Source organism: Patiria miniata, unplaced genomic scaffold, assembly GCF_015706575.1.
Source record: "Patiria miniata isolate m_02_andy unplaced genomic scaffold, ASM1570657v1 HiC_scaffold_10, whole genome shotgun sequence".
Lineage (NCBI taxonomy): Eukaryota > Metazoa > Echinodermata > Asteroidea > Valvatida > Asterinidae > Patiria > Patiria miniata.
The window spans coordinates 4,804,949-4,866,032 of NW_024037048.1; the positions used below are offsets into that span (position 1 = coordinate 4,804,949).

Below are 61,084 nucleotides of genomic sequence, written 5' to 3' on the forward strand. Positions count from 1 at the left end.
GACAACTTTAGATTTTTTACAAAATGCCCCAAAACTTCAACGTTTTCCATAGCCGGCATCATCGAAAAAGTCAGTTTTTGACCCAAAAATCCAAGTTCATCAAATTTCCTCAAAAGTTCACACGAGGTGCCTAGAGGCCAGAATTGAATTCCCTGAAGAGTTCAACTCATCACATTCAGTATCCAGTGAGAAAAGACAACTTTTAGATTTTTTACAAAATGCCCCCAAAACTTCACGTTTTCCATAGCCGGCATCATCGAAAAGTCAGTTTTTGACCCAAAAATCCAAGTTCACCAAATTGGCTCAAAAGTTCACACGAGGTGCCTAGAGCCAGAATTGAATTCCCTGAAGAGTTCAACTCATCACATTCAGTATCCAGTGAGAAAAGACAACTTTTAGATTTTTTACAAAATGCCCCCAAAACTTCAACTTTTCCATAGCCGCATCATCGAAAAAGTCAGTTTTTGACCCAAAATCCAACTTCATCAATTTCTCAAAAGTTCACACGAGGTGCCTAGAGGCCAGAATTGAATTCCCTGAAGAGTTCAACTCATCACATTACAGTATCCAGTGAGAAAAGACAACTTTTAGATTTTTTACAAAATGCCCCCAAAACTTCAACGTTTCCATAGCCGGCATCATCGAAAAAGTCAGTTTTTGACCCAAAAATCCAGTTCTCCAAACTTCCTCAAAAGTTCACACGAGGTGCCTAGAGGCCAGAATTGAATTCCCTGAAGAATTCAACTCATCACATTCAGTCCAGTGAGAAAAGACAACTTTTAGATTTTTCAAAATGCCCCCAAAACTTCAACGTTTTCCATAGCCGGCATCATCGAAAAGTCAGTTTTTGACCCAAAAATCCATGTTCACCAAACTTCCTCAAAAGTTCACACGAGGTGCCTAGAGGCCAGAATTGAATTCCCTGAAGAGTTCAACTCATTACATTCAGTATCCAGTGAGAAACACAACATTTAGATTTTTTACAAAATGCCCCCAAACTTCCAACGTTTTCCATAGCCGGCATCATCGAAAAAGTCAGTTTTTGACCCAAAAATCCAACTTCATCAAATTTCCTCAAAAGTTCACACGAGGTGCCTAGAGGCCAGAATTGAATTCCCTGAAGAGTTCAACTCATCACATTCAGTATCCAGTGAGAAAAGACAACTTTTAGATTTTTTACAAAATGCCCCCCAAAACTTCAACGTTTTCCATAGCCGGCATCATCGAAAAAGTCAGTTTTTGACCCAAAAATCCAACGTTCACCAAACTTCCTCAAAAGTTCACACGAGGTGCCTAGAGGCCAGAATTGAATTCCCTGAAGAGTTCAACTCATCACATTCAGTATCCAGTGAGAAAAGACAACTTTTAGTTTTTTTACAAATGCCCCCAAAACTTCAACACGTTTTCCATAGCCGGCATCATCGAAAAAGTCAGTTTTTGACCCAAAAATCCAAGTTCACCAAATTTCCTCAAAAGTTCACACGAGGTGCCTAGAGGCCAGAATTGAATTCCTGAAGAGTTCAACTCATCACATTCAGTATCCAGTGAGAAAAGACAACTTTTAGATTTTTTTAAAATGCCCCCAAAACTTCAACGTTTTTCCATAGCCGGCATCATCGAAAAAGTCAGTTTTTGACCCAAAAATCCAAGTTCACCAAAATTCCTAAAAGTTCACACGAGGTGCCTAGAGGCCAGAATTGAATTCCCTGAAGAGTTCAACTCATCACATTCAGTATCCAGTGAGAAAAGACAACTTTTAGATTTTTTACAAAATGCCCCCAAAACTTCAACGTTTTCCATAGCCGGCATCATCGAAAAAGTCAGTTTTTGACCCAAAAATCCAAGTTACCAATTTCCTCAAAAGTTCACACAAGGTGCCTAGAGGCCAGAATTGAATTCCCTGAAGAGTTCAACTCATCACTTCAGTATCCAGTGAGAAAAGACAACTTTTAGATTTTTTTAAAATTGCCCCCAAACTTCAACGTTTTCCATAGCCGGCATCATCGAAAAAGTCAGTTTTTGACCCAAAAATTGACCTTCATCAAATTGCTCAAAAGTTCACACGAGGTGCCTAGAGGCCAGAATTGAATTCCTTGAAGAGTTCAACTCATCACATTCAGTATCCAGTGAGAAAAGACAACTTTTAGATTTTTTTTAACAAATGCCCCCAAAACTTCAACGTTTTCCATAGCCGCATCATCAAAAAAGTCAGTTTTTGACCCAAAAATCCACCTTCATCAAATTGGCTCAAAAGTTCACACGAGGTGCCTAGAGGCCAGAATTGAAATCCCTGAAGAGTTCAACTCATCACATTCAGTATCAGTGAGAAAAGACAACTTTTAATTTTTTACAAATGCCCCCAAAACTTCAACGTTTTCCATAGCCGGCATCATCGAAAAAGTCAGTTTTTGACCCAAAAATACAAGTTCATCAAATTGGCTCAAAAGTTCACACGAGGTGCCTAGAGGCCAGAATTGAATTCCCTGAAGAATTCACTCATCACATTCAGTATCCAGTGAGAAAAGACAACCTTTAGATTTTTTACAAAATGCCCCCAAAACTTCAACGTTTTCCATAGCCGGCATCATCGAAAAAGTCAGTTTTTGACCCAAAAATCCAACTTCACCAAATTTCCTCAAAAGTTCACACGAGGTGCCTAGAGGCCAGAATTGAATTCCCTGAAGAGTTCAACTCATCACATTCAGTATCCAGTGAGAAAACACAACTTTTAGATTTTTTACAAAATGCCCCCAAAACTTCAACGTTTTCCATAGCCGCATCATCGAAAAAGTCAGTTTTTGACCCCAAAATACAAGTTCACCAAATTCCTCAAAAGTTCACACGAGGTGCCTAGAGGCCAGAATTGAATTCCCTGAAGAGTTCAACTCATCACATTCAGTATCCAGTGAGAAAAGACAACTTTTAGATTTTTTACAAAATGCCCCCAAAACTTCAACGTTTTCCATAGCCGGCATCATCGAAAAAGTCAGTTTTTGACCCAAAAATACAAGTTCACCAAATTTCCTCAAAAGTTCACACGAGGTGCCTAGAGGCCAGAATTGAATTCCCTGAAGAGTTCAACTCATCACATTCAGTATCCAGTGAGAAAAGACAACTTTTAGATTTTTTACAAAATGCCCCCAAAACTTCAACGTTTTCCATAGCCGGCATCATCGAAAAAGTCAGTTTTTGACCCAAAAATCCAAGTTCACCAAAATTCCTCAAAAGTTCACACGAGGTGCCTAGAGGCCAGAATTGAATTCCCTGAAGAGTTCAACTCATCACATTCAGTATCCAGTGAGAAAAGACAACTTTTAGATTTTTTACAAAATGCCCCCAAAACTTCAACGTTTTCCATAGCCGGCATCATCGAAAAAGTCAGTTTTTGACCCAAAAATCCAACTTCACCAAATTTCCTCAAAAGTTCACACGAGGTGCCTAGAGGCCAGAATTGAATTCCCTGAAGAATTCAACTCATCACATTCAGTATCCAGTGAGAAAAGACAACTTTTAGATTTTTTACAAAATGCCCCCAAAACTTCAACGTTTTCCATAGCCGGCATCATCGAAAAAGTCAGTTTTTGACCCAAAAATAAAGTTCACCAAATTCCTCAAAAGTTCACACGAGGTGCCTAGAGGCCAGAATTGAATTCCCTGAAGAGTTCAACTCATCACATTCAGTATCCAGTGAGAAAAGACAACTTTTAGATTTTTTACAAAATGCCCCCAAAACTTCAACGTTTTCCATAGCCGGCATCATCGAAAAAGTCAGTTTTTGACCCAAAAATACAAGTTCACCAAATTCCTCAAAAGTTCACACGAGGTGCCTAGAGGCCAGAATTGAATTCCCTGAAGAGTTCAACTCATCACATTCAGTATCCAGTGAGAAAAGACAACTTTTAGATTTTTTACAAAATGCCCCCAAAACTTCAACGTTTTCCATAGCCGGCATCATCGAAAAAGTCAGTTTTTGACCCAAAAATCCAAGTTCACCAAATTTCCTCAAAAGTTCACACGAGGTGCCTAGAGGCCAGAATTGAATTCCCTGAAGGTTCAACTCATCACATTCAGTATCCAGTGAGAAAAGACAACTTTTAGATTTTTTACAAAATGCCCCCAAAACTTCAACGTTTTCCATAGCCGGCATCATCGAAAAAGTCAGTTTTTGACCCAAAAATCCAAGTTCACCAAATTTCCTCAAAAGTTCACACGAGGTGCCTAGAGGCCAGAATTGAATTCCCTGAAGAGTTCAACTCATCACATTCAGTATCCAGTGAGAAAAGACAACTTTTAGATTTTTTACAAAATGCCCCCAAAACTTCAACGTTTTCCATAGCCGGCATCATCGAAAAAGTCAGTTTTTGACCCAAAAATCCAAGTTCACCAAATTTCCTCAAAAGTTCACACGAGGTGCCTAGAGGCCAGAATTGAATTCCCTGAAGAGTTCAACTCATCACATTCAGTATCCAGTGAGAAAAGACAACTTTTAGATTTTTACAAAATGCCCCCAAAACTTCAACGTTTTCCATAGCCGGCATCATCGAAAAAGTCAGTTTTTGACCCAAAAATCCAAGTTCACCAAATTTCCTCAAAAGTTCACACGAGGTGCCTAGAGGCCAGAATTGAATTCCCTGAAGAGTTCAACTCATCACATTCAGTATCCAGTGAGAAAAGACAACTTTTAGATTTTTTACAAAATGCCCCCAAAACTTCAACGTTTTCCATAGCCGGCATCATCGAAAAAGTCAGTTTTTGACCCAAAAATCCAAGTTCACCAAATTTCCTCAAAAGTTCACACGAGGTGCCTAGAGGCCAGAATTGAATTCCCTGAAGAGTTCAACTCATCACATTCAGTATCCAGTGAGAAAAGACAACTTTTAGATTTTTTACAAAATGCCCCCAAAACTTCAACGTTTTCCATAGCCGGCATCATCGAAAAAGTCAGTTTTTGACCCAAAAATCCAAGTTCACCAAATTTCCTCAAAAGTTCACACGAGGTGCCTAGAGGCCAGAATTGAATTCCCTGAAGAGTTCAACTCATCACATTCAGTATCCAGTGAGAAAAGACAACTTTTAGATTTTTTACAAAATGCCCCAAAACTTCAACGTTTTCCATAGCCGGCATCATCGAAAAAGTCAGTTTTTGACCCAAAAATACAAGTTCACCAAATTTCCTCAAAAGTTCACACGAGGTGCCTAGAGGCCAGAATTGAATTCCCTGAAGAGTTCAACTCATCACATTCAGTATCCAGTGAGAAAAGACAACTTTTAGATTTTTTACAAAATGCCCCCAAAACTTCAACGTTTTCCATAGCCGGCATCATCGAAAAAGTCAGTTTTTGACCCAAAAATCCAAGTTCATCAAATTGGCTCAAAAGTTCACACGAGGTGCCTAGAGGCCAGAATTGAATTCCCTGAAGAATTCAACTCATCACATTCAGTATCCAGTGAGAAAAGACAACTTTTAGATTTTTTACAAAATGCCCCCAAAACTTCAACGTTTTCCATAGCCGGCATCATCGAAAAAGTCAGTTTTTGACCCAAAAATCCAAGTTCACCAAATTTCCTCAAAAGTTCACACGAGGTGCCTAGAGGCCAGAATTGAATTCCCTGAAGAGTTCAACTCATCACATTCAGTATCCAGTGAGAAAAGACAACTTTTAGATTTTTTAAAAAATGCCCCCAAAACTTCAACGTTTTCCATAGCCGGCATCATCGAAAAAGTCAGTTTTTGACCCAAAAATCCAAGTTCACCAAATTTCCTCAAAAGTTCACACGAGGTGCCTAGAGGCCAGAATTGAATTCCCTGAAGAGTTCAACTCATCACATTCAGTATCCAGTGAGAAAAGACAACTTTTAGATTTTTTACAAAATGCCCCCAAAACTTCAACGTTTTCCATAGCCGGCATCATCGAAAAAGTCAGTTTTTGACCCAAAAATACAAGTTCACCAAATTTCCTCAAAAGTTCACACGAGGTGCCTAGAGGCCAGAATTGAATTCCCTGAAGAGTTCAACTCATCACATTCAGTATCCAGTGAGAAAAGACAACTTTTAGATTTTTTACAAAATGCCCCCAAAACTTCAACGTTTTCCATAGCCGGCATCATCGAAAAAGTCAGTTTTTGACCCAAAAATCCAAGTTCACCAAATTTCCTCAAAAGTTCACACGAGGTGCCTAGAGGCCAGAATTGAATTCCCTGAAGGGTTCAACTCATCACATTCAGTATCCAGTGAGAAAAGACAACTTTTAGATTTTTTAAAAATGCCCCCAAAACTTCAACGTTTTCCATAGCCGGCATCATCGAAAAAGTCAGTTTTTGACCCAAAAATCCAAGTTCACCAAATTTCCTCAAAAGTTCACACGAGGTGCCTAGAGGCCAGAATTGAATTCCCTGAAGAGTTCAACTCATCACATTCAGTATCCAGTGAGAAAAGACAACTTTTAGATTTTTTACAAAATGCCCCCAAAACTTCAACGTTTTCCATAGCCGGCATCATCGAAAAAGTCAGTTTTTGACCCAAAAATCCAAGTTCACCAAATTTCCTCAAAAGTTCACACGAGGTGCCTAGAGGCCAGAATTGAATTCCCTGAAGATTCAACTCATCACATTCAGTATCCAGTGAGAAAAGACAACTTTTAGATTTTTTACAAAATGCCCCCAAAACTTCAACGTTTTCCATAGCCGGCATCATCGAAAAAGTCAGTTTTTGACCCAAAAATCCAAGTTCACCAAATTTCCTCAAAAGTTCACACGAGGTGCCTAGAGGCCAGAATTGAATTCCCTGAAGAGTTCAACTCATCACATTCAGTATCCAGTGAGAAAAGACAACTTTTAGATTTTTTACAAAATGCCCCCAAAACTTCAACGTTTTCCATAGCCGGCATCATCGAAAAAGTCAGTTTTTGACCCAAAAATCCAAGTTCACCAAATTTCCTCAAAAGTTCACACGAGGTGCCTAGAGGCCAGAATTGAATTCCCTGAAGAGTTCAACATCACATTCAGTATCCAGTGAGAAAAGACAACTTTTAGATTTTTTACAAAATGCCCCCAAAACTTCAACGTTTTCCATAGCCGGCATCATCGAAAAAGTCAGTTTTTGACCCAAAAATCCAAGTTCACCAAATTTCCTCAAAAGTTCACACGAGGTGCCTAGAGGCCAGAATTGAATTCCCTGAAGAGTTCAACTCATCACATTCAGTATCCAGTGAGAAAAGACAACTTTTAGATTTTTTACAAAATGCCCCAAAACTTCAACGTTTTCCATAGCCGGCATCATCGAAAAAGTCAGTTTTTGACCCAAAAAACAAGTTCACCAAAATTCCTCAAAAGTTCACACGAGGTGCCTAGAGGCCAGAATTGAATTCCCTGAAGAATTCAACTCATCACATTCAGTATCCAGTGAGAAAAGACAACTTTTAGATTTTTTACAAAATGCCCCCAAAACTTCAACGTTTTCCATAGCCGGCATCATCGAAAAAGTCAGTTTTTGACCCAAAAATCCAAGTTCACCAAATTTCCTCAAAAGTTCACACGAGGTGCCTAGAGGCCAGAATTGAATTCCCTGAAGAGTTCAACTCATCACATTCAGTATCCAGTGAGAAAAGACAACTTTTAGATTTTTTACAAAATGCCCCCAAAACTTCAACGTTTTCCATAGCCGGCATCATCGAAAAAGTCAGTTTTTGACCCAAAAATCCAAGTTCACCAAATTTCCTCAAAAGTTCACACGAGGTGCCTAGAGGCCAGAATTGAATTCCCTGAAGAGTTCAACTCATCACATTCAGTATCCAGTGAGAAAAGACAACTTTTAGATTTTTTACAAAATGCCCCAAAACTTCAACGTTTTCCATAGCCGGCATCATCGAAAAAGTCAGTTTTTGACCCAAAAATCCAAGTTCACCAAATTTCCTCAAAAGTTCACACGAGGTGCCTAGAGGCCAGAATTGAATTCCCTGAAGAGTTCAACTCATCACATTCAGTATCCAGTGAGAAAAGACAACTTTTAGATTTTTTACAAAATGCCCCCAAAACTTCAACGTTTTCCATAGCCGGCATCATCGAAAAAGTCAGTTTTTGACCCAAAAATCCAAGTTCACCAAATTTCCTCAAAAGTTCACACGAGGTGCCTAGAGGCCAGAATTGAATTCCCTGAAGAGTTCAACTCATCACATTCAGTATCCAGTGAGAAAAGACAACTTTTAGATTTTTTACAAAATGCCCCCAAAACTTCAACGTTTTCCATAGCCGGCATCATCGAAAAAGTCAGTTTTTGACCCAAAAATCCAAGTTCACCAAATTTCCTCAAAAGTTCACACGAGGTGCCTAGAGGCCAGAATTGAATTCCCTGAAGAGTTCAACTCATCACATTCAGTATCCAGTGAGAAAAGACAACTTTTAGATTTTTTACAAAATGCCCCCAAAACTTCAACGTTTTCCATAGCCGGCATCATCGAAAAAGTCAGTTTTTGACCCAAAAATCCAAGTTCACCAAATTTCCTCAAAAGTTCACACGAGGTGCCTAGAGGCCAGAATTGAATTCCCTGAAGAGTTCAACTCATCACATTCAGTATCCAGTGAGAAAAGACAACTTTTAGATTTTTTACAAAATGCCCCCAAAACTTCAACGTTTTCCATAGCCGGCATCATCGAAAAAGTCAGTTTTTGACCCAAAAATCCAAGTTCATCAAATTTCCTCAAAAGTTCACACGAGGTGCCTAGAGGCCAGAATTGAATTCCCTGAAGAATTCAACTCATCACATTCAGTATCCAGTGAGAAAAGACAACTTTTAGATTTTTTACAAAATGCCCCCAAAACTTCAACGTTTTCCATAGCCGGCATCATCGAAAAAGTCAGTTTTTGACCCAAAAATCCAAGTTCACCAAATTTCCTCAAAAGTTCACACGAGGTGCCTAGAGGCCAGAATTGAATTCCCTGAAGAGTTCAACTCATCACATTCAGTATCCAGTGAGAAAAGACAACTTTTAGATTTTTTACAAAATGCCCCCAAAACTTCAACGTTTTCCATAGCCGGCATCATCGAAAAAGTCAGTTTTTGACCCAAAAATCCAAGTTCACCAAATTCCTCAAAAGTTCACACGAGGTGCCTAGAGGCCAGAATTGAATTCCCTGAAGAGTTCAACTCATCACATTCAGTATCCAGTGAGAAAAGACAACTTTTAGATTTTTTACAAAATGCCCCCAAAACTTCAACGTTTTCCATAGCCGGCATCATCGAAAAAGTCAGTTTTTGACCCAAAAATCCAAGTTCACCAAATTTCCTCAAAAGTTCACACGAGGTGCCTAGAGGCCAGAATTGAATTCCCTGAAGAGTTCAACTCATCACATTCAGTATCCAGTGAGAAAAGACAACTTTTAGATTTTTTACAAAATGCCCCCAAAACTTCAACGTTTTCCATAGCCGGCATCATCGAAAAAGTCAGTTTTTGACCCAAAAATCCAAGTTCACCAAATTTCCTCAAAAGTTCACACGAGGTGCCTAGAGGCCAGAATTGAATTCCCTGAAGAGTTCAACTCATCACATTCAGTATCCAGTGAGAAAAGACAACTTTTAGATTTTTTACAAAATGCCCCCAAAACTTCAACGTTTTCCATAGCCGGCATCATCGAAAAAGTCAGTTTTTGACCCAAAAATCCAAGTTCACCAAATTTCCTCAAAAGTTCACACGAGGTGCCTAGAGGCCAGAATTGAATTCCCTGAAGAGTTCAACTCATCACATTCAGTATCCAGTGAGAAAAGACAACTTTTAGATTTTTTACAAAATGCCCCCAAAACTTCAACGTTTTCCATAGCCGGCATCATCGAAAAAGTCAGTTTTTGACCCAAAAATCCAAGTTCACCAAATTTCCTCAAAAGTTCACACGAGGTGCCTAGAGGCCAGAATTGAATTCCCTGAAGAGTTCAACTCATCACATTCAGTATCCAGTGAGAAAAGACAACTTTTAGATTTTTTACAAAATGCCCCCAAAACTTCAACGTTTTCCATAGCCGGCATCATCGAAAAAGTCAGTTTTTGACCCAAAAATCCAAGTTCACCAAATTTCCTCAAAAGTTCACACGAGGTGCCTAGAGGCCAGAATTGAATTCCCTGAAGAGTTCAACTCATCACATTCAGTATCCAGTGAGAAAAGACAACTTTTAGATTTTTTACAAAATGCCCCCAAAACTTCAACGTTTTCCATAGCCGGCATCATCGAAAAAGTCAGTTTTTGACCCAAAAATCCAAGTTCACCAAATTTCCTCAAAAGTTCACACGAGGTGCCTAGAGGCCAGAATTGAATTCCCTGAAGAGTTCAACTCATCACATTCAGTATCCAGTGAGAAAAGACAACTTTTAGATTTTTTACAAAATGCCCCCAAAACTTCAACGTTTTCCATAGCCGGCATCATCGAAAAAGTCAGTTTTTGACCCAAAAATCCAAGTTCACCAAATTTCCTCAAAAGTTCACACGAGGTGCCTAGAGGCCAGAATTGAATTCCCTGAAGAGTTCAACTCATCACATTCAGTATCCAGTGAGAAAAGACAACTTTTAGATTTTTTACAAAATGCCCCCAAAACTTCAACGTTTTCCATAGCCGGCATCATCGAAAAAGTCAGTTTTTGACCCAAAAATCCAAGTTCACCAAATTTCCTCAAAAGTTCACACGAGGTGCCTAGAGGCCAGAATTGAATTCCCTGAAGAGTTCAACTCATCACATTCAGTATCCAGTGAGAAAAGACAACTTTTAGATTTTTTACAAAATGCCCCCAAAACTTCAACGTTTTCCATAGCCGGCATCATCGAAAAAGTCAGTTTTTGACCCAAAAATCCAAGTTCATCAAATTTCCTCAAAAGTTCACACGAGGTGCCTAGAGGCCAGAATTGAATTCCCTGAAGAGTTCAACTCATCACATTCAGTATCCAGTGAGAAAAGACAACTTTTAGATTTTTTACAAAATGCCCCCAAAACTTCAACGTTTTCCATAGCCGGCATCATCGAAAAAGTCAGTTTTTGACCCAAAAATCCAAGTTCACCAAATTTCCTCAAAAGTTCACACGAGGTGCCTAGAGGCCAGAATTGAATTCCCTGAAGAGTTCAACTCATCACATTCAGTATCCAGTGAGAAAAGACAACTTTTAGATTTTTTACAAAATGCCCCCAAAACTTCAACGTTTTCCATAGCCGGCATCATCGAAAAAGTCAGTTTTTGACCCAAAAATCCAAGTTCACCAAATTTCCTCAAAAGTTCACACGAGGTGCCTAGAGGCCAGAATTGAATTCCCTGAAGAGTTCAACTCATCACATTCAGTATCCAGTGAGAAAAGACAACTTTTAGATTTTTTACAAAATGCCCCCAAAACTTCAACGTTTTCCATAGCCGGCATCATCGAAAAAGTCAGTTTTTGACCCAAAAATCCAAGTTCACCAAATTTCCTCAAAAGTTCACACGAGGTGCCTAGAGGCCAGAATTGAATTCCCTGAAGAGTTCAACTCATCACATTCAGTATCCAGTGAGAAAAGACAACTTTTAGATTTTTTACAAAATGCCCCCAAAACTTCAACGTTTTCCATAGCCGGCATCATCGAAAAAGTCAGTTTTTGACCCAAAAATCCAAGTTCACCAAATTTCCTCAAAAGTTCACACGAGGTGCCTAGAGGCCAGAATTGAATTCCCTGAAGAGTTCAACTCATCACATTCAGTATCCAGTGAGAAAAGACAACTTTTAGATTTTTTACAAAATGCCCCCAAAACTTCAACGTTTTCCATAGCCGGCATCATCGAAAAAGTCAGTTTTTGACCCAAAAATACAAGTTCACCAAATTCCTCAAAAGTTCACACGAGGTGCCTAGAGGCCAGAATTGAATTCCCTGAAGAGTTCAACTCATCACATTCAGTATCCAGTGAGAAAAGACAACTTTTAGATTTTTTACAAAATGCCCCCAAAACTTCAACGTTTTCCATAGCCGGCATCATCGAAAAAGTCAGTTTTTGACCCAAAAATCCAAGTTCACCAAATTTCCTCAAAAGTTCACACGAGGTGCCTAGAGGCCAGAATTGAATTCCCTGAAGAGTTCAACTCATCACATTCAGTATCCAGTGAGAAAAGACAACTTTTAGATTTTTTACAAAATGCCCCCAAAACTTCAACGTTTTCCATAGCCGGCATCATCGAAAAAGTCAGTTTTTGACCCAAAAATCCAAGTTCACCAAATTTCCTCAAAAGTTCACACGAGGTGCCTAGAGGCCAGAATTGAATTCCCTGAAGAGTTCAACTCATCACATTCAGTATCCAGTGAGAAAAGACAACTTTTAGATTTTTTACAAAATGCCCCCAAAACTTCAACGTTTTCCATAGCCGGCATCATCGAAAAAGTCAGTTTTTGACCCAAAAATCCAAGTTCACCAAATTCCTCAAAAGTTCACACGAGGTGCCTAGAGGCCAGAATTGAATTCCCTGAAGAGTTCAACTCATCACATTCAGTATCCAGTGAGAAAAGACAACTTTTAGATTTTTTACAAAATGCCCCCAAAACTTCAACGTTTTCCATAGCCGGCATCATCGAAAAAGTCAGTTTTTGACCCAAAAATCCAAGTTCACCAAATTTCCTCAAAAGTTCACACGAGGTGCCTAGAGGCCAGAATTGAATTCCCTGAAGAGTTCAACTCATCACATTCAGTATCCAGTGAGAAAAGACAACTTTTAGATTTTTTACAAAATGCCCCCAAAACTTCAACGTTTTCCATAGCCGGCATCATCGAAAAAGTCAGTTTTTGACCCAAAAATCCAAGTTCACCAAATTTCCTCAAAAGTTCACACGAGGTGCCTAGAGGCCAGAATTGAATTCCCTGAAGAGTTCAACTCATCACATTCAGTATCCAGTGAGAAAAGACAACTTTTAGATTTTTTACAAAATGCCCCAAAACTTCAACGTTTTCCATAGCCGGCATCATCGAAAAAGTCAGTTTTTGACCCAAAAATCCAAGTTCACCAAATTTCCTCAAAAGTTCACACGAGGTGCCTAGAGGCCAGAATTGAATTCCCTGAAGAGTTCAACTCATCACATTCAGTATCCAGTGAGAAAAGACAACTTTTAGATTTTTTACAAAATGCCCCCAAAACTTCAACGTTTTCCATAGCCGGCATCATCGAAAAAGTCAGTTTTTGACCCAAAAATCCAAGTTCACCAAATTTCCTCAAAAGTTCACACGAGGTGCCTAGAGGCCAGAATTGAATTCCCTGAAGAGTTCAACTCATCACATTCAGTATCCAGTGAGAAAAGACAACTTTTAGATTTTTTACAAAATGCCCCCAAAACTTCAACGTTTTCCATAGCCGGCATCATCGAAAAAGTCAGTTTTTGACCCAAAAATCCAAGTTCACCAAATTTCCTCAAAAGTTCACACGAGGTGCCTAGAGGCCAGAATTGAATTCCCTGAAGAGTTCAACTCATCACATTCAGTATCCAGTGAGAAAAGACAACTTTTAGATTTTTTACAAAATGCCCCCAAAACTTCAACGTTTTCCATAGCCGGCATCATCGAAAAAGTCAGTTTTTGACCCAAAAATCCAAGTTCACCAAATTTCCTCAAAAGTTCACACGAGGTGCCTAGAGGCCAGAATTGAATTCCCTGAAGAGTTCAACTCATCACATTCAGTATCCAGTGAGAAAAGACAACTTTTAGATTTTTTACAAAATGCCCCCAAAACTTCAACGTTTTCCATAGCCGGCATCATCGAAAAAGTCAGTTTTTGACCCAAAAATCCAAGTTCACCAAATTTCCTCAAAAGTTCACACGAGGTGCCTAGAGGCCAGAATTGAATTCCCTGAAGAGTTCAACTCATCACATTCAGTATCCAGTGAGAAAAGACAACTTTTAGATTTTTTACAAAATGCCCCCAAAACTTCAACGTTTTCCATAGCCGGCATCATCGAAAAAGTCAGTTTTTGACCCAAAAATCCAAGTTCACCAAATTTCCTCAAAAGTTCACACGAGGTGCCTAGAGGCCAGAATTGAATTCCCTGAAGAGTTCAACTCATCACATTCAGTATCCAGTGAGAAAAGACAACTTTTAGATTTTTTACAAAATGCCCCCAAAACTTCAACGTTTTCCATAGCCGGCATCATCGAAAAAGTCAGTTTTTGACCCAAAAATCCAAGTTCACAAAATTCCTCAAAAGTTCACACGAGGTGCCTAGAGGCCAGAATTGAATTCCCTGAAGAGTTCAACTCATCACATTCAGTATCCAGTGAGAAAAGACAACTTTTAGATTTTTTACAAAATGCCCCCAAAACTTCAACGTTTTCCATAGCCGGCATCATCGAAAAAGTCAGTTTTTGACCCAAAAATCCAAGTTCACCAAATTTCCTCAAAAGTTCACACGAGGTGCCTAGAGGCCAGAATTGAATTCCCTGAAGAGTTCAACTCATCACATTCAGTATCCAGTGAGAAAAGACAACTTTTAGATTTTTTACAAAATGCCCCCAAAACTTCAACGTTTTCCATAGCCGGCATCATCGAAAAAGTCAGTTTTTGACCCAAAAATCCAAGTTCACCAAATTCCTCAAAAGTTCACACGAGGTGCCTAGAGGCCAGAATTGAATTCCCTGAAGAGTTCAACTCATCACATTCAGTATCCAGTGAGAAAAGACAACTTTTAGATTTTTTACAAAATGCCCCCAAAACTTCAACGTTTTCCATAGCCGGCATCATCGAAAAAGTCAGTTTTTGACCCAAAAATCCAAGTTCACCAAATTTCCTCAAAAGTTCACACGAGGTGCCTAGAGGCCAGAATTGAATTCCCTGAAGAGTTCAACTCATCACATTCAGTATCCAGTGAGAAAAGACAACTTTTAGATTTTTTACAAAATGCCCCCAAAACTTCAACGTTTTCCATAGCCGGCATCATCGAAAAAGTCAGTTTTTGACCCAAAAATCCAAGTTCACCAAATTTCCTCAAAAGTTCACACGAGGTGCCTAGAGGCCAGAATTGAATTCCCTGAAGAGTTCAACTCATCACATTCAGTATCCAGTGAGAAAAGACAACTTTTAGATTTTTTACAAAATGCCCCCAAAACTTCAACGTTTTCCATAGCCGGCATCATCGAAAAAGTCAGTTTTTGACCCAAAAATCCAAGTTCACCAAATTTCCTCAAAAGTTCACACGAGGTGCCTAGAGGCCAGAATTGAATTCCCTGAAGAGTTCAACTCATCACATTCAGTATCCAGTGAGAAAAGACAACTTTTAGATTTTTTACAAAATGCCCCCAAAACTTCAACGTTTTCCATAGCCGGCATCATCGAAAAAGTCAGTTTTTGACCCAAAAATCCAAGTTCACCAAATTTCCTCAAAAGTTCACACGAGGTGCCTAGAGGCCAGAATTGAATTCCCTGAAGAGTTCAACTCATCACATTCAGTATCCAGTGAGAAAAGACAACTTTTAGATTTTTTACAAAATGCCCCCAAAACTTCAACGTTTTCCATAGCCGGCATCATCGAAAAAGTCAGTTTTTGACCCAAAAATCCAAGTTCACCAAATTTCCTCAAAAGTTCACACGAGGTGCCTAGAGGCCAGAATTGAATTCCCTGAAGAATTCAACTCATCACATTCAGTATCCAGTGAGAAAAGACAACTTTTAGATTTTTTACAAAATGCCCCCAAAACTTCAACGTTTTCCATAGCCGGCATCATCGAAAAAGTCAGTTTTTGACCCAAAAATCCAAGTTCACCAAATTTCCTCAAAAGTTCACACGAGGTGCCTAGAGGCCAGAATTGAATTCCCTGAAGAGTTCAACTCATCACATTCAGTATCCAGTGAGAAAAGACAACTTTTAGATTTTTTACAAAATGCCCCCAAAACTTCAACGTTTTCCATAGCCGGCATCATCGAAAAAGTCAGTTTTTGACCCAAAAATCCAAGTTCACCAAATTTCCTCAAAAGTTCACACGAGGTGCCTAGAGGCCAGAATTGAATTCCCTGAAGAGTTCAACTCATCACATTCAGTATCCAGTGAGAAAAGACAACTTTTAGATTTTTTACAAAATGCCCCCAAAACTTCAACGTTTTCCATAGCCGGCATCATCGAAAAAGTCAGTTTTTGACCCAAAAATCCAAGTTCACCAAATTTCCTCAAAAGTTCACACGAGGTGCCTAGAGGCCAGAATTGAATTCCCTGAAGAGTTCAACTCATCACATTCAGTATCCAGTGAGAAAAGACAACTTTTAGATTTTTTACAAAATGCCCCCAAAACTTCAACGTTTTCCATAGCCGGCATCATCGAAAAAGTCAGTTTTTGACCCAAAAATCCAAGTTCACCAAATTTCCTCAAAAGTTCACACGAGGTGCCTAGAGGCCAGAATTGAATTCCCTGAAGAGTTCAACTCATCACATTCAGTATCCAGTGAGAAAAGACAACTTTTAGATTTTTTACAAAATGCCCCCAAAACTTCAACGTTTTCCATAGCCGGCATCATCGAAAAAGTCAGTTTTTGACCCAAAAATCCAAGTTCACCAAATTTCCTCAAAAGTTCACACGAGGTGCCTAGAGGCCAGAATTGAATTCCCTGAAGAGTTCAACTCATCACATTCAGTATCCAGTGAGAAAAGACAACTTTTAGATTTTTTACAAAATGCCCCCAAAACTTCAACGTTTTCCATAGCCGGCATCATCGAAAAAGTCAGTTTTTGACCCAAAAATCCAAGTTCACCAAATTTCCTCAAAAGTTCACACGAGGTGCCTAGAGGCCAGAATTGAATTCCCTGAAGAGTTCAACTCATCACATTCAGTATCCAGTGAGAAAAGACAACTTTTAGATTTTTTACAAAATGCCCCCAAAACTTCAACGTTTTCCATAGCCGGCATCATCGAAAAAGTCAGTTTTTGACCCAAAAATCCAAGTTCACCAAATTTCCTCAAAAGTTCACACGAGGTGCCTAGAGGCCAGAATTGAATTCCCTGAAGAGTTCAACTCATCACATTCAGTATCCAGTGAGAAAAGACAACTTTTAGATTTTTTACAAAATGCCCCCAAAACTTCAACGTTTTCCATAGCCGGCATCATCGAAAAAGTCAGTTTTTGACCCAAAAATCCAAGTTCACCAAATTTCCTCAAAAGTTCACACGAGGTGCCTAGAGGCCAGAATTGAATTCCCTGAAGAGTTCAACTCATCACATTCAGTATCCAGTGAGAAAAGACAACTTTTAGATTTTTTACAAAATGCCCCCAAAACTTCAACGTTTTCCATAGCCGGCATCATCGAAAAAGTCAGTTTTTGACCCAAAAATCCAAGTTCACCAAATTTCCTCAAAAGTTCACACGAGGTGCCTAGAGGCCAGAATTGAATTCCCTGAAGAGTTCAACTCATCACATTCAGTATCCAGTGAGAAAAGACAACTTTTAGATTTTTTACAAAATGCCCCCAAAACTTCAACGTTTTCCATAGCCGGCATCATCGAAAAAGTCAGTTTTTGACCCAAAAATCCAAGTTCACCAAATTTCCTCAAAAGTTCACACGAGGTGCCTAGAGGCCAGAATTGAATTCCCTGAAGAGTTCAACTCATCACATTCAGTATCCAGTGAGAAAAGACAACTTTTAGATTTTTTACAAAATGCCCCCAAAACTTCAACGTTTTCCATAGCCGGCATCATCGAAAAAGTCAGTTTTTGACCCAAAAATCCAAGTTCACCAAATTTCCTCAAAAGTTCACACGAGGTGCCTAGAGGCCAGAATTGAATTCCCTGAAGAGTTCAACTCATCACATTCAGTATCCAGTGAGAAAAGACAACTTTTAGATTTTTTACAAAATGCCCCCAAAACTTCAACGTTTTCCATAGCCGGCATCATCGAAAAAGTCAGTTTTTGACCCAAAAATCCAAGTTCACCAAATTTCCTCAAAAGTTCACACGAGGTGCCTAGAGGCCAGAATTGAATTCCCTGAAGAGTTCAACTCATCACATTCAGTATCCAGTGAGAAAAGACAACTTTTAGATTTTTTACAAAATGCCCCCAAAACTTCAACGTTTTCCATAGCCGGCATCATCGAAAAAGTCAGTTTTTGACCCAAAAATCCAAGTTCACCAAATTTCCTCAAAAGTTCACACGAGGTGCCTAGAGGCCAGAATTGAATTCCCTGAAGAATTCAACTCATCACATTCAGTATCCAGTGAGAAAAGACAACTTTTAGATTTTTTACAAAATGCCCCCAAAACTTCAACGTTTTCCATAGCCGGCATCATCGAAAAAGTCAGTTTTTGACCCAAAAATCCAAGTTCACCAAATTTCCTCAAAAGTTCACACGAGGTGCCTAGAGGCCAGAATTGAATTCCCTGAAGAGTTCAACTCATCACATTCAGTATCCAGTGAGAAAAGACAACTTTTAGATTTTTTACAAAATGCCCCCAAAACTTCAACGTTTTCCATAGCCGGCATCATCGAAAAAGTCAGTTTTTGACCCAAAAATCCAAGTTCACCAAATTTCCTCAAAAGTTCACACGAGGTGCCTAGAGGCCAGAATTGAATTCCCTGAAGAGTTCAACTCATCACATTCAGTATCCAGTGAGAAAAGACAACTTTTAGATTTTTTACAAAATGCCCCCAAAACTTCAACGTTTTCCATAGCCGGCATCATCGAAAAAGTCAGTTTTTGACCCAAAAATACAAGTTCACCAAATTCCTCAAAAGTTCACACGAGGTGCCTAGAGGCCAGAATTGAATTCCCTGAAGAGTTCAACTCATCACATTCAGTATCCAGTGAGAAAAGACAACTTTTAGATTTTTTACAAAATGCCCCCAAAACTTCAACGTTTTCCATAGCCGGCATCATCGAAAAAGTCAGTTTTTGACCCAAAAATCCAAGTTCACCAAATTTCCTCAAAAGTTCACACGAGGTGCCTAGAGGCCAGAATTGAATTCCCTGAAGAGTTCAACTCATCACATTCAGTATCCAGTGAGAAAAGACAACTTTTAGATTTTTTACAAAATGCCCCCAAAACTTCAACGTTTTCCATAGCCGGCATCATCGAAAAAGTCAGTTTTTGACCCAAAAATCCAAGTTCACCAAATTTCCTCAAAAGTTCACACGAGGTGCCTAGAGGCCAGAATTGAATTCCCTGAAGAGTTCAACTCATCACATTCAGTATCCAGTGAGAAAAGACAACTTTTAGATTTTTTACAAAATGCCCCCAAAACTTCAACGTTTTCCATAGCCGGCATCATCGAAAAAGTCAGTTTTTGACCCAAAAATCCAAGTTCACCAAATTTCCTCAAAAGTTCACACGAGGTGCCTAGAGGCCAGAATTGAATTCCCTGAAGAATTCAACTCATCACATTCAGTATCCAGTGAGAAAAGACAACTTTTAGATTTTTTACAAAATGCCCCCAAAACTTCAACGTTTTCCATAGCCGGCATCATCGAAAAAGTCAGTTTTTGACCCAAAAATCCAAGTTCACCAAATTTCCTCAAAAGTTCACACGAGGTGCCTAGAGGCCAGAATTGAATTCCCTGAAGAATTCAACTCATCACATTCAGTATCCAGTGAGAAAAGACAACTTTTAGATTTTTTACAAAATGCCCCCAAAACTTCAACGTTTTCCATAGCCGGCATCATCGAAAAAGTCAGTTTTTGACCCAAAAATCCAAGTTCACCAAATTCCTCAAAAGTTCACACGAGGTGCCTAGAGGCCAGAATTGAATTCCCTGAAGAGTTCAACTCATCACATTCAGTATCCAGTGAGAAAAGACAACTTTTAGATTTTTTACAAAATGCCCCCAAAACTTCAACGTTTTCCATAGCCGGCATCATCGAAAAAGTCAGTTTTTGACCCAAAAATCCAAGTTCACCAAATTTCCTCAAAAGTTCACACGAGGTGCCTAGAGGCCAGAATTGAATTCCCTGAAGAGTTCAACTCATCACATTCAGTATCCAGTGAGAAAAGACAACTTTTAGATTTTTTACAAAATGCCCCCAAAACTTCAACGTTTTCCATAGCCGGCATCATCGAAAAAGTCAGTTTTTGACCCAAAAATCCAAGTTCACCAAATTTCCTCAAAAGTTCACACGAGGTGCCTAGAGGCCAGAATTGAATTCCCTGAAGAGTTCAACTCATCACATTCAGTATCCAGTGAGAAAAGACAACTTTTAGATTTTTTACAAAATGCCCCCAAAACTTCAACGTTTTCCATAGCCGGCATCATCGAAAAAGTCAGTTTTTGACCCAAAAATCCAAGTTCACCAAATTTCCTCAAAAGTTCACACGAGGTGCCTAGAGGCCAGAATTGAATTCCCTGAAGAGTTCAACTCATCACATTCAGTATCCAGTGAGAAAAGACAACTTTTAGATTTTTTACAAAATGCCCCCAAAACTTCAACGTTTTCCATAGCCGGCATCATCGAAAAAGTCAGTTTTTGACCCAAAAATCCAAGTTCACCAAATTTCCTCAAAAGTTCACACGAGGTGCCTAGAGGCCAGAATTGAATTCCCTGAAGAGTTCAACTCATCACATTCAGTATCCAGTGAGAAAAGACAACTTTTAGATTTTTTACAAAATGCCCCCAAAACTTCAACGTTTTCCATAGCCGGCATCATCGAAAAAGTCAGTTTTTGACCCAAAAATCCAAGTTCACCAAATTTCCTCAAAAGTTCACACGAGGTGCCTAGAGGCCAGAATTGAATTCCCTGAAGAGTTCAACTCATCACATTCAGTATCCAGTGAGAAAAGACAACTTTTAGATTTTTTACAAAATGCCCCCAAAACTTCAACGTTTTCCATAGCCGGCATCATCGAAAAAGTCAGTTTTTGACCCAAAAATCCAAGTTCATCAAATTTCCTCAAAAGTTCACACGAGGTGCCTAGAGGCCAGAATTGAATTCCCTGAAGAGTTCAACTCATCACATTCAGTATCCAGTGAGAAAAGACAACTTTTAGATTTTTTACAAAATGCCCCCAAAACTTCAACGTTTTCCATAGCCGGCATCATCGAAAAAGTCAGTTTTTGACCCAAAAATACAAGTTCACCAAATTTCCTCAAAAGTTCACACGAGGTGCCTAGAGGCCAGAATTGAATTCCCTGAAGAGTTCAACTCATCACATTCAGTATCCAGTGAGAAAAGACAACTTTTAGATTTTTTACAAAATGCCCCCAAAACTTCAACGTTTTCCATAGCCGGCATCATCGAAAAAGTCAGTTTTTGACCCAAAAATCCAAGTTCACCAAATTTCCTCAAAAGTTCACACGAGGTGCCTAGAGGCCAGAATTGAATTCCCTGAAGAGTTCAACTCATCACATTCAGTATCCAGTGAGAAAAGACAACTTTTAGATTTTTTACAAAATGCCCCCAAAACTTCAACGTTTTCCATAGCCGGCATCATCGAAAAAGTCAGTTTTTGACCCAAAAATCCAAGTTCACCAAATTTCCTCAAAAGTTCACACGAGGTGCCTAGAGGCCAGAATTGAATTCCCTGAAGAGTTCAACTCATCACATTCAGTATCCAGTGAGAAAAGACAACTTTTAGATTTTTTACAAAATGCCCCCAAAACTTCAACGTTTTCCATAGCCGGCATCATCGAAAAAGTCAGTTTTTGACCCAAAAATCCAAGTTCACCAAATTTCCTCAAAAGTTCACACGAGGTGCCTAGAGGCCAGAATTGAATTCCCTGAAGAGTTCAACTCATCACATTCAGTATCCAGTGAGAAAAGACAACTTTTAGATTTTTTACAAAATGCCCCCAAAACTTCAACGTTTTCCATAGCCGGCATCATCGAAAAAGTCAGTTTTTGACCCAAAAATCCAAGTTCACCAAATTTCCTCAAAAGTTCACACGAGGTGCCTAGAGGCCAGAATTGAATTCCCTGAAGAATTCAACTCATCACATTCAGTATCCAGTGAGAAAAGACAACTTTTAGATTTTTTACAAAATGCCCCCAAAACTTCAACGTTTTCCATAGCCGGCATCATCGAAAAAGTCAGTTTTTGACCCAAAAATCCAAGTTCACCAAATTTCCTCAAAAGTTCACACGAGGTGCCTAGAGGCCAGAATTGAATTCCCTGAAGAGTTCAACTCATCACATTCAGTATCCAGTGAGAAAAGACAACTTTTAGATTTTTTACAAAATGCCCCCAAAACTTCAACGTTTTCCATAGCCGGCATCATCGAAAAAGTCAGTTTTTGACCCAAAAATCCAAGTTCACCAAATTTCCTCAAAAGTTCACACGAGGTGCCTAGAGGCCAGAATTGAATTCCCTGAAGAGTTCAACTCATCACATTCAGTATCCAGTGAGAAAAGACAACTTTTAGATTTTTTACAAAATGCCCCCAAAACTTCAACGTTTTCCATAGCCGGCATCATCGAAAAAGTCAGTTTTTGACCCAAAAATCCAAGTTCACCAAATTTCCTCAAAAGTTCACACGAGGTGCCTAGAGGCCAGAATTGAATTCCCTGAAGAGTTCAACTCATCACATTCAGTATCCAGTGAGAAAAGACAACTTTTAGATTTTTTACAAAATGCCCCCAAAACTTCAACGTTTTCCATAGCCGGCATCATCGAAAAAGTCAGTTTTTGACCCAAAAATCCAAGTTCACCAAATTTCCTCAAAAGTTCACACGAGGTGCCTAGAGGCCAGAATTGAATTCCCTGAAGAGTTCAACTCATCACATTCAGTATCCAGTGAGAAAAGACAACTTTTAGATTTTTTACAAAATGCCCCCAAAACTTCAACGTTTTCCATAGCCGGCATCATCGAAAAAGTCAGTTTTTGACCCAAAAATCCAAGTTCACCAAATTTCCTCAAAAGTTCACACGAGGTGCCTAGAGGCCAGAATTGAATTCCCTGAAGAGTTCAACTCATCACATTCAGTATCCAGTGAGAAAAGACAACTTTTAGATTTTTTACAAAATGCCCCCAAAACTTCAACGTTTTCCATAGCCGGCATCATCGAAAAAGTCAGTTTTTGACCCAAAAATCCAAGTTCACCAAATTTCCTCAAAAGTTCACACGAGGTGCCTAGAGGCCAGAATTGAATTCCCTGAAGAGTTCAACTCATCACATTCAGTATCCAGTGAGAAAAGACAACTTTTAGATTTTTTACAAAATGCCCCCAAAACTTCAACGTTTTCCATAGCCGGCATCATCGAAAAAGTCAGTTTTTGACCCAAAAATCCAAGTTCATCAAATTTCCTCAAAAGTTCACACGAGGTGCCTAGAGGCCAGAATTGAATTCCCTGAAGAGTTCAACTCATCACATTCAGTATCCAGTGAGAAAAGACAACTTTTAGATTTTTTACAAAATGCCCCCAAAACTTCAACGTTTTCCATAGCCGGCATCATCGAAAAAGTCAGTTTTTGACCCAAAAATCCAAGTTCACCAAATTTCCTCAAAAGTTCACACGAGGTGCCTAGAGGCCAGAATTGAATTCCCTGAAGAATTCAACTCATCACATTCAGTATCCAGTGAGAAAAGACAACTTTTAGATTTTTTACAAAATGCCCCCAAAACTTCAACGTTTTCCATAGCCGGCATCATCGAAAAAGTCAGTTTTTGACCCAAAAATCCAAGTTCACCAAATTTCCTCAAAAGTTCACACGAGGTGCCTAGAGGCCAGAATTGAATTCCCTGAAGAATTCAACTCATCACATTCAGTATCCAGTGAGAAAAGACAACTTTTAGATTTTTTACAAAATGCCCCCAAAACTTCAACGTTTTCCATAGCCGGCATCATCGAAAAAGTCAGTTTTTGACCCAAAAATCCAAGTTCATCAAATTGGCTCAAAAGTTCACACGAGGTGCCTAGAGGCCAGAATTGAATTCCCTGAAGAGTTCAACTCATCACATTCAGTATCCAGTGAGAAAAGACAACTTTTAGATTTTTTACAAAATGCCCCCAAAACTTCAACGTTTTCCATAGCCGGCATCATCGAAAAAGTCAGTTTTTGACCCAAAAATCCAAGTTCACCAAATTTCCTCAAAAGTTCACACGAGGTGCCTAGAGGCCAGAATTGAATTCCCTGAAGAGTTCAACTCATCACATTCAGTATCCAGTGAGAAAAGACAACTTTTAGATTTTTTACAAAATGCCCCCAAAACTTCAACGTTTTCCATAGCCGGCATCATCGAAAAAGTCAGTTTTTGACCCAAAAATACAAGTTCACCAAATTTCCTCAAAAGTTCACACGAGGTGCCTAGAGGCCAGAATTGAATTCCCTGAAGAGTTCAACTCATCACATTCAGTATCCAGTGAGAAAAGACAACTTTTAGATTTTTTACAAAATGCCCCCAAAACTTCAACGTTTTCCATAGCCGGCATCATCGAAAAAGTCAGTTTTTGACCAAAAATCCAAGTTCACCAAATTTCTCAAAAGTTCACACGAGGTGCCTAGAGGCCAGAATTGAATTCCCTGAAGAGTTCAACTCATCACATTCAGTATCCAGTGAGAAAAGACAACTTTTAGATTTTTTACAAAATGCCCCCAAAACTTCAACGTTTTCCATAGCCGGCATCATCGAAAAAGTCAGTTTTTGACCCAAAAATACAAGTTCACCAAATTTTCTCAAAAGTTCACACGAGGTGCCTAGAGGCCAGAATTGAATTCCCTGAAGAGTTCAACTCATCACATTCAGTATCCAGTGAGAAAAGACAACTTTTAGATTTTTTACAAAATGCCCCCAAAACTTCAACGTTTTCCATAGCCGGCATCATCGAAAAAGTCAGTTTTTGACCCAAAAATCCAAGTTCACCAAATTTCCTCAAAAGTTCACACGAGGTGCCTAGAGGCCAGAATTGAATTCCCTGAAGAGTTCAACTCATCACATTCAGTATCCAGTGAGAAAAGACAACTTTTAGATTTTTTACAAAATGCCCCCAAAACTTCAACGTTTTCCATAGCCGGCATCATCGAAAAAGTCAGTTTTTGACCCAAAAATCCAAGTTCATCAAATTCCTCAAAAGTTCACACGAGGTGCCTAGAGGCCAGAATTGAATTCCCTGAAGAGTTCAACTCATCACATTCAGTATCCAGTGAGAAAAGACAACTTTTAGATTTTTTACAAAATGCCCCCAAAACTTCAACGTTTTCCATAGCCGGCATCATCGAAAAAGTCAGTTTTTGACCCAAAAATACAAGTTCATCAAATCGGCTCAAAAGTTCACACGAGGTGCCTAGAGGCCAGAATTGAATTCCCTGAAGAGTTCAACTCATCACATTCAGTATCCAGTGAGAAAAGACAACTTTTAGATTTTTTACAAAATGCCCCCAAAACTTCAACGTTTTCCATAGCCGGCATCATCGAAAAAGTCAGTTTTTGACCCAAAAATCCAAGTTCACCAAATTTCCTCAAAAGTTCACACGAGGTGCCTAGAGGCCAGAATTGAATTCCCTGAAGAGTTCAACTCATCACATTCAGTATCCAGTGAGAAAAGACAACTTTTAGATTTTTTACAAAATGCCCCCAAAACTTCAACGTTTTCCATAGCCGGCATCATCGAAAAAGTCAGTTTTTGACCCAAAAATACAAGTTGATCAAATTGGCTCAAAAGTTCACACGAGGTGCCTAGAGGCCAGAATTGAATTCCTGAAGAGTTCAACTCATCACATTCAGTATCCAGTGAGAAAAGACAACTTTTAGATTTTTTACAAAATGCCCCCAAAACTTCAACGTTTTCCATAGCCGGCATCATCGAAAAAGTCAGTTTTTGACCCAAAAATCCAAGTTCATCAAAATTCCTCAAAAGTTCACACGAGGTGCCTAGAGGCCAGAATTGAATTCCCTGAAGAGTTCAACTCATCACATTCAGTATCCAGTGAGAAAAGACAACTTTTAGATTTTTTACAAAATGCCCCCAAAACTTCAACGTTTTCCATAGCCGGCATCATCGAAAAAGTCAGTTTTTGACCCAAAAATCCAAGTTCACCAAATTTCCTCAAAAGTTCACACGAGGTGCCTAGAGGCCAGAATTGAATTCCCTGAAGAGTTCAACTCATCACATTCAGTATCCAGTGAGAAAAGACAACTTTTAGATTTTTTACAAAATGCCCCCAAAACTTCAACGTTTTCCATAGCCGGCATCATCGAAAAAGTCAGTTTTTGACCCAAAAATACAAGTTCATCAAATTGGCTCAAAAGTTCACACGAGGTGCCTAGAGGCCAGAATTGAATTCCCTGAAGAGTTCAACTCATCACATTCAGTATCCAGTGAGAAAAGACAACTTTTAGATTTTTTACAAAATGCCCCCAAAACTTCAACGTTTTCCATAGCCGGCATCATCGAAAAAGTCAGTTTTTGACCCAAAAATACAAGTTCATCAAATTGGCTCAAAAGTTCACACGAGGTGCCTAGAGGCCAGAATTGAATTCCCTGAAGAGTTCAACTCATCACATTCAGTATCCAGTGAGAAAAGACAACTTTTAGATTTTTTACAAAATGCCCCCAAAACTTCAACGTTTTCCATAGCCGGCATCATCGAAAAAGTCAGTTTTTGACCCAAAAATCCAAGTTCACCAAATTTCTTCAAAAGTTCACACGAGGTGCCTAGAGGCCAGAATTGAATTCCCTGAAGAGTTCAACTCATCACATTCAGTATCCAGTGAGAAAAGACAACTTTTAGATTTTTTACAAAATGCCCCCAAAACTTCAACGTTTTCCATAGCCGGCATCATCGAAAAAGTCAATTTTTGACCCAAAAATCCAACTTCATCAAATTTCCTCAAAAGTTCACACGAGGTGCCTAGAGGCCAGAATTGAATTCCCTGAAGAGTTCAACTCATCACATTCAGTATCCAGTGAGAAAACACAACATTTAGATTTTTTACAAAATGCCCCCAAAACTTCAACGTTTTCCATAGCCGGCATCATCGAAAAAGTCAATTTTTGACCCAAAAATCCAACTTCATCAAATTCCTCCAAAGTTCACACGAGGTGCCTAGAGGCCAGAATTGAATTCCCTGAAGAGTTCAACTCATCACATTCAGTATCCAGTGAGAAAAGACAACTTTTAGATTTTTTACAAAATGCCCCAAAAACTTCAACGTTTTCCATAGCCGGCATCATCGAAAAAGTCAGTTTTTGACCCAAACATCCAACTTCATCAAATGGCTCAAAAGTTCACACGAGGTGCCTAGAGGCCAGAATTGAATTCCCTGAAGAGTTCAACTCATCACATTCAGTATCCAGTGAGAAAAGACAACTTTTAGATTTTTTACAAAATGCCCCAAAACTTCAACGTTTTCCATAGCCGGCATCATCGAAAAAGTCAGTTTTTGACCCAAAAATCCAACTCACCAAATTTCCTCAAAAGTTCACACGAGGTGCCTAGAGGCCAGAATTGAATTCCCTGAAGAGTTCAACTCATCACATTCAGTATCCAGTGAGAAAAGACAACTTTTAGATTTTTTACAAAATGCCCCCAAAACTTCAACGTTTTCCATAGCCGGCATCATCGAAAAAGTCAGTTTTTGACCCAAAAATCCAAGTTCATCAAATGGCTCAAAAGTTCACACGAGGTGCCTAGAGGCCAGAATTGAATTCCCTGAAGAATTCAACTCATCACATTCAGTATCCAGTGAGAAAAGAAAACTTTTAGATTTTTTACAAAATGCCCCCAAAACTTCAACGTTTTCCATAGCCGGCATCATCGAAAAAGTCAGTTTTTGACCCAAAAATACAAGTTCATCAAATTGGCTCAAAAGTTCACACGAGGTGCCTAGAGGCCAAAATTGAATTCCCTGAAGAGTTCAACTCATCACATTCAGTATCCAGTGAGAAAAGACAACTTTTAGATTTTTTACAAAATGCCCCCAAAACTTCAACGTTTTCCATAGCCGGCATCATCGAAAAAGTCAGTTTTTGACCCAAAAATCCAACTTCATCAAATTGGCTCAAAAGTTCACACGAGGTGCCTAGAGGCCAGAATTGAATTCCCTGAAGAGTTCAACTCATCACATTCAGTATCCAGTGAGAAAAGACAACTTTTAGATTTTTTACAAAATGCCCCCAAAACTTCAACGTTTTCCATAGCCGGCATCATCGAAAAGTCAGTTTTTGACCCAAAAATCCAACTTCATCAAATTGGCTCAAAAGTTCACACGAGGTGCCTAGAGGCCAGAATTGAATTCCCTGAAGAGTTCAACTCATCACATTCAGTATCCAGTGAGAAAAGACAACTTTTAGATTTTTTACAAAATGACCCCAAAACTTCAACGTTTTCCATAGCCGGCATCATCGAAAAAGTCAGTTTTTTACCCAAAAATACAAGTTCACCAAATTTCCTCAAAAGTTCACATGAGGTACTTAGAGGCCAGAATTGAATTCCCTGAAGAGTTCAACTCATCACATTCAGTATCCAGTGAGAAAAGACAACTTTTAGATTTTTTACAAAATGCCCCCAAAACTTCAACGTTTTCCATAGCCGGCATCATCGAAAAAGTCAGTTTTTGACCCAAAAATACAAGTTCACCAAATTTCCTCAAAAGTTCACACGAGGTGCCTAGAGGCCAGAATTGAATTCCCTGAAGAGTTCAACTCATCACATTCAGTATCCAGTGAGAAAACACAACTTTTAGATTTTTTACAAAATGCCCCCAAAACTTCAACGTTTTCCATAGCCGGCATCATCGAAAAAGTCAGTTTTTGACCCAAAAATCCAAGTTCACCAAATTTCCTCAAAAGTTCACACGAGGTGCCTAGAGGTCAGAATTGAATTCCCTGAAGAGTTCAACTCATCACATTCAGTATCCAGTGAGAAAAGACAACTTTCAGATTTTTTACAAAATGCCCCCAAAACTTCAACGTTTTCCATAGCCGGCATCATCGAAAAAGTCAGTTTTTGACCCAAAAATCCGACTTCACCAAATTTCCTCAAAAGTTCACACGAGGTGCCTAGAGGCCAGAATTGAATTCCCTGAAGGGTTCAACTCATCACATTCAGTATCCAGTGAGAAAAGACAACTTTTAGATTTTTTACAAAATGCCCCCAAAACTTCAACGTTTTCCATAGCCGGCATCATCGAGAAAAGAATTTTTTTTGATTTTTTCATCATGGAATTGATAACGCTGGTCTATTTCCATAAATTTAATGCAAAAAATTACAGCAAAAGCAAATGATGTATATTCCCTTCCAAGTACATGTACTTAAGTACAGTTGCGAGATTTTATTTTAAATTTTTTTTTTTTTGGAACTTTGAAAAAAAAAATTAATGGACTTATCTCATACATGGGATAATCGGTATCGAATATACTCGATATTTGATTTCCGATATATCGATTATTGAAGATTCTTATATCTACGGTGCTTACAAACTCATCAGCTGGGTGTAAATTTTAACCTTGGAATGCTGTGAAATCAGATAGCCGTTATTCGGTTTGAAAAAATAAAGGAAATAACCGGATTTGTAAATCTCTGATTTCTCTCAGTCAGTGCACACTGTTGAATTGTCCAAAATGTACTTTTTTACACTTTGGAACTGCCCTAAAATCAAGCATGGAAATAATGCTGAGGTTCGTTACATTCCCCTAGTGTACGTGTACATTAGCTCACCCAATAAGCGTAGTCGGTTTTGCTTGTTGCCAAAGCGGTTGATCATCTCTCCTTCTGTGAGGGCGCTATAGGGACAGTTCAGCTCGCTCAGTAGACCGCTCAGCTCCAGCTCAAAGGACTCAGCTTCATCGGCAGCTGTTGAGGATCAGGGGTTGAAAGGTTTGATGATATTTGGCAGTGCAATTTAAAGGTATAGTCCATCATTTGTAATTTGTGCATTTTGTTCGTTTGAAGCAACAAAATTGCTCAAAATCTAAAGAAGGGTGCTGAACAACTAACTTGTTGAAGTTTCAGCTCTGCTTCAGCTGTATATTTTGAGAAAAACAACATTCTAGGATCTCAAATCAAAAGTTGCTGAATCATGTTTTGAATAGGGCCTGAATTCAGCGTCCGAGACAAGTTCTCATCACTAGCCAATTGCAGCTACACGATGTCGCGCACCGATCCGACGAATTATAGCAACCACGCGCGCGTGTGCGTCGTGTCAACGCTTGTGTGCACTTCGCCGAATAAAACAACAAACTACTAACGGAAATTTCCAACGGTGCTTCTTAAGAAGCACCGTTGGAAAGGCCTTCTTTCGTTAATTTCTTCAAAATGACAGCTGCCAGAAAGAATAATTTCACAGGGAGTTTAGTCCCCTTACTATCTTTCAACCAGTATGTTTTTCAACAATAATTACACCAGTTACTTTTTGGATAGCTGCAAATGATGGACTCGGGCTTTAACAGACCTGATGCATTGCAGGTGCCTCAGACAGTGTTCTTTGTTATGCAAATTTTAACAACAAAAGCATGTATAGGGCCGGTCTCAATTCATATCTGTGACGAGTTCCGGACAAGTTGCGGGTAGAATCATTCACTTTGTCGGGAAAAAGCTCTGCATTTGTCCCGGACATGTCCTGGGGAAATTTTCATTAGCAACTGCTCGACTCACCAGTACTAATAACTTCATTGCGGGAAGATTGCAGGGAAATTGTTCAGAATCCTGCCTTAGTTATACCCGATACAATGTCCGCAAATCGTTCCAGACACGAATTGAGACGGGCCCTTACTCACGCCTATCCAAGAGATGATACAAAAACATTTGTCCGCTAACTTCGCCTTACCACATAAAGGTATATGGACTGATCCAAACATTTGTGATTTTGTGATTGGCCAAGACATCATGAGGCGAGGCCTAATTGATTAGTCTCACATTATGTTTCAAAACCGATGTGAGGCCTGGTCGCTGATAGCCCTTGATAATCACCTAACTTTGGCTCTGGCCATTATCCCTTACCCCAAGGGGTATTCTCTAGGCACCCTGCCAAATGCAACAGAATGCAGTGAACTAATACATGCCAACCTTAGGCCCCCCAAAAAAGTCTCCGGTTTCTGGTATGGAGCTTGCCCAAAAAGTGGTGCGGCGACGCGGCTTTTTTTTTTTTTTTACCTGATTTTTTGGTTTCAAATGTCGGCTGATGACTTCAAATGGTGCGTGACTAAACTAAGTGCAAATATATGGGAGTCCAGAGAGGCCACATAAAGCTTATTCTCGACCATAACCCAATCTAAAAACACGTTAAAATTGTGTAGCAGCAAGATTCCAGTCAAACCAGTGAGTTTGGCGGTTTTGAGACATCATCTTTCATTGAAAAAAAACCTTTTTCATCTTGCCGACGCGCATGGCTATGGCGACGCGCGCGCATACCAGAAACCGGAGACTTTTTTTTTTGGCCTTAGTACCAAGTACCTACCCTGCTAAATGCAACGGAATGCAGGGGTGCAATGCATCAGATCGGGACACTGCTAAATGCAACAACTTGCAACAACTTTTTACCACTGGTGCATTCTGTTGCATTTAGCAGGGTGAGGGTTATCGTACCTTGGTTGAAAACACAGGTCCGCCTTAATGCGGAACCGGGTTCCATCGAACAGAGGTAGGAAAAGCGCACTGTTCACACTATGTGGACAAGGGTTGTAGATACTTGGTTTTCTACCCAGGTTGAACATCTCAAACCTCGATCCCAACCAGGGTTGGATTTTAACCGGGGAGAGTGCTGGACCCCTGTCGAGCTCATGTTGGATCTCGCTAGTGTGAAAGGGGTTTCAAAAACTCTGTGTTGGACCTGGGTCCAACATGGAGATTTGGGTCAGTGTGAAAGGGTGTTATCATTTTCTATTGACCAAAAACAGTGACACTAGAAAACTGCATTCTATGAATTAACCCTGCATCACTCAGACCATGCCATTATATAAGCCTTACACTTACAGGAAGTGGCCGAGACGGCAGCCTCTATGCTGCTCAGTTTGTTGAGTTTTTCAACTAGCCAACTGACGAGGGCGGTAAACTCGGTTGAGCTGGGACCTCCATCGACGGCTTGCTGAAATGCTGCTTCGTCTTCAATGAGGGGTCCATCATACCTGTGTGTGGGGCAAAAAAGAGTTGTTAGAGAAAACGGTCATCTTACAGAAATGACACACAGGGTTTCATAGTGATTCCTCAAGAAACTGAAGATATGAACCACTGAGACGGTGAAATTATTTGTTTGACAATAAAAAAAAACCATCTTATGCATCTTCTCCTGCTTCTTCTTCCAAGAAAGTACATCCCTCTTAGGAGCTAGAGCTCCCGAGGATTCTGGATACGATGCAAAGGGTGCGATGCGGGAACAAAATTTCACATAAAGATAAAACACAGAAAAAGTGATGACGAAGTGCGAGTAAATAAAAAGGGGGGGGGGGGATTAAATAATGTAGGGACAATGGGCTCAGCCAGTTCTGGTTGGCCTCCAGTGATGGGGTGGACAACTGAGACGGGTAATACGTTCCACAGGCATATGACGCTTGGGAAGAAAGTATTTTGGTATGATTGGATTCTGCAATGTTGTTGTCCGAATTGATGAGAGTGACCTCTGGTGAAACCGGTAGTTGGAAAGTGGGCGGCATGGGGTGGCTATTGTCCATGGACGATTCTGTAGAGCATGCATCTTGTTCATGTTGTTGTGGGCACTACGTTCACACAGAGTTTGCCATTGGAGGTCCGTGACCATTAGTTATGCTAGTATGAATTGTTTGCGCAAATCACAAGAAAGCGCACAACAGGTGCATTATTATCTTTTGGATGTAGTGCATTATGATCTTTTGGACGTAGTGGGGAATCCCCCAGCCCCATAACTAAGTGGAAAACAATTATTTGAACTCCTCTGTATTATAAGAGCAAACACACAATTTTTATTTGTGAATGTGAACGTAACAATTTATCAGGGTTTTTTAGTTTTAATATGGAATCTATTATAAGTAAATGGCATATTTAATTTGGTGACCCATTATTCCCAGGCATGCCAGGGCTGATTCTTCCCCCCCCCCTTGATTACCCTGTCCCCCCCCCCCCCCCCAAAAAAAAACAACAACAACAACAACAACACCCACCACCTCCCCAACCTCCCCTTAGCATGCTTAGAAACAAATTTACCCTAAATCTTCCAGACTATCTAAAACATCTCCACACGTAGTAGCTGCAACATTATCCATGCTTAACACCACCAAGATTAGTTGCCCGAACTGTTCAGCAAAGAGTGAAAATCTCGCTTGAATCTGATGATGCCACGTGCTATATATAGCTCGCTGACTGCGGCCAAAATTTGACTGACAATATAATTGAAACAGCGCCCTCAAGGGACTGGATCGATTATGTAAACAAACACGTTGGAACGGCCAAAACTTGCAACTTCACTCACGATTCACTAGACTGTAGTGTAAATAACGAAATAGTTTTCTCCATACTAGTAAATTAGTGAATAAAAATGCCTGTAAGGACTTCCAGTGATGAGGGTGTTGGCTTACCAAGTACAGTAGAAATCGGAGCTCGTTTCATTAGCGAAGACAGTTTTGGAACCTTGCGATACGTTGGTGAAGTTCCGCCCACGAAAGGTAACGATCGACACGCGTTGTGTTGGCTAAAGTCCTTAACCAGTTGCGATATTAAATTTGTATCCGAGTCTACATCACGTAAGTTCTAATTCAGATCGCTCGTTGGGTTTATATGCTGATTAGAAGGTATTACGGGGCGATTTCCACGTGTTATACAACACCTGAATGAATCCCCGTCATCTGTCATGTCTGTGATTGGTCATGTTGGTGGATCGTTGATCACACGTCATTGAATTATGGCAGTGGATATTTTGCCGGAGACGGCAAACCTAATTAAGGCTTCAGTAAACGTTAGTTTGCCGGATATGCACTGAACATGCGCAGTTACTGTTTTTTTGTACTTTAAAATTTTCCGGTGACAAATTTTAGTCTGGCTCCATGCCAATATTATCGTTGTAACTTTGTATTTACAAGATGGGAATCAGACCATTTTATAATTTTGGACTTTATTTCCCTTTAAAAAAATCCTCCAGAGCCACAAATCTGAAAAAGAAAAAGTAATACTCTGCAACAAAATGTTTGAGACAATAAAAGAAGAATATTCTTATTTATTTGGGGATGGGAAAAAAAACCTTAACAATGTGGCGGGGATCAGGATTCGAACCCGAGACATCCCACTCTCTAGAGCCATTGCTTAACCACTGCACCGATTGTGCTTCACAACTTTGATGGGAATTTAATACATGTTATAATTCAGCCCTATCTTAAAGAGTACAGCGCCCTCTGTTGATATGGATTGCCGCCGGCAAACCTTTAGTAAACATTTGTTTGCCGGCGTTACCTCCGGCAAAATATCCACTATCTTGAATTATTCGTTCCAACGCATGGCGCGCGCGTGGTGCTCAGCGCACAGTGCAATGGAAGTTCTATTGCACAGTGAATAAAACTTCCATTGCACGGTGTCACTGCTGCTGGTTGGTGGTGGCGCTGTTTTAAATCGAGATAAATTGAATATGATTGTTCTCAACCTGTTGAACAGTTTGCATTAATTTAATATGATGAACTTGCCGAACTTTTAAACAGTTTTTAACCTGAATAAATTGGCTATTATTTAATAATAGCCAATTTAATAGTATTAAAAGTCAACCAATCAGATGACAAGGATTTAGTCAGGTGTTATATAAAACAAATAATGAATGTTTCACGTTCGTGCAATGGAAAGAATAATTTCATTCGGTGACAGACGAAATGTTCCATTCCACTTGGCTTCGCCTCGTAGAATGGAACATTTCATCTGTCACCTCATGGGATTATTCTTACCATTGCACTCACAAACATTCATTACATGTACTTGTATATTATTGATTGTCAGCCATAATTTTCATACGTCAACAGTAATGTGTGCAAAATACTGGGAAAGAATCGCAAGTGTTTAAGCCGAAACAGTCCACCTCAAAATAGGACTCAACTTCAGACTGACTTTTCATATAAGGCGAAATTTAAAAAAAAGGAAAATATTTGATGGTTTTACTTTTAGCCCAAAAAAGTTGGGAATTTGAAGTAATTTTTTTTAAAATGTTCAAACTAATAATGGAACCAAAGACTCCGTCTTGCATGTCTTGGATTCGTGCATTAGGCCTATTAGTATTACATTGTCTGGACTGTTTTTTTGGCGATCGTGTATCTAAGGGCCCGGTTCTTATAAGGGAACAAAATCCACTTTAAAATTATTTAACCTACCAAACTAGGCCAAGATGGCGACATTAAGAACATACATTTGTACATGTACATGTATGTCATAGATAAACTGCAGGGTTTTGAATTTTTAATGAAATTTCTGGGTAAAATGAAGATGACAGCGACAGAATGCAACATAAGATAAGAATGCAACAGAATGCAACGTAATTTCTACCCCAACTGCCCAAGAAACTGGTAAGAAATTACCAAAAGGTGTCATTACATTGAAAGAAGTCTACATGTACTACATGTAGGTTGACAATGACATTTTTTAGTAATAAAAAAAACATTGATTCTAATTTGATCAAAACAGAACAGGGGCCCTACACTACACGTTTGCTGGGTTTTTTTTAGCATTATAAACTCAAATTTTCAGTGAAAAACATCACTAACTCCTGCATGAAGGACAATTTTGGGGTCATGTCCGGCCCTTTTAGGGTTACAAATGTACATGCAAGTATTTATTAACAGAGGCTGTGTATTGCAAATAATGAGGTTTCACATGGTATTATTAATTTATTCATCAACCCCTCATTTCCATATTTTAAAGACTATTTTGAATTTCATTAAGACTTGTACAATATTGAGCATAAGGGGCCAGATGATGTTGTTTACATCTACACGTACATGTACAACTTGATGGAGGACATTTCTTATGGAGATTTGATGATACAGGAGGAGGAACTGTGATGTGGGCTTTAGGCCAAAAAAAAAAACTCCCTGGTTTCTGGTATGCGCGTGCGTCGCCGTACATGTAGCCATGCGCGTCGGCAAAATGAAAAAGTTTTTTTTTCAATGAAAGATGATGTCTCAAAACCGCTAAACTCACTGGTTTGACTGGAATCCTGCTGCTGCACAATTTTAACGTGTTTTTAGATTGGGTTATGGTCGAGAATAAGCTTTATGTGGCCTCTCTGGACTTCCATATATTTGCACTAAGTTTAGTCGGGCACCATTTGCAGTCATCAGCTGACATTTGATGCCAAAAAATCAGGTAAGAAAAAAAAAGGCCGCGTCGCCGCACCACTTTTTGGGCAAGGTCCATACCAGAAACCGGAGACTTTTTTTTTTTTTGGTCTTAAGTTGAATTATACCTGCGACAGACATTTTAAAATCTCACAAATTTATCAATTTAAACAGCCAATAGGCCCTATCTCACGAACTACATGTAAGATTCTTATTTGGAAACAAATACATCCTTGAATTCCTCTTAGCTGCAACTTGATGTATCACTTACAAAAAATTTATTTACATTTTTTGGGTGCAGTGGGGTATTGCAAATTTATGCTACGTGTATATGATGGTCACATTAGCGGCACACAAATTAAAAGTGCACGAAACCCAAAAAGATATTCAAACACAAAGTGCACCACTCATTCTCTCTCAGCAAGATCTTCAATTTGATGTATAACTTGATACATTTAGACAATTCGGGCAATTCACAATGCAGTGCGCCACCAAGAGTTTGCCAAGGAGAGTTCATTTTTCCCAGTGCATTGTGGGAGAGAGTCGACAAATTTGCAGCACGGGACATTTGAAATTGTTCGTTTTTCCGGTCAGTTGTTTCGTCACGTAATCGTTTGATTCGAGTATCCGTTTGCCCTTTTCTGTTCTTTTTATCAATATGGTGTTTTTTGTAAGGCGGCAGAACGATATGCTCCAATCTATACTACAAATTAGCTCAAGTTGTCTACCGACACTCATTCCAATGGGCCATGTTTTGTCGACCGTAAACTTGAAAAATGAACTCTCCATGGCAAGCTCTTGGTGGCACACTGCATTGTGAATCGCCCGAATTGATTACATTGAGATTTTAAAAGAGATCTTTTTTAATTACGGTGTTATAAATACAATCTACCTACAATGTAACAAATGTCTATTAAAATTCTGTGAGCATAAATGTAGCAAAATACTTCCTGTGGCTAAAGCTACATGTACATGTACGAAACAAGTCACTACTATTTTTTTTACTGAACTTGTTAGGCCTACATATATTATACTTGTATGTACAAAAAAAGATTGGAGTTCTCGGATCCAACGTGATATCACTTTTGTTCCAGTCATTGACCAATAACGGTAGACCTAGCGATGGGTAAAAACAAAACTTGCCACCACTTTGACTTCATGTGTGCATGGTGTGTGTGCGTCTGTGCGTGCTGAAATTCTTCTGGTTTTTTTTTTTAATCATTATTATTAATTGTTTATTTTAAAACTTTCAATGCCAAAAGGCGGAATCGCAGTTTAATTCACAGTTACACACATGAAACATTTTTATATATTAAAATTACAGAGAATTACACCATGTGAAAAATACTTTAAAAAAAGTAAATCACAGTGCTTAAGATACACACAAAGTAAACAAAATCGGAAAAAAATTGAATCTTTGAAAAGAAATTAAGAAAACGTACGTTACGAAGTTAGAAGTTAAGAAAACGTACGCCCAACCCCCGGATCCGCCCCTGGTACATGCGTGAACATATACACTGTACTATCAAAAACAATTCTTCAGTAGCTTGACCTACATGTAATGACTCAACTCGACTCGAGTGACTACTTTAAAATGACTAGACTAGTCTTTTGAGTCACTCATTACAACTCAGGTACGTACATTTACATCCACCTGTCAGAAACACTGGCATTTTTTGTTTGCTTCTATTACTTGAAAAGTCAAGACGCCAGTTCAAAGTAATCATGGCGGCAGCCACTGATGTACAGTTCCGATTTCAGCGGATTTAGTATGCATAACTTAAGTGAACAGTTCTTCTTGCAGTTTGGTTATCATCATCCAAGAGTACTGTAGGGAGTAGTCCCTGCCTTTCCAAGTGGACCAGACTATCCCATGGCCCTGACCCTGACCCTTACTGGCAACCAGCGTCTGGTTCACTTTACCCAAGTATTTGCCGTTTAGGTTAGAGTTGAGGCAGTCCTTGAACCACCATCCCCCGCTGTAGAGCTTAGCGCAGTTGGCGTTCGACAGGTCGTTGTCTCTGTCCTGGGTAGAGAATTGCATGCCACTGTGTGCCTTCAAGGCATCCCCTGGACCTAAAGATGAAATGAGTGCCCAAAAAGAAGAGTTGCAGTAATTGTACTGGTAGTACATGTATAAAGGCGTACGTGTACGCATAGTTTGCGGACAACAAGGAGGTGACAGGGGAATACGTCCGATGGCCAATTTCCAATGGGGCTGCAGTGCATGTGCCCTTGGGCAAGACACTTTGCCACAATTCGCTTCTCCCCACCCAGGAGCAAAATCGATCATTTTGCTAACAACGAGGCAATTAATGTGATGCTTTCTGCAGGTGACAGGGGAATACAGCAGCTCAATAGTTTCTCGCTGAGCAATTAATTCTGTAGTCAAATAGACACTTCCTCCCCCCTCCCAGATTTTCCCAGGCCAACAAAAGTGCTCCTCTCAAGGTGATACATGTGTCCCCCTCAAGATGAAAACAAAACTGCCCCTCAAACGCACACGTGTGTTACAAATAAAATCGTCTCCTCTCTTGTAATCAAAACTGCCCCTCAACAACACAAGTACATGTACCCCTCTTGCATTAACAAGATTGCGCACCTTCTTGAGATGGAAAACTACCCCTCGAAAGCACAAATAGGCCTACCGGTACCACTCTCGCAAATAAAATTGTGCTCCTCTCGAGATGGAACATGTTCAAAGTTTGCACCGTGCCACCGCGAAGGTCCGCGGTTTTGGCAGTTTTCCGCGGTGCTACGGCGATCAATGACGGAACCACTGCGGAACCACGGCGATCATGGCGGTGCCACTGCGGTTTATGCCGTACAAGCACCGCAGTGGCACCGCACCTCCGGTGTGACGGGGGTATTACTGCCCCTTGAAAGCTCAATTAGTGCCCCGCTCGCAACATTAAAATTGTGCCCGCTCTCAAGATGGAAAACTGGCCCCTAAAAAAAATATTGCTCCCCATGTGAATAAAGTGGTCACTAAAATCGCCATCAAAAGCAACAGTGTCCCTCTTGGAATTAATAATAATATAATAATAATAATAATTTGGGAGGCTAATCATCCTTTCTGGCAGCTGTGTGCTGAATTGCGAAGGACGCGGCTACAACGTGGTCGGGCCGCTGGCACGTAAAGGCGCCTATGGCTGCCGGCCCATATATGACCACGGAGCACAGCCTGAGATCGAAAGTGTGTGATTTTTCCAAGGGGGAGGAAAACCGGAGGGCCCAGAGAGAAACCCTCGTGGCACAGGAGAGAACCAACGCACAACTCTACTCACATGTGATCCGCGGCCAGGATTCGAAACCGTGGTCACCTTGGTGAGAGGCGAGCGCTTTGCGCACAAGCCATCCATGCCACCCTAAAAAAATGGTCTCTCTACATTCATGTATACATATACATGCAACTACCGGTAAGGTAAAAGAAAGAGCATGATGGACAACGCATTCATAATTATTTGTTCCTCGTCATACAGGTTTATAGTGAAATGAACCGGACCGTATTCTTTCCCCCACTTTCACACCGACGGAAGGTGCCCCTTTCTCTGAGCAAGTGCCTTTTTTGGTGTTGGGCCCCCCCCCCCTCCCCCCACCAGTTTGAAAAGTGTTCCACCGCCCAGCGTACCTTCATCACTGTCAAAGGAATATCCATCGGCATATAGCCTGTAGCCCTCAGCCTCATCGGAAATGTTGAAGTTGAAATAAGTACAGGACCGTGATTCCCCGTCCCAGTCCTGGAGAACGACCCCTAATGCCCATGAGCCGGAGGAGGTCAGCTTGTGTAGGTTCTCATTGCCCAGCCACAGGTTGCCTTGGGATGGGCCGCCAAACCCATGTTTGTAGTCATCCCAGCTGCGGTTGAATTCTTCGCGGGCATTCAGGCGAATCTGAATAGCCTGCAATAGATGACAAATGAGTAGGATATTTATTATGATAATATTAATAATAATGATAATAATAATAATTACCGAAAATGGGACCATAGGGAGACATCCCTATAGACTTGTGCACAACATTTTTCCAACTTAAATGTGCCCTAACCCAATATTCCCTGGTCCTTTTTCTGTGAATTTCGGTATTTTTACTAATTAGACCACGAGCAACAAATATAACCTGGTTGCGACAGCAAAACGTTGCCTCTAAAGGGGGACTGTGGAATTAGGGAGACATGAAAATGTCTCCCTAATGACCGATGTGTCCCAATTGTCGAAGAAATTACGATAACGTGTCTCCCTAATGCTACATTTGTCGTTTTAATTATAATACCATCTGAGTGTTATAGCGCACGCATCTACCGACAATTAGGTACTGGAGATTATGTCAATAATTAAATACAGGTAAATGAAGTACATGAAAAATATGAGACCCATTATGTACATGTAGCACCTTAAGGGTTTACAAGGTGCTGCGGCGCATATTGCAGCCACGCCAGAAACACCGGGGCAAACCCCTTCTGTTAGCGATAAGTGTTACTGGGACCACACGGGACCTATACGTCCCATCCGAAGGACGAAGTAATAATGGTAAAGTGCCTTGCTCAAGAGCACAAGCACCATGTTCCCACGGTCAGGATCAAACCCATGTACCACGGCACACGAGTCAAACACCGTAACCATTGGTCTACATGTACATTGTACTTAATTGTACATGTACACTGAAGTTTTTGTTTTTTTAATTCACTTCGCAATTGCATTCACAACAGTAACTATAATGTCATGAATGTAAACATACATATACATGTACGTACTGAAAATGTACGTACCGGTACATGTATACCATGAAGTTTGAATACAAACAAGCAGTATGAAGTCTAGTTGATCAAGTGAAGGGGGGCGCCTACAGGGGGCACAGGGGAATTAAGACACTAAATAATCCCACCTGTACTGTTTTAACAAAGGGTCCACAATTGACCGATACATATACCCGGTAGTCCATGATTGAAATTCGTGTACAAAATAAATGAGAGCTGTAAGTACAAACAAAGGAATGAGGATAAGGGACAATAGGGGCCGGGTCCACGATTGCCGGTGTTTACAAAGATGGTTGCATTTGTTTATGGTGTAAATCGAGGACACACACGTGCAACATCATCGACAAATCGAGGACAGAAACCAAATGGAGGACTCCTTGGTTGGAAAACGTGTACAAAACCAATGAGAGCTGTTGCGAAAAAGTTAATAGTACAAACAAAGGAAAAGGGAAGAGAAACAAAAGAAAATCCTCGATTTACACCATAAACGAACGGGTGTGACTTTGTGTGTGTGTGTGTACAAAACACACATGGGATTAGCCGGTTGAGACTTCACCCAGAGACGAGTGCAGGCAATCTTGACGTTTTAACCCGTCAGCCGTGCCTGTGTATAAAAACAGCCAGTGCGTGTTTTCACGTCCTCCGACGCAAGCTGTTTAACTACATTTGAGTGAAGCAAGCAATGTTACAAATGTACTTACTATCCATGGTCCGAAACACAATACTTCCAGTGGCTCCTCAAAGCCTATGGGCTGAATCATGGAGATGGTGTTTACTTCGTCCTGGCCCTTGTAGTATGCGTCAATGTCATTGCAGTCTCGGAAAGTAAGATCGGAGTTATCACCAGAATAAGTCGCGTCATATTCTGGAAAAACGCCAATTGACTACATTTTAGGAAGCAAGACTTTGCAAAACCATAGAACTTAAGGTGTTGGGTATTTATAAGCAAAGAGCCTAGAGTGCCCCCCAATATTTTCGAAAGACTGCCCTTTTCCATTAATGAAATGCCCTTTTTTTCACCAACTCTACCGCCCCCCCCCCAATATTTTTGTAGAAGTGCCCTTTTTTATGAAGAGGTGCCCTTTTTTCTGAACAAGTGCCCTTTTTAAAAAGAATTGGTGCCCTTTCTGTAGTAGCTGCCATTCGGATGCCTTTTTTGTTTGTTTAATTTGACGCATACATCACCCTGAATAGCCCCACATATTGCCTGTTCGTGTCAATAATGGTCGGTTTTGAACAGCGCCCCCATACCTGCCCCCCGCCCTCTTTTTTGTTTTTTATTTTACGGAGGCCAAGTGTCCGGGGAATAAAAAACGGGGTAACATTTTACGACGGATGTGCAAGTGCCCTTTTCAAAAAATTTACCCCCCCCAATCAAAATGACCGTGCTACGCCCCTGCAGTGGTTATATTTACTCTTTCAGCAGACTGGGACATTGAGTACGGAAAAAAAATATGCAAAACAATATTAGGCCAGCTTTACTCACACTTTAGCCTACAAAATTCCTTAAAATTCCAAAAGGCGAAAGACAAGGTCCTCAGTATTTCACCAGCCAAGTTTGAGGTTTCAATTAAATATGTAAAGGAGGCTTTTCTTCAACTTTTTGCACCTTGGGAGTTATGCAAAGCGATTTCAGTTTGAAGCCTATGACTGTAGACTGGTACATGTCCAACTTTTTGGAAAAAAAATTACTGACCAAGTGACCTTGATACTGGAAAGCAATTAGGAAACTTAATTAGGTGCTAATGGCCAAAGCAATCTAAAGACTGCGTGATAAATCTTTCTTCCCGATTGTCAATTAATCATTTACGTTTCAGGGAATTTAGACAATCGAGGCCACTTGTAAACACTTTAATAGAGCGTCCTTCTTCCACAATATTTAAACTACGCCATACATGTCCCATCTCTTCAAACACTGTCAAAGATTAGGAAGAAATATTAAAATGAAAATATATGGTTCCCCTCTTTATATTTAACACACTTTAAAGAGCAAGTTTATTTTAAAATGAAATAAAAATTGCTAAAACTGTTGCTAAAAAAATCGGTTAAAGTGGTGAGAAATTGTCTCAGATATTGCACCACAGAGCATCTAAAAATCCAAAAATTTTCCTGACCCAATGCTCCATGCTCACATCCAGGGGGTCGGGGGCCAGGGGGAGGGGGGGGGGGGGGTTTCAAATGTAGGTACACGTACATGTATGTCTCTCTCCCCCCCCCCCCCCCCCCCCACACACACACAGGTTTACATTACATACCTTGTGTGGACATTGCTTTGTTTTCGTGTAGTTAAGAAAACTCGGTACAAAAAATAACTTTACTTAAACTGTGAAAACTCTTTTAACCCAATTTTTTTCTATGATTCCCTATAGTGTTTCTCTTCATTCTGCTACAGATAAACCTAACCCAAAAATGCCTCTAAACCTGTTTTCCAGAAAGGGCAAAACCTTATGTGGACACGGCTTAGTCCACATAACGTTAACACAACCTGCATTATGTGGACATCTCTTGTTCACAAGTCCACATAGGGAATGTAAGACAAACTCACTGTGGGAAGCAATCCACGCCCATGCAAACACATATTGTAAGAAAAAAGGGATACTGTATGTAACATATAATTGGTTGATCTGTACTGTGTGATCGATCATGCTGGGCCATCAGACGATCATGATCGACGGATAGCGTCATGATCGACCAATAGCACAGCGCAAACGACCAATAGAGCACATCGACTGATCGTGCCCAACATACATTTGTACATGTTTAAGGATATCTCACCTTCATGAACTTCTAAGCCTGGTGTCTCAAGTTTGGAGCTACAGGGTGATATCTGAAATGAGATGTGTCCCTTTTTATTCATCGTTCATGTCATTACTTGTGTGTTTTAAGGGAGTTTATAAATGTCATATTCCGTAACGTTTCAGTTGGAGTGTTGGGTATTCCAAGCATTGGTTAATACACAAGAAGGAACTGTTAACCAGAGTTGTAACGAGTCACTGATTTTTGTGACTCGAGTTGAGTCGAGTCTTTTAAAGAAGTGACTGGAGTCGAGTCATTAGGTCAAGATGGTCAAGATGGTCGAGTCGAGTCGAGTCACAGTGTGTAGTCGAGTGGAGTCAAGTATTTAGCTCGAGTCAATTCGAGTCACACAAATTTGAGCACTATACAATAAGTGAACACAAGAGAGAAAGTCATTTTTTTGGCTTTTTAGATTTTAAATTTGGGCTACTGCATGTGGCGACACCACATTTGATTCTTAATGAAAATAAAAAGGGGGTGCCAGCTGATCGCCATTCAACTAATGGGGACACTGATCAAGCCACGTATGTACATGTATACATTATTCGCGAACATTCTAACGTGACGTGAACAAAAACCGGCACCGGCGTAAGTCATTGCAAATATTTTTCGCAAAGTTTTGCTTTTATTTTTGGGACTCAAGTCTCATTTAACCTTTCTCGAGTCGAGTCGAGTCATTCTGATGAGGGACTCGAGTCGAGTCGAGTCGAGTCATTTACTCGCAGTGACTCGAGTCGAGTCGAGTCATTTGCCCTTAGGGACTCGAGTCTCATTAGCCTTTGTCGAGTCGAGTCGAGTCATTCTGATGAGGGACTCGAGTCGAGTCGAGTCATTTACTTGCAGTGACTCGAGTCGAGTCGAGTCATTTGCCCTTAGGGACTCGAGTCGAGTCGAGTCACCAAAAATTGTGACTCGAGTCGGACTCGAGTCATTACAACTCTGTTGTTAACTTACGTACAGTGTACAATGTACATTGTACATGTGTGTATACATGTACATGTACATGTAAGTTTCAATAAAAATGTGAAAAGGGATAAATTGTCTCAAAGCATTTCAACCATGTCAACGGTGCGATTCAGTTCTTTTCAGCTTGAAATACTGACTGAATTACATTCAGGTAATTGACCTATCACTGTTTGCGAGTTAGCATGGTTAGTCACGTCCCTTAGACAAGCCTATGGAATTTTGAACGTTAAGTTTTGTTTGTCTCAGATTTTGCGCATTCTGCACCCATTTGTATATAATTTAATTTGATGATATTCACAAGCTGTGTTGACGCAACCTCGTCCCCAGTGCTTACTTTATTTCCAACCTCGTTTCCAATAGTAAGCCCTGGATAAGAAACTTTCTTCCTGTATCCTGATTCGATACCGCATTGGCTAGTAATGGTTTTTTATCGTGTACTTGGTGCTATTATTCACAACGTGCAGTACGTGTTTTCGCAATCATTAATCGTCCACGCCTTCTCAAAAATACTAATTTCCTTTCCAATTTGCTCATGTTAATATGAAATATGATACTGCATGTTGTCTCGATAAGATCATAACAGTTTAATTTAAAAATCGTGTTTTCGTAACTCATGCCATGCTCGCACTGCGACGACTCTGTTTTTACCCCAGACACCGCATACAAAAACAAACGCTAATGTAACGCATATCCAGGCACCAGACTGTTCCTCATTTGCATACGTGTTCAAAAATCTTGCGCATGCAAATGATCCAATACCAGGGTGAGAGAGGAGGTAGTGATGGGTGCGTACTGTTCGACACACTGGGGAGGAGGTTGGTGTTGACGCGATTCAATTGCGATTAATTGAGGTTTAAATTCCGGCAATGGCCTGCATGGTTTTGCCCTGGAGCAGCACATACGTTTACATAGATACATGTACGTACATGTACATTTGTACATGTATCCGCATTACATGTATTAACACAATTGTGGAAAAACTAACTTAAAAAAGAAGAAAATTTACATGAAGTACATGTAAACAAAAATATTACATGTACTGGTACGAAAGTTAAAAATTCTTGCTTGATAGCCAATGCGCCATTGCTATGATGTCATTTCAGGAATTCAAGACACTGTTCATTGTCAACCCAAAATTTGCTCAATGAAAACATTCATGAGAAAGGATTGCTCATTGGCTTAAGATGGCCATGTCCTTGTACACTCTAGCTTGCACAACATAGAATCAAGAAGGAAAAAAAAAACATTTATGACAGCAAAATATTCAAAATTCTAGCAACTTTTTGTGCTGAAGTAGCTGTATCGTTGAAGTTTCTACCCAAAATGACATCGTAGTTTTGCTCATGAATATGGAATTTTGCGAAAAAAAATCCAAAAGGCACCAAAATTTCCTTGGGAAAATGGCAAAACGAAAATTGAAAAATGAGGTTTAAATGGGACACAAAGGTGCATTTTCAAGGATAGCATGTAGCATTGCATGGGCCCTTAAAGGGAACATTTGCAAGCATCAAAAAACAAAACTACCAAATTATCATGAAATATCTTACTGGACTGTTAGTGAATGACATCCTAAAGCATCCTGCAAAATCAAAGCACCTGATTTGCCGACGTTTTCAAGAAAAGTGGTATTTTCGTATCGATTCCCAGCATTGGAAAAAATCAAAATCCATCAATTTCTGAAAGTTACAGCAAAGGCAAATGTTGTATATTCTCTTTAAAGCACAACCTTTCTGCCAACGGTTGTAAAAAAAAAAGCATCATGAAATTGATTCATGTACTCACCCCAAAATGAGAAGTTTCTTCAAACCGCTGAATATCGTAGCTGACAGAATCTTCATTCAGGTCGTGCTGTGTTTCAGTACTGCTGTTTGACGGAAAATCATAGAGGCTGCAAACAGTAACTGTCGATCCCGAGCCTTGCAGAACTTCATCCATGTAGCTCCACGACACGCACAGCGGATGGGACAGACAGTTTGCGAAACACTTCTCTGGCGAGATTCCTCGAAATACCGCCAGGGAATTGTGAGCAGGCACTTGGCCAAACGTGGCCGTGGCGCTGGCTGATCGCAAGTGTGCAGAAGAGGGAGTGGGAAACTGCAGGACGCTTAGAAATAATACGACAAATGTGCAGAAACATGCACCCTGACTAAGAACTGCAGGCACGCCCCAGCATTTAAAAAGAGACATTTTTTTGTATAATACTCGTAGCTGTCAGTCAAATTGCACAATTCTTTCTTTCGGATCAAACAGCAGTCTGTGCAATGGAATCTGTTCAGAGTTGACACATCTGGATTTTGCCGAAATCTGTCACTCGGAAATACCACAGATAGTGCAGTGTCGTCCTTTGGATTCAGTGTTCAGCTTACCGTAACTCTGGAAACAGATTCAGAATAGCACTAGAAAATACATGTACGGCACAGTTGACCCTCATTAATACAAGCTCTAGTAATACAAATTCTGGTTATAGCAAACATACGTTTGTGTTGTAAAGCCTTGGTCCTGACTGCTGTTATGCGTACAGTGAATAGGACCGGCACTTCACTTTAAAATTCTGATATAACAAACGTTTTGGCTAGGTCCAGGTTTTAGGTTTGTAGGCCTATTTAAACGAGAGTCGACTGTACATAATGGCTACTTCTGGTCTTTATATACTGCTTTGCAGTATTACACAAGTACTCCGGTGCGCTTACGCAAGAATTTCCAGCGAATAAATTGGTAATCAGTCAGACAAATTAGAAAAAGGACTTGAGAAATTGCTAGAACCCGATCCAGAAGGCCTGTCATTAACCATGGTGACAGGTGTGGATGGAAGCTAATAATTGCTGATCTATCTTTACTGCTCCAGTAAATAACTGGTACAGGTACGCTGTCTCCATGTAAGTCCTTGGCCACACGTTAATTAACCAGTTTCGTAAGTCCGTCAAACCGCTTGAATTAATTTGCTGGTTCAAGCTTAGTTTTCCTTCAAAGTTTGCAACGGTGACTAAAGTTTTATAACAACTGGCAAAATGGCAAAATAAATACTTCAGATTCTAGCCCAAAAAAAATGCTTTGTATTGTGTCTACTGGTTTATTGTTAATTCCCATTCTCTTGTTTCTTCTTTTTTTTTATCAGGAATTTGGCTGGGCGTGGAATGGGACAATCCAGAGCGGGGTAAACATGATGGCTCCAACAATGGTGTGCAATACTTCAAAGTCAGGTACACATGTATGAGTTGATGCAACTATTCCTGGCGTCAGATGGTCTCTGGTCCTCTAGGTATCCCTCCCCTCCCCTCCCCCCCCCCTTACTTTTTAGGTGTCAGGCGGTCAGTCAATTTCTGGAATAAAACAATTTGCTCCCAACGTTACTGCTGTCTATGTTTTAACTGACTATTTGCATACATGTATTGATCATACTTTCCTATGCACAGAATATATGAACCTTCTGATCAGGTTAAAGATACAGTCCATCATTGGCAGCTATCCAAAAAGTAAATGACGCAATTACAAACTTGGTTGAAAGATAGTAAGGGGACTAAACTCCCTGTGAAATTATTCTTTCTGGCAAGCTGTCATTTTGAAGAAATTAACGAAAGAAGGCCTTTCCAACGGTGCGTCTTAAGACGCACCGTTGGAAATTTCCATTTGTAGTTCGTTTTTTTATTCGGCCAACGCGCCCAAGCGTTGACACGACGCACACGTTCACACGGTTGCTATAATTCGTCAGATCAGTGCGCGACATTGCGTAGCTGCAATCGGCTCAGTGAGAAGGTGTCTCAGACGCTGAATTTAGGCCCAATTCAAAATACAATTCAGCAACTTTTGATTTGAAATCGAGATCCTAGAATGCTGTTTTTCTCAGAATATACAGCTGAAGCTGAGCTGAAACTTCATCAGGTTAGTTGTTCAGCACCCTTCTTTAGATTTTGAGCACTTTTGTTGTTTTAAACGGACAAAATGCAGAAATTACAAATGATGGACTATACCTTTAACAGAGGTGAGTTATGTCCAGATTTTCTAAACTTATAAAGAAACCTAAATGAAAATTCTTGTATTTATTTTTTAAAGGTTCATGAAAGGGTAGCACAGGGCATTAAGAGTGCCCCTATCAACAAATTCATATACTGTAAACCCTGCCCAGGACCTTGATGCCCTTAGCCCGCAGGTGATTTTTATTTTTTGTTGACTTTTAATTTTTCCCTGAACCTCATCACGCCGTATTTGTTTTTTCTATTGTTATACATGTAGTTCACCCACGGGTGGGTCCTTCATCCGTCCCAAGAAAGCAGACTTTGGCGTGGACTTCCTCTCGGCACTGCGTGACCGGTACGTCCCTGACAACGCCCACACAGCGGACATTGACGAGAAGGAATTATTCATCCGCGGAGCCAACAACCAAATCACTATGGTGGAGATGGTTGGTGCTGTGAAGGTTGCTAAGGAACAAAGGTCAGAGACTGGAGAATGCATTTGTAGTTGAGTACATCACGAGTCAAATCTCAACGGAATGCCGTTATTACAGTTGATTTAAAGAGCAATACCACTTGACTTGAGACTGGATGACTTGTTCCCGACTTGTGACTGAGTTGTGACTGACTTGTGACTGAGTTGTGACTGACTTGTGACTGACTTGTGACTGACGTGTGATTGACTTATGACTGATTTGTGACTGACTTGTGACTGACTTGTGACAGACTTGTGACTGACTTGTGCCTGACTTGTGACTGACTTGTGACTGCCTTGTGACTGACTTGTGACTGACTTGTGACTGACTTGTGACTGACTTGTGACTGACTTGTGACTGACTTATGACTGATTTGTGACTGACTTGTGAATGACTTGTGACTGATTTGGGATTGACTTGTGACTGACTTGCGACTGACTTGTGATTGACTTGCGACTGACTTGTGATTGACTTGTGACTGACTTGTGACTGACTTGAGACTGACTTGTGACTGACTTGTGAATGACTTGTGACTGACTTGTGGCTGACTTGTGACTGACTTGTGACTGACTTGTGACTGACTTGTGACTGATTTGAAAAATCGGAAAGGTGTGCCCCTGGCTTCAGTCTTGTAGTCAAGCTCTTTGTCCAAGTCCAGCAGGTGTTCTAAAATGTGGTGTAAGGATCAAGACTGAGAAACTACAGGTAGATAATGTGGTCGGAGTCGTAGGGACTTTATCGAGGATAGGAGCCTGATCATTTTGACCAAAAGCATGCAGAACATGTCAAAGAATGTTGCTCAAGTACTAGAATAGGGCCTGAAGCAAGGTATGCATTGATGGGAACACAGATTTTATGGGGTCTTTGGATTCCCCTTGTATTGCCTAAACAAACCTTTCAAGTTAAAATCTGACTAAATCACTGAAGCCATGAAATAAGGTTGAAAAAAAAAGTTAAAACATAATGCAGCAATTCCCTAGTTTGGGTGCACCGTAAGGAAGATCACTTTTAGTTGGAAAACGTGTGGTGAGTTGTGGGGAGTTCAAATATTCTATCAAATTTATGGTCCCCATATTAACCAACGTACAACTCAAGTGCATTCCCCACTTATGAGAAACGAGAAGGCATGCAAGTACCGGTAGATTGTACCAGTGTTTTGTACAAGTCTTGTGTTGTTTTTTGTTGTTGCAAACAGTACCTTTGCATCCTTGAGAGATGTCGTCTTGCGAGACATGAGAATAAACCAAGTCGGAACCACACAGCTGGAACAGGAAACACCAGGTATGAATACATGTATTCTACATGTACATATTACATTTTGAATTGATCAAGTACATGTAGTCCCACTGAATCACCCTCTGTAAATTCTTGTTTGTCTGTTTTTTTTTTCTCCCAAAAAATCAGCTATACGTATCTTTGTCTAGTTACAAGTTTATGTACATGTGTAGATATCACAACCTGTGCAAATCTTCTCCAGCAAAATGAGGATGAATTGGGGTTTTTTTATATGAGATTTCAGTATCATTGAAAGAAAATTGTGTCTTTTAAAAGACTTACATGTAAGATGCAAAAAAAAATCTTGCAGCGCTAGCTTAATTGGGTTTTTTTAACACCAGTGAGCATGAGCAAAGAAAACTAGACTAGATTTTGAGGAAATACCATGTTTTTTTTGTACAATTCTCTGCCAAGTTTAATATTAAGGATATAAAATCTTACCAGAAAGATATAGGCAGTGTACACAATGTGTTAGTTTCACTTTGATTATCCCAAAGGTATAAAGGAGCTTTATTTGTCCAAGAACCTGCTGCCATCTTGGCAAGCTGTGTCTGAACTGACCGGTCAGCTCAAGCAGTTGAAAAGACTTTCACTGAGGTAAGGTACAGCCATTGGGTGACATATGCCCTAAATGGTTGTAATCTGTACATACAGGGTGAATAAAAAAAAAACGAAACCCAAATGTCAGAACCATTGTTTTGCTGAAGTTCTACATGTAGCACTTTCAAAATCTAGGATATTAAAGCCCAATTCATAAGCTTTCTTTTAGTACAAGAATCATTTAAATCACTTATGTACTTGTCAAGTTATGGAATTTTAAACACAACCACCGTTTTAATGTTCTGTCCACACGGATCACAAGAAGGTAAGTGTTCTTTCAGCAAAACGAAAACAAATCATATAGAGATTTGTGTGAATTTGTATTCGTTTTGCTGAAAGAACGCACACCTTTTTTTGTGATCCGTGGACAGAACCTTAAAACGATGGTTGTGTTTAAAATTCTGTAACATAAAAAGTACATGAGTGATTTGAATGATTCTTGTACTAAAAGAAATTAAGCTTTTGAATTGGGCTTTCATATCCTAGATTTTAAAAGTGCCACATGCTAAATCAATAGTCAACATTTGGGTTCCGCTTTTTTTGACTCACCGTGTATAAACTCTTGCCATTCTGTCACAGTCTCATCCGAGAAGCGATGAGAGAAAGAGCACATTTTTGCAATATCACCTCTGTTCTTTTTTTTCCTGGACTTTTTGGGGTGACGTCTTGCACATGCGTTGACATCAGTCTGATAAAATTGAGACATACTATTCTCCCAAAATATCAGCTTTTAAAATGAAAAGGAGGGCTTTTTTATTGTGCATGGAAATAGTGTCCCCTCGCAGACTCTTGCTTGCAGTCAATGATGACAATTGAAAAAAAAAGAACAATTGTATCCAAACTTTGTGAACATATCAACACAATTAAGCCTGAATGTCAAATTTCAATCAAATCTGTCATTGAATGGCTAAGATTTGGGGGGATTGGAGGTGGGAGAGGGGGTGAGAAGGTCCAACTCTTCCCTAATATTTCTTCGATGAAGAGAAGCAGTGAATGACAAGGAGTTTTGCCACAGGGCCCATGCACCATAATGGACTTTGACCCACGATCTACAGAATTAGTAAGAATGATATGCAATATTGCATACTAGGCATACAGCCTTTCAATTTCTGTGATTTCTTCCCCAGTGAGAACAGGCTGCAGATTCCACCCACTCCCTCCAGTCTAGCCAGCTGTTTCTCACGTCTTCAGGAGCTGTCAATCAATTACATGAATCTCACATGGGCTATGGTAAGTCGCTGGCAAGTGAGATCTAGCTGCACACAGTATGGTCAACTGTATGGTCAACAGTAGTATGAATTGGGTTTTCTGACAGGCAAATTTTAAGTATTAATTTTCCATGGCATCAATTATTGTGCTTTGTAAAAAAACAAAAACCCGAAAACTTGGTCTTTCATTTGATCCTAATAAGTACATGTAGCAACGTATAATAATTAGCAGCATATGTCTGTATGAATTGTTCATTCCTGCTGTGTACTTTATAGGTGGCTGAGTGTGCACCTATGTGGCCTAGTCTACAGAAACTCCATGTGTGCTTCAACCAAATATCAAGCATAGACAGGTACATGTACGTTTGTATATGGTTGCTGGTCTTCATCAGTTTCTTCATAACACAGGAATTGTGCCCAGTTTTCTCAAAAGAGTGTTTGAATCTCATTGGATATTGTTTGGTCATAGACATTAGTGTTTCAATGCCTGAAAACAGAAACACAAGCAAAAAAAAGTAAAGGCCAGGTGCCAATGAAACAGTATCAAGTACATGACATTTTGGTTTTTCTCCTATTCACTTCTTTCTCAAAGTAGGAAATATATGCTGTCAAAATAACTTCTCTTAATTTTGTTTGGAGACTGTTAACTCAAGATTTAAAATAGGGATATTTAGAGCTGTATGGAATTTCACTTCCTTTGAAATTCGGGGTGAAGTTTTGCACTTGCAAAATCCAATGACATTTCCGAAGCTGTGAAGACATTGCCTTGTCTCATATACGAGGTGATCCAGGTGAAAATTCCAGTTGAAACCATTTCAACTGGTTTCGAACTGGTTTCAAACTGGTTTTGAACTGGTTTAACTGGTTCAAACCAGTTATACCAGTTTTCAAAACCACTTTGCAACCAGTTAAACCAGTAGTCACCCAGTTCCAGTTCAACTGCTACGTGTAACAGTTAAAACAGTATGAACTGGTTTCAACTGGAATTTTCACCTGGGAAGGTCACTTGTCCATACTCCAAACTTTGACTCGCATACTTGATGAACCCTCTCATTTATTTTGCACACAGATTAGCTCCGGGGACATTTGAGACGTTACAATTACTAAACCTAGAAGGCAACCAAATATCTGAGTGGCAACACATTATGTGTCTTTCACATCTACCGAGGTAAGCCTGCAAGAATTTGTGAATGGTCTGTTTCCGAACTTAAGCGCAGGTAGGACTCTCTAAATTTAAGCATTCCTCTATTTTTCAACACCTTCTTCCCATTGGGAGCTAATTAAAGTGTTAAAGCTTGTTTGAAGAACCTTGCTTTTATTTTTCAGAAAGAGTAAGGATAAATATAAACAATAATCAATATTTGAAGCATTTACAGAATTTTGGGTAGGAAAACCAAACCTCATGTGTTGGGGTTCAATATCCTCTAACTTGTGTTTTTTTGTGAAACCCAGATATTTCGCTTCTTTTCTTTTTTTTTGGATCCCAAAATTGTTAATTCAAGAGATGGTTATCGTGATTGAATTAGCTTCCTTGTGCCAAACAGGCTGCATCGAGCTGTATACTCCCCAGGGAGCTGAGATGGTATTTGGAATGTTTATAATTGGCCAAATAATCAGGGGTAATAGTAATGTAAAGCGCTTTGATCTTTGTTAAAAACGCTTTATAAGAACCTGCTATTATAATCATTTATTATTAAGAACAACTCTTGATTCCATCCTCAAACAAAACACGTGAAGCTTGAATTGTCATCCTTTTCCTTACCAAAATAACAGTGCCAGACGCTGAATTGTAAAATAGCATGTGATGAAATCCTCCTGAGATTTCTGCCCTAATTTGGGCATTTTTCCCGTGATTTTATTGCAGGTTGGATACCCTTATCCTCAATTCCAATTCCCTGACAAGCTTGATGTTTGAAGACACCCCTGCCTCTGACAAGACCCAGCACTTCGCCAGTCTCAGGTCCCTATCAGTCAGTGACAATTTGCTCAGTAGCGTAAGTGCACATAACGTTTGAAGCCTTGGTCTGGGAAGAACAAATGTAGCATGAAGATACACTCATGCAGCTCATACACATGTATCATGCAGATCACATGTGCTATTTGGGTGTGGATTATTGGGATTATATCAGTCTTCACATTTAGTACATAATGAAATGATATTAGAGAAAACAAAATAGAGTTCAGAATTTCTGTAGGAAAAAAATATACATTTTACTTCTGTAATTATATAAATAGAGTTTTAATGTGAGCAATGAACTCTGAGACAGAATTTTGTGTAAACAAGCCCATGTGATGCTGACAGCTAGCCATCTATAGACCTTTATCATGCTGCCACCATTTCAGTCATGTTTCCTGTATCCAATAACAGTACTGAATGATATAGGTTTTTGTGCAAAAAGGAACCAGACTATTTTTCCTTCCAGCCTCGCTTTGGTAACGTTGATTTGAATGGGAAAACATCAAGATGGCCGCAACATGATAGTGGTCTATAGGACTAGCTATAGGCTTTAATTATGTGCCTTGTTTGAAGAAAAAAAATGCATTGTTAATGTGAGTTTGCACATTTGTCTTAGTCATAACTTTTTCAGCTACACACTCAGTTGGTAACAGTAGTTCTTAAAAGCGGCTCTTCCAACATAGCCACAGTAAGCATTTGCTTCATAGTATTGTGTCTGCGAGTCTATGGGCTCCGTGCACAAGTACAATGTACCCCTTCAACAGCCAGAAAAGGAGAGTTGGGGGAGACCTAGACTGCTTCCCGGTTCATAATAATAATAATAATAAAACAGCATTTATATAGCGCAATGTGAATCAAAGATTCCTCAAAGCGCTTTACAATAGAACAAAAAACAGTAAAATAAAAAAAGGCATTCCAATGGCTTTTTGAAAAAATTCATCCAATGAAAAAATTCATCCAATGCGTATTTGGAAAGATCCAAAGTTGTTGGGGGCGGGGATTAGTTTGGGAGACCATCGCAAGCATCGCAAGTTAAATTTGAATGTATTCACGCGCCAACAACGCCAAACGCTCATGCGAAGACGCTGTGGCTATAGCTTTGGTACTTTCAGGAAGTCTTGCGTACTTCCAGCGCGAACTAGTACAGTACTTTACGCACATGCTGTGTGTCCTGCCCACAGGCTCTCAAAACTGGTAAAAAAAAGCACCCTGTTTTGTTTTCACACGGAGCCAATACAATAATTGTGTGCCAGTCTTTGAAATATGCTGAAGCAAGCCAAATTACTTGTTACTCTGACAGTGACCAAACTTTCTTAAGAATTTAATCCAATCTTTTGGTCATTTTGCATTCTACAGTGGCGAGATATTGCCGAGCTGGAGAAGCTAGCCTCTCTGACAGAGCTTAAAGTCAGGAGGAACCCCTTCATGAAGGACATACTGCCAGTGGATGTCAGATCCTTACTGATAGCCAGGCTAGGAGGGCTCAAGACCTGCAACGGCAGCATAGTGAGTGTTGCAGCAGGCTATTTCACTTTGGATAGGGTTAATCACTTTTTATCAGCAACCAATTTTCATGAACCATTGCATAAGCTTGTCAAGGAATTTGCAGCATGACTAACAGTACGACTGAATGGTGATTGAATTGTAATTGATTTGTAAGGACTTGTTTGACATCCCTAGAACACATCACCGTCAACAAATATTCCATCTTGTGAATAGATATTCTCCAAAAGAACGACAAGGATTTTCCTTTACGAGGTCTTTTTATAAGATGGAATTTGCGTCGGGGTGATGCAAATTCAATATTAGGTTTTGCCCTTCACCGACGTATAAACACAGTATAATCAGTGTGTTACCTCCCGAGTGAACGCTGGAAAACTAACTCAGTTGAGACTGAAACCACGACCTCCTGCTTTCTAGTGCAGACGTCTTACCACTTGACCACCGAGCTTGTGGGATCGGTTGGCTGGTTCAAATCTGATGTAGCAGTGGTACCGCAATGAAACTATTCATAAGATGGAATTTGCGTCGGGGTGATGTAAATTCAATAGAGGTTTTGCCCTTCACTGACCTATAAACACTATATACTCATTACGTGTTTTTCCAACTTTCACTCAGGAGGTAGCACACTGAGTATACAGTGGTTATACGTCGGTGAAGGGCAAAACCTACTCTTGAAGTAGTTTTACATTGTGCTTTCATAAAATGCCCAGCTTTAAACCATCATTCATAAATACTGAAGACAGTTTACCCATTCCTATTGGTTGAGAGCCTGTCATGTGGCTGGTCTTAAACGAATGATAAACACATGGCTAGCTGGTCTTAAACAATTTTCCAGTGTCACATGAATTTTTGACTCCTAAAAATCCAGTGCCACTTAACGCTCTATTGGTTGAACGTTCACAATCCTCACGTAGGCATGCGCAATATCACCAGTGAGTCAAAATTTTATAGTCCCAAAATTCACAACGCAACGCCCCAGGTGCATTCAGCGCGACATCGTGCAGTATGCGCGCCCCAATCTCCATAAAAGGAGTTGTTTACATCTTACTCGCCAGCTGGACACTCCATTATTTAGCTAGAGGGGTGTTTAAAAAAACATGAATGTGAACTTGTTGAACAAAATCGGTTGTTTTTGACCAAAAAATTTTGATTTTTTTTTTTTTACCTTCGGCTCGGGTAATTATCAGCACCTAGACTCCAAGCGGTCTTAAACAGAGTGATTAAAACCTCCCGAGCACACATTTATTCCCTTTTTTTTTTGGCTTGGTTACAGATTATGGCAACTGAGAGAAAAGGCTCAGAGATTGAATACATCAACAAAACTTGCAAAGAGTGGCTGGCTAGTGGGGGCAGCAGGGACAGTGAGAAGAGTGATCCGAGTCTAGAATTCCTCCAACTCCATCCCAGATATCAACAGCTTATCAAAAGTAGGTTCAATGTGTTTAGGTCTCCGAACAAATTGTTGTACATGTAGTGGCCAGGGTTGAGATTGAGGGAAAATGAAAAAAATCCATCGAGGGTCACCCAGGGACCTAGAGCAATGTAAGGTCTATAGGACAAAAACAAGTGTGAGGAGTGCACAATAAGCTGTGGCCGTGTTGCAAGAAGTCTTGCATGAAAGTCTTGCATGAATTCGATCAAAGAGATCCCTACCAGAGCTCAAACATTGGATGCCGAAAAATGTGACGCCGATGGCACATATGGAACACCATACTTGTGGTAAATTTTCGGGGACAGACAGACAGACCGACCGACCGACCTCCAAGTGACATGAAGAAGCTCCTGCCAGAGCTTAAAAAGTATAAGTAAAGTCTGTCACGAGCCAATTTGGCCCGTCAGGCCGGCGCTTATCTCTGTTTTCAGTAGCATGAAATGACTGTGAATATTTCTATTTCCCCTGGATGGGATGCTAGTCCATAGCAGGTTACTCCCCAGCTAATGCAGGTACCCATTTATACTCCTGGGTGGAGAGAGGCAAGTGGGGGTGTGGTGGCTTGCCCAAGGACACAGCATAAGGCCAGCAGCTGGATTCGAACCCCTGACCCTCTGATCATGGGTCACAAACCCTAACCACTAGGCTACACTCCCCCACCTAAAAGCAATCCTTAAAATACCCATTTCTTTTTGTTTATATAAACTTTGATAGGTAAAAATACCATTATCGTAAAACCCAGGAGTTCCAGATTTTAATAGAGATTTCTCTCAAAATAATCTGATATAAAAACAAAAGACATCCCGATACATCTCACCCCTGAGTTGCACTTAAAATAACTCAACTTGTTTGTTTCTCACAAAATCTGTGTTTGCATTAAGAGTATGGAATACCAGAGGAGTCGGAGTTGGTTGTCAAGACCCACACTTTGAAGGACGGCCTGATTGCGGTCACCATCAGATGTCCAGACGATCCTAATAAGAGAGTACTGACCAAGAAACTCCCAGGTGAGAATCAGTCAACCGTTCCCTCACTGCAGGAGAAGTGATTTGAATCGGAAATCTGACTTTTTCAAATTTATTTCCAAAATTCTGATTTTTCTGACGACCGTTTCCCCACAAAGTCTGATTTTTCAATTAAATTTTCAACGAATTTGATGGAAAACGGCGCAATGAAATCTGTATTGCGAGCGCAATTTTAATCTGTTCTACCAGTCGTCAGTGCACCGATTGTATGGTAGACGCACATAAGTAAGCCTGTGTTGAAGTAGTTAACGGCTGAAATAAGTTTAAGCATTAACCTACACACGTACAAAATACAAATGATCCTACATGTGTGTATCTTGAAATAGATACAATTGGGACACAGTGTGGCCTGAAAAACTTGTGAAACACATATTTCAGGCATGCAACTGGGAATTTAGAAGGAAAAAAACAAACAAGGAAATTCCAAACCACACAAGACTTTGTACCGTATTTTTCAATTTGTAATGGCATTCAAGAGAAGTAAAAAAACGAGGAAATCAGCGGATCTGAGGAAAAGGTGCATGCCTGATATTTGTGATGGGCAAGGTACTTGGTTTTCACAGTGCCCGTAATCTGAAGTAGTCCCAAAAGTCCCAAAAGTGCACAAATGTTTTTGAATTTTTTTCGTCTGAATTTTCTTACTAAAGGAACGATGGAGTTGCAGAAGTTGAAGAGTCTGATTCACAAACTGCTCAAAGTAGACGTCAGTGACCAGAGACTGACATATACAAGCCAGAAGGTAAGTGTGGGAAAATGTTAGTAAAGTGAAGTCAGTCACGAGCCAATATGGCCCATCAGGCCGGTGTTTATCTCCGGTTTTCTTGGCATGAAACGGCTGAGAATATTTCGATACCCCCTGGATGGGATGCCAGTCCATCGCAGATTACTTCCAAGCTAATGCCGGCACCTATTTGTACTCTTGGGTGGAGAGTGTTTTTTGTCCAAGGACACAATATATGGCCAGCTGCTGGATTCGAACCTCTGACCCTCTGATCATGAGTCATGAAACCCAAACTACTTGGCCACAGTCCCTTGGAAAATGTTGGGCCCTGTTCGAACAGTTGTTGTGGCAACAGCTGTTGTCAGCATTTGCCAACATACAGGTAGTTGTATTTGATAAATTTAAAGACCTACAAGTAGACAGCAACTCCACATTGAAGATTCAGATGTGGCCATTGATGTTAAGCAGATACCAGCCACATTAAAAAAAGACCGAAGTTTTCCCCTTATATTGCGACCAATTGTACCTGTACTCTTTTGAGTTTGAGTTTTTTTTTAATGATTTGACGGAATCTTGGTTTTCGTGCACATTATGGTGTCAATACATAACTGGGTTCTTAAAAATTAGACCGAGTTACATGGCCTTGCCAATCATGATCGGTACTGCAAGATATGCACTTAATCCACAAACCACAATTAGAAGGCATTACTGAGGTGGTACTGTGTGCTTGTACCATGCAATTGCAATCTTTAATTTGAGGTGCATTATGGAAAATGGGACCGGCTCCTCAAAAGTGTAATGTGTAATGGCCCGCTCAATGTTGAGAGGGTAACAATCTTGTCAAAATGTAATTTTCATTTTTTGTCATGAATGACATCTTTAATACCTACAGTTTCAGGTTTCATTCACAGAAATGTTGATTTTGATGAATAAAGTAGGGAAAAAAAACCCGACCATTTTGTGTGCATCGTTCTGTTGTTCTACAATAGAGCCAGCTATTTCAAAGCCAGTCTTCTCAGTTATACAATTCAAACTCCAAGGAAGTAATTAATATGCAAATACGCCATATCTCCAGAACAGGAGATGTATATTACTCAATTTCACTTTTTTGCGACATAATACCCTTTTTTGTGGAGCCGGTCAGATTTAATATAATTTATCAGTGAAGGAACATGGAAAGTGTGCATTATCAACCTGTGTGTGAGCCTGGTATCACTGTCAAAAATAACTCCTCTTTTACAAGGGGAATGTGATGGGTTCTCTTTAAAGGATTATACAATTTTTCTTCTTCCCTTTAGGTCCCTGGCCAGGAGATGGAGTTGGACAATGACATGCGGGAGTTGTCTTACTTTGCCATCGAGAGCGGCGACACGATACTGGTCAGATGGTGACACCCATGGCAATGTGATCATTAACTGTTTTGAATACAATTGCAGAAAATTCAGTGTAATATTCAGCTAGTAAATAAAGGTACTTCCATGGAAGTTCCACGAATGTATTCGTCTAGGAATTCTTTGTCTTTAATCAAAACTGCAGTGTCCATTTTGTGGCTGTAGCTAGGAAAGACTTCATTTGTCACAATCGTTGTCATCGTCAGGTTTTTGCAATTTACCATTTTGCATGGAGCTGCCTCATAAGAGCAAATTAGTGAGACTACTTTGGCAACACAAAGTCTTTTGCATTGTTGCCGTGTTGATTGCAGATATGCCAAAATCCTTTCACGTTTGTTGCAAACTGCCCACGTAATCATTTAAAGATTGTGTGGCGTCACATTTTTTGTTGAACTTTATCAAAACACTTATAGCCATTTGCAAGCATGCAAACACACTTGGTTTTAACCCCTTAAGCACGGGGTGTAATGGGGACATTCCTCCACACATAGAGCAAGTGGCCCGCATGACTGCACAGCCTTTGTGTGGTAGCGGGACTGCACAAAAGCAGCAGCTGTGGAACTACCCACTAGCCATGTGCCACGGCATACCACAGCTGGCAACTGCATTCCAATGAGGATTAGCGGCCGTGGCCATGACCGCTTCCCGAGCGCATGGGGTTAACACGTCAAAAAAAAACAATTTTGCTTATACCAAAGGACTAGTGGACCTGAAAATTGGGTTGCCTCTGTATAGGGCTCGCTCAATGACGGCTGTCTCTGTAGGAGAACTGCAACTGCGTATTTTACGCAATCAAGCACGCATTACGCAGTGTTGAAAATGTTCCAAACACGCGCGCTTGTTGCTCAAAATGTGTTCGAAATATGATGCAGCCGATGTGCGTCATGCAAGTTGACGCCCAAAATGCCGATGCACGTGGATGGTCT

At 40.1% G+C, this 61,084-nt stretch overlaps 3 protein-coding genes across 3 annotated transcripts; 1 reads left to right on the plus strand and 2 right to left on the minus strand.

Annotated features, from left to right (window-relative positions):
• Window positions 1-29,510: 29,510 nt before the first annotated feature.
• LOC119740338 (protein FAM98A-like) lies at window positions 29,511-33,191 on the minus strand. The gene is made up of 3 exons (XM_038215605.1): window positions 33,002-33,191; window positions 31,799-31,950; window positions 29,511-29,680 (listed from the first exon to the last, which is right to left on the minus strand). The coding sequence occupies exons 1-3, from the start codon at window positions 33,058-33,060 to the stop codon at window positions 29,511-29,513; spliced, it is 381 nt and encodes a 126-aa protein (XP_038071533.1). The 5' UTR covers window positions 33,061-33,191.
• Window positions 33,192-33,222: 31 nt separating this feature from the next.
• LOC119735909 (tubulin-specific chaperone E-like) lies at window positions 33,223-60,693 on the plus strand. Its single transcript, XM_038209859.1, has 14 exons — window positions 33,223-33,459; window positions 47,736-47,820; window positions 48,851-49,051; window positions 50,242-50,327; window positions 50,819-50,918; window positions 52,049-52,151; window positions 52,406-52,482; window positions 53,199-53,297; window positions 53,994-54,123; window positions 55,443-55,592; window positions 56,863-57,016; window positions 57,903-58,028; window positions 58,694-58,785; window positions 60,066-60,693. Exons 1-14 carry the CDS (start codon window positions 33,333-33,335, stop codon window positions 60,156-60,158), a joined length of 1,623 nt encoding a protein of 540 aa, XP_038065787.1. The 5' UTR covers window positions 33,223-33,332; the 3' UTR covers window positions 60,159-60,693.
• On the minus strand, window positions 37,761-46,849 carry LOC119735918 (microfibril-associated glycoprotein 4-like). Its single transcript, XM_038209871.1, has 5 exons — window positions 46,403-46,849; window positions 43,634-43,685; window positions 41,560-41,723; window positions 39,734-40,004; window positions 37,761-38,178 (listed from the first exon to the last, which is right to left on the minus strand). The coding sequence occupies exons 1-5, from the start codon at window positions 46,805-46,807 to the stop codon at window positions 37,883-37,885; spliced, it is 1,188 nt and encodes a 395-aa protein (XP_038065799.1). The 5' UTR covers window positions 46,808-46,849; the 3' UTR covers window positions 37,761-37,882.
• Window positions 60,694-61,084: the final 391 nt, after the last annotated feature.

Bases quoted from the DNA above. Each gene is read 5' to 3' on its own strand.
- LOC119740338 (XM_038215605.1), bottom strand. From the start codon at position 33,060: ATGGATAATGTTGCAGCTACTACGTGTGGAGATGTTTTAGATAGTCTG. The intron at 31,951-33,001 runs GTAAATTTGTTT...CCCCACACACAG, and splicing joins GATAGTCTGGAAGATTTAGG to GTATGATGGACCCCTCATTG. The intron at 29,681-31,798 runs GTAAGTGTAAGG...GATCCTCAACAG, and splicing joins TGCCGTCTCGGCCACTTCCT to CTGCCGATGAAGCTGAGTCC.
- LOC119735909 (XM_038209859.1), top strand. From the start codon at position 33,333: ATGCCTGTAAGGACTTCCAGTGATGAGGGTGTTGGCTTACCAAGTACA. The intron at 47,821-48,850 runs GTACACATGTAT...TTATACATGTAG, and splicing joins GTGCAATACTTCAAAGTCAG to TTCACCCACGGGTGGGTCCT. The intron at 52,483-53,198 runs GTACATGTACGT...TTTTGCACACAG, and splicing joins CAAATATCAAGCATAGACAG to ATTAGCTCCGGGGACATTTG.
- LOC119735918 (XM_038209871.1), bottom strand. From the start codon at position 46,807: ATGTCTCTTTTTAAATGCTGGGGCGTGCCTGCAGTTCTTAGTCAGGGT. The intron at 41,724-43,633 runs GTGAGATATCCT...GCGTTTTTCCAG, and splicing joins AGGCTTAGAAGTTCATGAAG to AATATGACGCGACTTATTCT. The intron at 40,005-41,559 runs GTAAGTACATTT...CATCTATTGCAG, and splicing joins TGTGTTTCGGACCATGGATA to GCTATTCAGATTCGCCTGAA.